The following is a 71,036-nucleotide window of genomic DNA, read 5'->3' on the forward strand; positions in this document are numbered from 1 at the left end:
TATATATTTTGAAAATATACTGTTTTTATATTGTATTTGTGTTGTAATATATATATATTTTAAATACATACATTAGATATTTTCCCCTCCGGAGCAGATAGAACCCAGGGCCTCTACACCCGCTAGGAAAACACTTTACCACTGAGGTACAAACCCAGCCAGGAAAAGATTTAAATACATGTTGCTAGCTAGGCGTGGTGGCGCACGCCTTTAATCCCAGCACTTGGGAGGCAGGGGCAGGCGGATCGCTGTGAGTTTGAGGCCAGCCTGGTCTACAAAGAGAGTCTAGGACAGCCAGGGCTACACAGAGAAACCTACACAAAGAAAGCAAAACGTGTTGCTTTTTGTTGTTGTTGTTGAGACAGAGTTTCTCTATGTAGCCCTGACTATCCTGGAACTCACTCTGGAGACCAGGCTGGCCTCAAACTCAAAGATCCACCTGCCTTTGCCCCTGAGTGCTGGGACTAAAGGTGTGTGCCACCACTGCCCGGCCAAATTCATGTTTTTAAAGCAAGAAAAGCTACCAGGTGGTAGTGGTGGTACACACCTTTAATCCTAGGCACTCGGGAGGCAGAGGCCAGCCTGGTCTACACAGTGAGTTCCAAGGACAGCTAGGGCTACATAGAGAAACACTGTCTCATAGAAAAAACAAAAACGAAAAAGAAAAAGCCACAGTCAGCAAGGAAACCTGGATTCCGAAGCAGATTAGTATTTGTCTCCCAGGAGGGCCAGAAAGGCCAGAAAAGCGCAATTTCTCTCAAAATCTTACAAGCTGTGTTTTGAAGTCATAGGCACAAAACCCAAGGGCCTCACCTAGCACAGGCTTAAACCTGGTGGAACCAAAACCTGACACAAAGGGACAGGGACACAAGGTATTAACTACACGCAGAGGTGGCACAGAATTATCCACAAGTTCCACCTGGGCAGAGCCACTGTTTTCCCCCTATCCAGCCAGTCAGCTTCCTAACTCCTCTTGCCTCGGGCCACTTAATGCCTTTCTTGCAGAGGAGAGGTCACTCTAGCTTGCCTCCCAGCTCCTTGACAGTTGATGAGCAAACAAGCTCTTTTTTGGAAAAACTAAGAGTCTGGATTTCAGCTTTCATGTGTCTTGCGTAGCAGGCTCAGGAACAGCTGTCCACTTCCGGGGCCGGGGCAGGTGGTTCAGTCTGTAAAGCGCTTCCTGAGGACACCTGAGGCAGTGAGGCAGCCGGCCCTCTCAGGCGCCCATCCTCCATCCCATTTGGGTATCAACTTTTAAGTGTGTTGTGTGTGACATTGGAGATTGAGCCCCAGGTCTTGTATGCCGAGGGCAAGTGTTCTGCCAGCAACATACCTCCCAAGCCCTTGGGATGTTTTGTTTTGTTGTTGTTGTTTTTTCGAGACAGGGTTTCTCTGCCTATGTAGCCTTGGCTGTCCTGGACTCACTTAGTAGACCAGGCTGGCTTTGAACTCACAGCAATCCTCCTGCCTCTGCCTCCTGAGTGCTGGGATTAAAGGCGTGCGCTAGCAAGCCTGGCTGACCTTGGGATGTTTTGAGTTAGGGTCTTACTATATATCCTAAATTGGCCTGGAACCCCTGATCCTCCCGCCTCCTCTGCCTCTCAAGTGCTGGGATTAAAGTGTGCATCACTGTGTCCTGACAAATGTTCAGTTGTGGATTGAAATGGATTCCCAGCATGCCCTCAGCTGAACCTCATACCTTTCCTCCTCTCCTTCTAGCTCCTGTGTTCCAGGCACGCCAATTTCCAGGTGAGCCTGTCTCCCTACATCATGGCCTTGCCCAGACTTCATGCACCCTTAGCTCCGTCTGTCCCTCTCCCATGCCGACATCTCCCCAGCACCCACTCGTGACTCCTCTGTCCCACCTTCCCTGAGGCAGAAGAAATCTGGTCGTTCTTTGTTTCCACCTATTACAGGACAGATACAGAATTTAAGGACGTTTGTCTCAAAAAAAAAAAAATAATGATAAATACAAAACTCCTGTACTAAAATCCATCCAGATCTGCCCTCTCACACCTATGTGGTATGAAATACCTTTTCCAAATAAAATTGGTTAGTTGGCGTGAGATGGGTCTCTCTCTTGCCTAGCCTGGCAACAGAAACTCCTAGACTCCTAGACTTCAGTGAGCCTCTGCCCCAGCCTCCATAGTAGCTAGGACCACAGCTGTACTTAACCAAATGCAGTTTCTGACACAGGGTCTCACTATGTTGCCCCGGTTGGGCTTGAACTCCTGTTCTACTGGTCACCTTTACCGTCACTGTGACAAAGCACATTAAGACAGTTTCCGCCCATACCTTTTGCTCCAGTTGCCTCTGGCCTGCGATGGGGCAGTGTAACGCAGGAGGAGTGTGGAAGAGAGCTGTTTACCTCAAGGCTGACGTCAGCGCTTGAACTCTTACAGCAGCTACAGCTGTGTCCCATGCAGGCACGCCCACACAGCTACAAACTGCAGCACCTGGGCTCAGGCAAGCCACTGACCTCAGCTTCCCAAGCAGCTGGGACCACAGGTGTGTGGCACCATTCCTGTCCCAACAGCCTGGTTTTAAAGCCTCCTTTCCTTTTCATTAACTTTGGCTTATTTTTTTTTAAAGATTTGTGGTATTATTAATTATGTGTCTGTGTGCAGATACGTATGCAGGAGTGTAAGTCCTCTCCGAAACCAGAGACTTTGGATTCCCCCATAGCTACAGTTACAGGCAGATATAAGCTGCCTGACTTAGGTGCTGGGGACTGAACTCTGGTCCCCTGGAAAAGTAGCAAGCATTCTTTTTTTTTTCAAGACAGGGTTTCTCTGTGTAGCCTTGGCTGTCCTGAACTCACTTTGTAGACCAGGCTGGCCTCGAACTCACAGTGATCTACCTGCCTCTGCCTCCTGAGTGCTGGGATTACAGGTGTGTGCCATCACACCCAGCATGGCTCCACTGATTCTTAAGCCAGAAGAGATGGTTCCTTTATGGCAACAACCATCTAGGGAAGCCCAGTGGTAATCCTTAAAGGGCTTACAGCTCCTTTGTGAAGTTGGTAGGACAGAAATTAGATTGCATTTTTAACAGGTACGTATGTGTCGGCCAGGTGCGATGGGGCATACACAGCCGAGATCCCAGCACTTGGGAAGCAGAGGCACAAGGGTTCACCCCAAGTTTGAAGCCAGCCTGGTTTATACAGCAAGTTCATGGCAAACCAGAGCTATGAAATGAGACCTTGTCTCAAAATAGTCTATATGCAGCACTGGGGAGGCAGAGGCAGGAGGATCGCTGTGAGTTCAAGGCCAGCCTGGTCTACAAAGTGAGTTCAGGACAGCCAAGGCTACACAGAGAAACCCTGTCTCAAAAAACCAAACAAACAAAAAGTCTATATGCATACTCCTATATATAACACGATACAGAAATAAATCTATGAGAAACAAAGGGAGAGAGGGAAAGATAAAAAGAAAGAGGGATTAAACTAAAAGATAGGAGGGAGGAAAACTGGGAGGAATGGAAAGAAAGCGATTGTTAGACCAGGGGGAAAGGAAAGGACCACTGTGCATCCAGCCACACATGACAGCTGAAGCCACTTCCAGTTCCCCAGCGTTGACACTGTCTCTAGCCCAGTGGAGAACGGTGGTGCTTTTCTGAGACATGGGCTCCTGTGACATCAGTCATTATGGTGGCCACTAAGTTGTCCCACAGTGTCTGAATTCTGGTAGACAACCCCAGCCTTCAATCCCAGCACTTAGGAGACAGAGGCAAGAGGATTTCTGTGAGTTTGAAGGCAGCCTAGTCTACAGAGCTAGGATAGCCAACACTACACAGAAAAACCCTGTCTCCAAAAATCAAACCAAACCAAACCATCACCACCAAAAATTGAAAAAAAAAAAACTGGATAGAATTGAAAATGTTATTCCTGGCTTTACCTGCTATTACAACGCTCAGTAGCCACAGTGGCCAGCAGGTCCATGCTGGATGGACAGCTAGGGTCATCCCTGTCCATGCAGCATGTTCTCCCGGGCATGCTGCCCCAGAGCCTTCTCACAGGACTTTTTGAGATGAGATGAGGCTGAGAGACGGTGCAGCAGTTAAAGATACTTTGCTGCTCCTGCAGAGGACCTGAGTTCAGTTCCCAAAAACCCACACTGTGGCTTAGGACTTCTGTAATTCCAGTTTCTGGAGCCTCTTCTGACTTCCTGGGGCACCAGGCACATATGTGGTGTGGATACATACAAGCATGCAAAACACACACATAAAATAAAAAATTATAATCTAAAAAGAAAAACTTTTAAGAGGGGGCAGGGGTACAGCAAGATGGCTCAGTGGGTGAAAGTGTTTGCCATTAAGTCTGATGACCTGACTCCACTCCCAGGACCAACAAGGTTGAGGGAGAAAATTAACTCAGGCAGCTACCTTCTGACCTTCACAGGTGTGACACACACACACAATAAACACGCGAATGTTATGGTGGGGGCAGGGTTGGTGACATTTGTCTTGTAATGCTAGTATTTGGGAGGCTGAGGTGGGCCGGGCTCAAGTTTGAGGCCAGCTTGGGTTTCCCAGAGAGACCCCATCCAAAACAAAAACAAAGGCTGGAGGTGTTGGCTCAGTGGAATAGCATTAATTTAGCATATGTGAGACCTGGGTTGGTCCCCAGCACCAAGGAAACACAGTACAATGACAGCTAAAATGTCTAAGTATAACCTGTTATCCTGGGCCAGATATTAATCCAGGAGGTGACAAAGCATTGACAAATTTTTAATATGGTCTGAGATTATGAATAGTTGGTAAACACTGCTACTTTCCTGATTTTTAAAAAATGATTTTATGTGTAAGAGTGTTTGCCTAAGCACACACACCTGCACATGGATGTGTGTGCGTGCGTGCGTATGCGCGTGCGTGCACACACACACACACACACACACACACACACACACTATACAGGCAGTGATATTGGAGGCCAGAAGAGGGTGTCAGATGACCCGGAGTTAGAGTTACAGACAGTAGTGAACTGCCATGTGCGTGCTGGGAACTGATCCCAGGGTCCTCTGCAAAAACAAGTACTCTCAACCACTGAGCCATTTCTCCAATTTTTAACTTCCTGGTTTCTAACATCCACACTGTAGTTATGTAAGAGTTAATGTTTAGAGACGCTGCATGCAAAGCACTCGAACATTCTCCATATTATTTTGTGACTTTTATACGTCTGAAAGGTTTTCAAGATACAAAAGATTGAAAACCCTTTAAAAAAACACACACACATATAATCCAGTTACTCGAGCCAAGGGAGGAACAGGACAGTGCGTGACTCCTGGGCTGTCAACATCTACAAGTGGACCTACGGGAAATCAGCGGCTGCAGAACCAGCATGGCGGCTTCTGTCTGTGGCGTCAGAGAGGAATGAGTTGTCTGTACCCACTGAGCACCTGTGTGCCCGTGAACCGAGTCCTTGGTCAGAAGCAGCGCCATCCCCGCGGACGAGGCAGTCTGTGGTCCATGACCTGGATCGTCCAGTGCGAATGAACGAAGCTCTCCGGACCAGCTGGGCTTGGAGAACTGCTGGTTTGACACCACCTGGCTTGTGGTATAACCTGGGCAAGCTTCTCCTCCTTCCTGGACCTCAGTGTCCCCCTTGCACCTGGCTGGGGGGTGAGGGTGGGGGCGGGGTGCTTCATGATGTTCTAGGATAATGGAAGTGAAAGTGAAAAGAGAGGCCAGGGGAGGCAGCTCAGCCGGCACAACACTTGCCATGCACCATGAGGTCCTGAGTGGGACCCTCAGAATCCACATAAAAACCAGGGCATAGCCGGGCAGTGGGGGTGCACGCCTTTAATCCCAGCACTCGGGAGGCAGAGGCAGGTAGATCTCTGAGAGTTCAAGGCCAGCCTGGTCCAAAAGTAAGCCCAGGACAGGAAGGCTACACACAGAGAAACCCTGTCTTGAAAAGCCACAAAATAAAAATAAAAATAATAAATAAATAAAAGTCTAAAAAACAGGGCATGATACCATATGGTTGTAAGCCCAGGACTGGGCTCACTGGCTAGCCAGTCTAGTTAGGCCAATTAGAGGCCCTGTCTCAAAAACACACAGTTTCCAGGACTTTTAGGAATAGAGAGAGAGAGAGAGAGAGAGAGAGAGAGAGAGAGAGAGAGAGAGAGAGAGACAGGTTCAAAACAAAACAAAACATGAGCTGGTCAGTGTCTGAGGAGGAATACTCTGCCAAAAGTCCTCTGGCCTCCACATGCCTGCGGTGCACTGCACACATATGCACCCTCACAAACACAACAAAGTAAGCTGAGAGTTGCAAAGGGTTACACTTCGGGCACAGGATGACCCAGAAAACCTAGACTAGTCCCATGGTCCATCCCCTGAAAAGTACTAGTGTTTCATTCTGGGCTCTATGGTTCAGTAGGTGCAGCTGGGTGTGCGTGCAGGGACTGCTCTGAAGGGCTCACGGACATCCTCTTGTGTGCAGGCGGTCCCGAGATGTTCCCACTGCTCACATGGCTATACACCTCCTGGGGGCCGAGGGCTCGCCATTTGCCATCTTTCTGGTGCTTTCTGTAGAACACAAGACTCCTGTTACCCAGAGCTGCATAGCCCTTCCTCGCAGGGTTGGTTTGTGTCCTAATCTCCTGTGAGTCTTTGTGCTAAGACAGACACCAGTTGCCGGTTGTGGTGGTGCACACCTTTAATCTCAGCACTTTTAAGGCAGAAGCAAGCAGATTTCTGTGAGTTCGAGGCCAGCCTGGTCTACAAAGCAAGTCCAGGACAGCCAGGGCTACAAAGAGAAACCTTGTCTCGAAAATAAATAAGTAAGAAAGTGGGGAGGAAGAAGGAGAAGACAGACACCTCTTCTGGTCCCAGGTGCTGCGGGAGCTGAGGGTTACCGTGCAGACACGGCCAAGTCCAAGAACCACATGACACACAACCAGTCCCACAAATGGCACAGAAATGGCATCAAAAAACCCCGGTCACAAAGATGCGAATCTCTTCCGGGGGTTGACCCCAAGTTCCTGAGGAATATGCGCTTTGCCAAGAAGCACAACAAGAAAGGCCTGAAGAAGATGCAGGCAAACAACGCCACGGCAGAGAGTGCACGTGCAGAGGCCATTAAAGCCCTTGTGAAGCTTAAGGCCATTAGGCCCAAGATGCCAAAGAGCCCCAGCTGCCAACTCAGCTGGCTTGCTTTCATCCCTCACCTCAAGCTTGGGAATCAGATTCAAAGCTACCAAGGCAGAGGCCACAGCTCCAGCTCAGGCTCCCAAAGGAGCCCAGGCCCCTGTGAAGTCCCATAGAAAAGGCTTCTGCTTTAATCCCAACACTTCGGAAGCAGAGGCAGGTGGATCTCTGTGAGTTCAAGGACAGCCTGGTCTATAAAGTGAGTCCAGGACAACCAGAGTCACAACAGAAACCCTGTCTCGAAAAACCAAAAAGAAAAAAATTTAAGTTTGTAAAAATTACTTGCATTATTTTGGCCTCAGGTACTTACATAAGTAATAAAATTAGATGTTGACAGTTTTGGTTTTTATTGTTGTTTGGGAGGCCTTTTGCTTTTTTGAGATAGGGCCTTATTATGTAGTCTTGACTGGATTGGAACTTGTTGTACAAACCAACCCGGCCTCAAACTCACAGAGATTCACTTGCCTCTGCCTCTCAGTGCTGGGATTAAAAGTGTGTGTTACCACATTGGCTCCCCAAATATTTTTGTTGTTGTTGTTGTTTCTATTTCTGTTTCTAGTTTTTCCCATTAATTTTCCCCAAATATCCTTAATTTTTTTTAGATATTTATTTTATTTTATATGTATATGAGTATCTTGCTTGTGTGTTTGTATATATATTAGAAGGTGCCAGATCACAGGGAATGATGACTGAGTGCTGAAAACAGAACTCAGGTCTTCTGCCTGCTTTTTTAAAAATTTTTTATTTTAAAGACATGGTTTCTCTGTGTGGACCTGGCTGTCCTGGACTCGCTTTTGTTGGCTTCACAGAGATCGACCTGCTTCTGCTTCCCCGAGTGCTGGGTTTACAGGCCTGCACCACCACACCTGGCCAGCAAGTGGTCTTAACCACCAAGCGATCTCTCCAACTCTCTCTCTCTCTCTCTCTCTCTCTCTCTCTCTCTCTCTCACACACACACACACACACACACACACACACACACACACACACACTTACACACAGATCTTGCCTCTCGTTTATTTGTAAAAACAGCATAGGATACTGGTCATCTGTAAATAGTGTGTAGGTAGATGTGTCACACCAGTCCATCTGTCTTCACATTGGCTAAAGCCCTTTTTTTTGTTTTTGTTTTTTTGTTTTGTTTTGTTTGAGACAGGGTTTCTCTGTGTAGCCTTGGCTGTCCTGGACTTGCTTTTTAGACCAGGCTGGCCTCGAACTCACAGCGATCCACCTGCCTCTGCCTCCTAAGTACTGGCTAGGATTAAAGGTGTGTACCACCATGCCCAGCCCCACTTAATTTTTTTCTAAGCATTAAACGTGGATTATTTATTTTGAGACAGGGTCTCACTACATAGCCGTGGCTGGCCTAAAACTTGCCATGTTAGACCAGGCTAGTCTCAAACTGGTGATGAGTCTCCTGCCTCTGCCTCTGTGCTGGAGTTAAAACCAGGATGTTTTGTTGTTGTTATTTAAATAGCATTTTGAGAAATGAGGCTAAAGATGTGCTCAGTTGGTAGAGTGTTTGCCCAGCATACACCAAGTCCTGAAATCTCCCTCCATCAACATACAAAATGGAGTATGTTGTCTGTCTTTCACCTCTAATCCCAGCACTTGTGAGGCAGGAGGCTCACAAGTTAAAAGTCATCCTGAGCTACAAATTGAGTGTGAGGCTAGCCTGGGCTACATGAGACCATGTCAAAAAAAAGTTCTTAGGGGTGGGGGAAGCCAGTCCTTAATCCCCTCTCCCAGAAATGACTGCACTTTCTCATTTGGCCTGGAGGAGTTAGTTGTAGGACGGCCACCATGCAAGAACTATTTTCCCTGTCACCTCCTAGCTAAGGTAGCCCACCCCAAAGCTGCCCCATGCTGCCCATGCTGATGGACACTTCCACCGCTTTCTCATCAGCCACTTTGCCTTTAATGAGGGATTAATTCCACAACCTTTGATCCTGCTAGTCTGAAAGCCCCAAGTCACTATGGGAACCCCAAATTCGGCTTTTGGGAGAGGTTGTGTTTAAGTGCCTCACACTAACTTCAGAAAGCTCAACTCAATGTGTAAGCCTTTGTGAAAAAGAAGTCCCCAAGGCTGTCTCAGCCTAACTCCAAACTAGAAGGCAGAGACAGTAGGGAAGGTAAGGATTACAGCGTCACTGGTGACTTTGGTGGCTGTGAAGGGCACAGGGTTCACTGACACTATTACTCAAAGACACTGATGGGCTGGAGGCCTTAGTTTGGCCAGGGCCAGCCACATGGGGCTCTGGTCTGACTGAGCTCCCCCTTGGAGGGCCTACGCCTGACGTCCAGGCCTCACTTACCAGCCAGGTCTCTCCTGCCAATGGCTACAAGGCCCTCGAACAGAGCTTTGCTTGGGTTCTTCCCAGCTGTGGCCACACCATGCAGCCAGATGAGCAGCATCCGGTGACCGTGCTCCTGGTAGCTCCTGGTTCCTGCAGATGAGGAGAGGAGAGGCCACCTTGTCTTCCCAGACCACGTGTATGCTGCCCTCTACTGCACCATAAATGCACCCAGCCCCTCTCTAGGCTGCAGATGGCCTGAGCTGGAGGTTAGGGTTAGGGTACCAGCTTCTCAGATAGGGTGGCCTGGCGACTGGTGTCTCAGGCCACAGAACTTCCACAGCCTCCGGTTTTCTCTGAGGCATCTGCCTACCTATGTTACTCTTAAAATATGGTGTATGAGCTGGGCAGTGGTGGCGCTCGTCTTTAATCCCAGCACTCGGGAGACAGAAGCAAGTGGATCACTGTGAGTTCGAGGCCAGCCTGGCCTACAAAGTGAGTCTAGGACAGCCAAAGCTACACAGAAAAACCCTGTCTCGGAAAAAAAATGGCATATGTCTTCAAGGTACTAAGATACCCAGTTGTATGCTTCATCTCTAAGTGGTCACAGTCCAGGCTGTAGGCACATGTTAGGTCTAATATACAAATGAAAAACAGCCTAGTGAGAAGCAGTTGAATATGGTTTTGCCCTAGCCTTAATTCTCATTAATTCTCAGCCTTAATTACTCATTAGAAATCTCTAAAAGTTCTGTCTACTTCTGGCCTATCTATTGACAAGACATAGCATTTGTATATTTTATCCTGTATTTAGCCATTTCATTCAGTTATCAATTTTCTGTGTTTTTTCATGTGTCTTCTGGACTTCCTTATGTATTTTAAATGAAGGATTGCTTTTTTCCCCTTCCAATATTTATGTTCTGCCCCACCCCACCCATCTGTCTCTGTCTCTGTGTCTCTGTCTGTCTCTCCCTGTTTATGGTATATGAATGGGTGATGTATATGTGTATGTGTGTGTGTGTGTGTGTGTGTGTGTGTGTGTGTGTGTGCATATGGTGTGTGCACCTGTGCCCTTGCACGGTGAATCCAAAGGGAGTCATCGAGTGCCCTGCTCTGTCACTCTCACCTTTCCTTCCTTGACACAGGGTCTTACCGCAGCTGAAGCTTGCTGTTTGGGGCTAGACTGGCTGCCTGACAAACCCTAGTGATGCTTCTCTCTCTGACCATCCCCCACTCCCAGCGCTGAGGTTACAGGTGCACAGAGCCAGGCCCAGCTTTCACATGAGTGCTACTGATCTGAACCCAGGGCCTCACATGTGCACATGGAGTGCTCTTACCCTCATCACCCCAGCACAATGTGATTTATTTCTGTTTCTTTTTCATGCCTTTGTACCAGGGCCAGCATGTCTAAGCTGGTATTAAGTAAGAGCGGCAGCAGTTGCCTCTCTTTTCCCCACATGGGGAATGGTGTTAGCCGAGTGTATGAACAGTTGCAATAGGTTCCAATTGATTCTGCAAAATCCAAAGTCACAAGAATAGGGTTGCATAGCTTGTGCCAGAAGCCAGGAGTGCTTGCAAGTAGAGTGGGGCTGGGCTGTGGGTTGCACAGGCTTCTTTCCCCAGCCCACAGAACACAGACCCACTGGCTGCCCTGGAGTAGGGCAGGGGAAGGCAGCACCTGTCCACTGTTGCTCAATGGCACAGACATGAGCCTCCGTGAACTCCCAGGAATAGGCCAGTTTCTTCCACTCGTCGGGCCTCAGATACTGGGAGGCCAGTCGCCAAAGCACGGAGCGGAGCTGCTGTGTTTCCAGCCGATGGTCTTGCTTAAAGGTCAAGTTCTTCCTAGACGGGTTGCTGGCGTTCCTGCACAAAAGGTGGTCCTGTGGGGCAGATCCCAAAAGTGCAGGAGCCATCTGGGGCCTCCTTGTAAGCTCTGCTTCATGATCTTAGATACAGGCGATGCAGAGCCTAGGAACCCGAGTCAGCATGGGCCTGTAGCTTCCTGTGCGCCACCCTGCCTGATTGTGTCTTGCCTTGACCACTGGATCCCAACTCACACCAGCAGGCGGATCGCTGTGAGTTCGAGGCCAGCCTGGTCTACAAAGTGAGTCTAGACCAGCCAAGGATACACAGAGAAACCTTGCCTTAAAAAACAAAAACAAAAACCAAAAACAAAGAGTACTACTGTGCCACCTCCTCCAGGAAGCCTCTGGCCAGAGACCTCTCTGTTCTCACACCATTTCTTAACCACCCATGAAGTTTATTTACTCAAACCAATTCATTCCTTGGCCAGGATCCACCAACACAGACCCAAGTCTGCCTTGCCTCAGGATGGCTGGGTGCTTGCTTGCCCATCCAGGTTCTCATAATCTTGGTGGTACCCAAGGCAAAGATGACCACCCACCTAGAGATGGGGGCCCCAGCATTGGTTGAAGCTAGGACTCAAAGCTAGCTCCACGCCCAGCCAAGGCTTTCTAGCAGGAGAGATCAACGGAGGTGGTACCTTCTCCCATCTGTAGAAACGATCCGCTTTTATGATCATGTCCACCAGGCCGACGTGGTTGCTACGGGCGGCCACTGCCAGGGGTGTTTTTCCTTGCTGTAAAGAAGAGGCAGAGGGAAGCTGCCGTTTCTACAGGGCGGTGCAGGGCTGCCTCTAGATTTACGACAAAACCCCTGCCCAAAGGAAGTGCTTCTAGTGGTCTATGCCGGAAAACAGAAAGGTTTTCTGAGCTGCATGGTACAGATGTGGGGTGATGATGGTGGTGGTGGTGGTTTGTATTATTATACTTGCTTATATAATAATTATTATTATATTTATTATTATGTACTAACAATATATTATGTTATATAATATTAATATATTGATATTACTGGCATTGGTAGCAGTGTATGACATAGAGGAAGCCATGAAAGCTTGAAAGACAGGCTGCTTAGAGCAGGCACGCACCTTGTCTCTCAGGTTTAAGTCGGCTCCAGCAACAAGGAGCATCTCTGCTACACCCTGCCAGGCATGCTCAGCAGCAAGATGGAGGGGAGTCTGCTGCCTCTGGAGAGAAGAGGAGAGGGAAGGTAAAGCATGCAGAAAGCCAGGTGTGGTGGCGCATGCCTTCAACCCCAGCAGTCGGGAGGCAGAGGCAGGCGGATCTCTGTGAGTTCGAGGCCAGCCTGGTCTACATAGTAGGTTCCAGGACAGCCAGGACCTACACAGAGACCTTGTCTCAAAAAATAAAATAAAATAGGAACTGGAGAGATGGCTCTGTGGTTTAGAGTAAGCACTGTTCTTGCAGAAAATCCTACTTGAATTTCCAGCACCCACATCAGATGATGCACATCTGCCTGTAACTCCAGCTCCAGGGGATCTGATGCTCTTCTGGCTCCCCAAGGCACCTGCACACAGGTAGCATATACTCACGCAGACACTCACAATCAACACACACACACACACACACACACACACACACACACACACACACACTAAACAACCTTGGAAAGCTTAAAAAAAAAAAAGAAAAAATTTAATTTCTCGACTTAGGCCAGACTGGGAGACCCCTGGCTCTGAATGGATTCTGCAGTTACTCACAATGTCTGTGGCATCCAGATCACTGTGGGCATCTATGAGGAGCTGGACCAGGCCAGGGAAGTTGTACTTCACAGCAAGGTGTATAGGAGTGGTGCCCTGCTACGGGAGAGATGCACAGATCAATCACTTGCCCCCCAACCCCAGACTGCAGATTGGAGGGATGGGGTTAATTTGGCCATTGTAGTCTCTCAAATAATATAGGTGACCTGAGTCTGGCCCAGCCACAGTGGCTGGAACTGGAGGCTAAACACTGACCAGTAAGGAGGGTCCCTGATATGCCAGCCTTGGGTATGTGTATATGGTATGACCTTGGACACGCCATTTTTTCCCCCCTGCTCTGGTCCGCCTTCCTTGTTCCTCCTCATCTGACAAGTGACGATTGCTAAAGACCCTTTTAGAAACATCACCTTTAGATTCTCTGTCTCACTAACTCCACACAGGTCTAAACACCACACAGGAAGGTTTGTGTCCTTGCGAGTGTCTGCATCTTACAAGCGGCAGCACAGTGTTCACAACACAAGCTGGCGGGTACCTGGGGAGGTGTCTGACAGCAGTGATGTATGGGATGAAGGAAGAAAGAAAGGAGGGAGAGAGAGAGAGAGAGAGAGAGAGAGAGAGAGAGAGAGAAGAAGGGAGGAAGGAAGGAAGGAAGGAAGGAAGGAAGGAAGGAAGGAAGGAAGAGAGCCTGTCGTGCACATAAAAGAGAACTTAGCCAAGTCTAACACTCATTTAAGTCCTTGTTCAGGGGCGGGGAGCACCGGTCCCAACAGCCGCCTGTGGCCTCCTGACTGATAACAAAGTGAACACATGCCCCAGCCCCCGCCTCTCTAGGTGATACATTCTATGGAGTAGTACCTAGCCAGTAAAATGGAGGCTATAGATCTATACTTACTATAGAAATATATACTTATATATTGGACATATAAAGGTTATAGAACATAACACCCAGGACAACCCACAAATGTCTTTGTTTTGTTTTGCTTTTGTTTTTCTGTTTTTCAAGACAGTGTTTCTCTGTGTAGGTCTTGGCTGTCCTGGACTCTTTGTAGACCAGGCTGGCCTCTAACTCACAAAGATCCACATGCCTCTGCCTTCCGAGTGCTGGATTTAAAGGTGTGAGCCACCACTATCAGGCAATAAATATATGAGTTTTTAAAAGAAAAGTGTAGCTGGTCACCAGGCAACAGCTGTCACTAATCAAGGGTAATAGGATGAGCTGTGTACAACACCTGACCTCTAGGCTGGGCGGAGGTTCTAGGCTGGAGTCAGAATTCTGGTGTCTTGATGGGCAAAAGCTGCAAGTATCCCCTTTCTCAAGAAACTGCCTTAGCTTAGAATCTTCTAGTAGGAGGCACAGTGGTACCTCCTAACTATAGGGAAAATCTGGGAGGGAACAAAGAAACGTACTGTTTCAGGTGTGGTGGTGAACCCGGTTGACTTGGGAGGGAGGCAGGAGGATTTCTGTGAGTACGAGGCCAGCCTGGTCTACATAGTGAGACCCTGTCCTTTAGTCCCAGCACTCATGGACGCAGAGGAAGGCGGATCTTCCAGTTTAAGACCAACCTGGTCTACAGAGAAAGTTCCAGGACAGCCAAGGCCACACGAAGAAACCCTGTCTTTAAAAACAAAAACAAACAAACAAACAAAAATTGTACGTTTTCCAGCTACATAATGAATACCAGGCCAGCCAGGGCCACATAGCAAGACTGTTTCAAAAGAAAGGAAGGAAGGAAGGAAGGAAGAAAGGAAGGAAGGAAGGAAGGAAGGAAGGAAGGAAAGAGAAAGGACCTTTTTATTTTCAAATTTCTATCTATTTTAAATACATTAAATACATCTAAACTATATTTTAAAATACATAGCTCTTGGGCCAGCGGAATGGCTCAGGAGGTAAGGGTGCTTGCTGCCAAGCTTGAAGACCCATGTTTGATCCCTGGAACCACATGGTGGAAGGAGAGAACTGAGTCCCACATGTTGTCCTCTGACCTCCACATGTGAACACAGACACACACAGAGAAAAACAGAGAGAGGTATAGAGTTTTAAATATGTGTCTCCTTATTTACATAATGATAACAATTCATATATATATGTGTATATACATATATAAAGAAAGCAGGCTTAGTGGTAGGTGTGTCAGGGCTGAAGGCCAGGCTCGCACTCTCTCCCATTTCTCTCTGACTGTACCCATCCCTCTGCCCCACAGCAAACATAGATTTACTAAGCAAAACTGGGAAGACTCCCAAGGTAAGAAAGAGTACCTGGGTTTTCTGCTAACAAATTCTGTCTCGATCACAGGACTACACTGTCTCTAATGAATTCTCAAAGGAAAAGAGTTGACAGCTGGGATGGGGAGATGGCTCCGTTAGTAAAGTCTTTGCTGTGCAAGTGTGAGGTCCTGAGTTCAGATCCCGAGCGCCCCTGGTGTGCGGCAGTGCCCGCCTATAAATCCCAGTGCTGGGGAAGCAAAGCCAGAAGGACCCTGCAGGCTCAAGTGTAAGGAAGAGAGTGACACACACACACACACACACACACACACACACGCATACACACACACACATTCATGTGCACACACACGCACATACACACACACACACACACACACACACACACACACACACACGCATACACACACGAGGGGGCGCTGGGTCAGTAAAATTTCAACCCTGCTCCTGACAAAACATCAGAACATGAAGTGTTGCCACGGTCCTCTAGCCCCTGCCCCACCCCAACCCTAAGGGACTGGAAATGCCTCATTCTTCCTCCTGTGCTTAGTCAATGCAGTTATGGGAGAGTGCATGGTGGATCCCTTCAATCCAGGCCCAACACTTACCTTGTCAGCCACGTTGGTGCACCCTCCTGCCTTGATAAGTGCCCGAGACACATCCTCAGAGCCGCCGAGGGCTGCGTAGTGAAGGCAGCTCAGCTTTTTCTGGAAAGAAACAGGACTCGGGGCAACATTCCAAGGATTGCTCAAGATGGGTGGTGACAGGGCACCTTGAGGTGCATATTCCACTCAGGTCTCATGGCAGGAGGAATTAGTGACTTGTCCAGGCCTGGTAACTTTGCAAAGAGCTCACTTTCCTACAATGACTTGCCCTAGGCCACATAGCTAAGCCATGGAGAAGCTGAGACCAAACCCAAGACCACTGCCTTAAAGCCACTAGTCACAGAATATTTAGGAAGCAGCTGTTCCTGACTTGACGTGCCTAGGGAAGCCATCAGGCTAGGAGCGCTGGCTACCTGGGTGAGGGCATTCACGTAGCTCCCGGCACTGATGAGAAGCCTCACACAGTCGGCGTGGAACCCTTCTGCAGCTGCGTGCAAAGCAGTCAGACCCTCCTGAAACACACGGGGAAAGGCGCGGGGACTGGAAGGCAAAGCCAAGTCTGTGCCCTGACCCCGTGAGCTCTCCACTACCTACTAGCGAGGACAAGCATCTCTGTTACCTGTGGCTCTCGGGCCAGCACTGACGGTCGCACATCATGGTGACCCTCAATCAACACCTCTGTCCATGTTCTTCTTGCCCTTTAAGCCACCACCTCACCCTCCTATGTCAGAAAGCCAGCCCTGACAATCTCGACGGCAGCCACGTCTCATGTTTTGACAGTCCAGCCTGGCTGGCTCCCTGCTCAGCCAGGTCCCTGGGCTTCTGCTCACCTCCTCTTGGTAGGTGTCAGTGTGAGGACATGCCCTCAGCTTCCTGCTCCAGGCCTCTACCAAGGCAAAGTTGCACGTCACCACACACAGGCTGGGGGCTCCTCAGAGAGCCAGCGAGCATCTCATCTGTGTGTGTGTGTGTGTGTGTGTGTGTCCCCAGCTGGTGACTCACCGTGTTCTGCTCCTCCACGTCTAGCCCAATGTCCACAAGTCTCTGTAGCACCAGCACGTGGCCCTGGCTGGCGGCCAGGTGCAGGGCTGTGTTCCCCTCCTGAAGGAAGAAGACTGCTTGAAGGGCTCGCAGACACAGGGTCCCCACATTTCAGTATGTCACACAACCCCCCCCCCCTTATTTTACAGGCACAGAAGTTAAAACCCAGAGTGACATGTCCACGGTTACAGAGCAAGTCTGACAATCGTCACTTCTGTGCACTGCCGAAAGCCACAACCAGGGGCATTCTCAACCCAAGTCCTCCACGCACTCTTGCTTTTTTTTTTATTTTAATAATTTGCTTAACTTAAAGGTTTTGTTCAAGTGCCAGATTTTTTAAAAATTTATTATTTATTTATTATCATGTATATAGTACTCTGTCTGCATATACACTCGCAGGCCAGCAGAGGGCACCAGATCACATTATAGATGGCTGTGAGTCACCATGCGGTTGTTGGGAATTGAACTCAGGACCTCTGGAAGAGCAGACAGTGCTCTTAACCTCTGAGCCATCTCTCCAGCCCACTCTCTTGCTTCTAACGATTCAAGGTAGGTGTGTTACTTTAAATATAGAAGAAGGTCTGGGCACGTAGCTCAGTTGGTATAGTGATTGCCTAGCATGCACGAAGCTCTTGGTTCAATCCCAAGACCTTATAAACCAGGCATGACAGTGCTACCTATAAACCCAGTGCTTGGGAGATGGGGGCAGGAGGATGCGTTCCAGGTCACTTTCAGATACGTACTGAGCTTGAAGCCAGCCTGGACTATATTAGACTGCCTCAAAAAGTAAGAGAAGTGGGGAGAGAAAGAGAAAAAGAAAGCCGGGCGTGGTGGCGCACGCCTTTAATCCCAGCACTCGGGAGGCAGAGGCAGGTGGATCGCTGTGAGTTCGAGGCCAGCCTGGTCTACAAAGTGAGTCCAGGACAGCCAACGCTACACAGAGAAACTCTGTCTCAAAAAACAAAAACAAAAAACAAACAAACAAACAAAAAGAGTATTTGTTGCTTTCCAGAGTACCTGGGTTCAATTCCCAGCATCTCCATGGTGCCTCACAACCATCTGGCACTCTCTTCTGACCTCTGATGACACCAGGCATGCACACAGCATACATAAGGAAAAAACATTCATACACATTTAAAAAATCTGAAAAAGAAAAATAAGTAGGTGGCAGGACCAAGAAGGCGCAGGGATGCTGCAGCCTGGGCAGGGGTTTTAGTGCCTCTCAGTACCTTGTCTTTGACACTGTGGTCACAGCCAGAGCCCACGAGGAAGTCCAAAGCATCCAGCTGTCCGTGCTCAGCTGCTCTGTGAAATGCTGTTCTTCCCAGCTGGATGGAAGGTGAGGGACAGTGAGCCTCCTCACACTGCCAGCACGCGCGCACACGCACACACACACACACACACACACACACACACAAACATACACCCTGCCTCCTCCGTGCACCCTTCATGTCCCCTCCAGCGACACTCAAGGTAGAATTCAGTTTTTATAGCTGATCAAAGAATGCACTCCAGGTGTGAAGCACCCCAAGCTGAGCCTGAGCCAATAAGATACATCCAGTAGTTTTCCAATTAATAGGCCACGCCCATCGAAGTCCCAGCCAATGGGAGAGTCCAATAGCTTTGTATGGATCTTACCTTGTCTGCGCGGTCCAAGGCCACATCCTCTAGGTCTTCCATGACAAACGCCAGCACAGGCACGTGGCCTTTCTGAGCCGCACAGTGCAGTAAGGTCAGGCCCTCCTGGAAACAAGCCCAAGGTGGGGGGGGCTGGAGTCTGTGAAGGGAGGACCTTCTCATACGTTACCTGTCCCCATGGCAACAATGCTATCAATGGTGAACACAGCCCAGACATGACCCAGTGAGGCAGCCAGCAATCAGGATGCCAGAAGCCACAAGTCTGGGTGCACACTCATCAACTCTGGTTCTGGGCCAGCGCAAGTCAGGACACAAGGAAAGTATTTGTGTGTCTCTAGCTGGCCTGGAATTCGCTCTGTAGACCAAGCTGGCCTCCAACTCATAGACACCCCCCTGCCTCTGCCTCTGCCTTCCTAGTGCTGGATTAAAGGCATGCGCCATCACGCCCAGCTTGACTATTGACTGTGGGATTAAAGGCATGTGCCACTGGCAGGAGAGGTGGCTCAGAGGTTAAGAGCACTGTCTGTTCTTCCAAAGGTCCTGAGTTCAATTCCCAGCAACCACATGGTGGCTCACAACCTTCTCTATAATGAGATCTGGTGCCCTCTTCTGGTGTGCAGGCACACATGCAGGCAGAACACTGTATACATAATAAATAAATAAATCTTTTTTTTTTTAAGGTGTACACCACAACTCCCATTTAGAAATTTTTGTTTGTTTGCTTGTTTTGCTTTTGGAGACAGGGTTTCCTTGTGTAGCCTTGGCTGTCCTGGACTCACTTTGTAGACCAGGCTGGCCTTAAACTCACAGCAATCTGTCTGCCACTGCCTCCCGAGTGCTGGGATTAAATGCGTGTGCCATCACGCTCGGCTTGGTTATTCTTCATACAGCTATAGATGAGGAAACCTGAAACAGGGCTATAAAGGTGGCTCAGCAGTTCAGAGCAGGCTGCTCTTCTGGAGGACCTGGGTTCAATTCCTAGCATCCACATCAAATGGCTTATACCTACTTGTAACTCCAGTTCCAAGGGATCTGATGTCCTCTGGCCTTTTAGGGTACCTAAACACACGTGGTGCACATGAGCTCATGCAGGCACATGTACACCCGTGCGCACATACACATGCACACCCCAAAATGAACAAAAAAATGAAGCCAGTGACTGAGTGCTCAGTGTAAGGTCACTAAGACTGGCTTCCTAACCCCCCAGGGAGAACAAAGGCCAGATGTGCTATGCAGGATGTGGAGGCAAGAGGCCTTTGAGAAGGAGGGGGAGGCAGAAAGGGAGAGGCCTCTTGAGTGATATCTAAAGAGGGAGGCTTGCAGCCAGACCTGGTGGTGCACACCTTTAATCCCAGCACTCCGGAGGCAGACAGAGGTGGGTAGATCACTGTGAGTTCGAGGCCAGCCTGGTCTACAAAGTGAGTACAGGACAGCCAAGGCTACACGGAGACACCCTGTCTCAGGTTGGGGAGGGGAGAGTGGGAGCCTTGCAGAGGACTAATGACCCAGAACTTCCAGCCCTGCCTGCACTAAGATTGGAGTCCCTGGAGCACTGTTTATCTTTTTTTAAAAAAAAATTTTTTTTTTAGAGCTGGAGAGATGGCTCAGCAGTTAAGAGCACTCTTTGCTCTTGCAGAGGACCCAGGTTCCCAGCACCCACATGGTGGTTCCCAGCCACGCGTCCCCAGTTCCAGGGGATCCAACAGGCATACACATGATACACACATGCTCATGCAGGCAAAACATCCATACCTATAAAACAAAGATTTTTTTAATGTGTCTGAGAGTGTGTACCCTCCTCCTCCCTTTCTCCCTCCCTCCTTCCCTCAAAGGCCAGAAGAGGCGTCAGCTCCCCCGGGACCTGAAGCTCCAGGTAGTTATGCTGACCTTGGGTCCTCAGCAAGAGGGGTGCTCTTAACCACCGAGCCCTCTCAAGAGGGGTGCTCTTAACCACCGAGCCCTCTCCTCAGCCCCTCGGAACACTGCTTTTCAGTTCCCACCGTCCATTGGCGCACCCCAAGAACCGGCAGAATTCTGGTCTACATCTTCACAGCTGCCAGATCTCAGGGAGTCTAAATTTTAGGTCTGCGGCTTTCACTATTTGTAAGCTCTCGTTAATGCTGAGCTGAAGTGCTGGAGGGAAATGGTTGCTTGAAATTTAGCTGGAAATGTATACAAAATACAAAACACCCTAAAAAGCTCACCAGCGAGAAATTAACCCACGCTTTAGAAAAAAGCCAGGTCCGGCACATGCCTGTAGTCCTCCTAGCTTCTCAAGAGGCTGAGTGGGGAGGACCACAAAGCCCAGGAGCTAAGGGCTAACCTGGGCAATACAGCAAGACATCTCTTGCAATAAACAGCCTAGGATAGCCTCGGATTTGCTGCACAGCCAAAAATGACCTTGAACTTGTTATCCTTCTGTGTCTACCACGAAAGTGACCACTGTGCTCAACTTACTTAGTCCTGGGGATCAAGCCCAGGGTCTTGTGTACACTAAGAAAGTACTTTACCAACTTAGCTACAACCCCAACACTTTCTTACTATTTTGTTGCCCAAGGAAGCCACATAGGAAGTCCAGGCCTCTCACAAGCCACTGGAGAAACTGGAGACATTATCCCAGATACCCAACCCTCCCTAGGGAGGCTCCAGACACCCTATAGTCCAGCTAGCCCAAGCCCACCTCATGGGTTAGCCTGGGCAAAACCAGAGGGAGGGATGGTCCAATCAGCCATGGAGCTGTGAACAATATCAGTAAAGCACTGAGGAGGCCAAGACGGGCGGATAACAAGTTCAAGAACATGCAGCGAGACCCTGCCTCAAACTGAAGGAAGAAAAGAACCCCAGGTACAGTGACTGACACCAATAATCCACGTAAGAGGCTGAAGCAGGGGGACTGCCTCGATGCCACCCTGGGTACATAGTGAGCCAGGTACAGGTGAGCCTGAGCTACAGAACAGAGTAAGTCCCTATCTAAACAACCGAAAGACATCAGGGGAGGGCAGGAAAGGGTGGAGGGAGGAAAGAGAGAAAAAGAATAAGTCCTATTTATTTTAACTAAAGTTCAATTAAACTAGCCGTTAAAGTTTATACTGTTATGTTGCCAAGACCAGGGTAGTAAAGCAAGATGGCCTAAAATGAGGTCTACTATTCAGTACTCTCCATATGACCACATACAACACACACACACACACACACACACACACACACACACACACACACCATTGAGGTCCATTCACAGCAGTCTCTTTATGGCAAATCTATCAAGACAGCTACCAAATTCCCCAGGACTATTGAGCCCTAGGCAGGAAGAGCCCAAGTTTGCATCTGGATGTCTTTTCCAGGTGCCCTCCGAGGGTCCTGCACTCAGGCTCAGATGCTGCGCGCCCTCCGCCCTTAGCACAGCAGCATCTCTGCTGAGAGCTGTCTTACTCCTGCCATTGCTAAATTCCTGTCCTAGTTGGGTTGTTTTGTTTTGTTCTTGGCCAAGTTGACACAAACCTTAACATATCTGGGAAGAAGGAGCCTCTGTTGAGATAATGCCTCCATCCAAATTGCCTGTAAGTAAATCTGTCGGGAATTTTCTTGACTAATATGTGTGTGTGGTGGTGGTGGTGGTGGTGGTGGTGGTGGTGGTGGTGGTGGTGGTGGGGTGTTTCCAGCCCATGGGAGCAGTGCCATCTCTGGGCTAGTGGTGCTGGGTTCTATAAGAAAGCAGGCTGAGCAAGCCACTGGCAGCAAGGCAGTAAGCAGCATCCTTCCATGGCCTCTGCATCAGCTCCTCCTCTGACCTGTGTGAGTTCCCACCCTGACTTCTCTCCGTGACGGAGTGTGATCTGAAAGTTGTAAGCTGAAACAAACCCTTTCCCTTCCCAAGTTGCTCTTTGTCATGGGCTCTAGCACAGCAATGGGAACTGTGACTAAGAGAGCTCCTAACGGGCTGGAGAGATGGCTCAGTGGTTAAGAGCACTGCCTGCTCTTCCAAAGGACCCGGGTTCAATTCCCAGCGCCCACATGGCAGCTTACAACTGTTGGTAACACCAAGATCTGACACCCTCACACCAATGCACATAAGTTAAAATTAAATAAAATATTTTTAAAAGAAAAAAAAAAAAGACAGCTCCTAACGGTGGCATAAGCAAGCCCTCTTAGGTAAGGTCTGTACCACTGAGCTGTGTCCTCAATGCCCCAAGCCCCCTACCGTGTCTGCCATAGCCCGCCCCCTTTGTGGAGTGGGTACTGAACCTAGGGTCTCACGTGTACTAGGCACGTGCTCTACCACTGAGCCAGGTTCCCAGCCTCTGTAGTCCCTTTCTAGCATTTGGTAAAGCCTATGAACCCCATCCCAGAATAACATTTACTTAAAGATAATACAATAAACTACATATGAAATGTTTAAATCAAATATGCGGGCTTTTGACTGTACAAACAACATCTACCTGTCAGGTCCAAAGGACACTTGAAACAAACAGCAACTGCGCTGCCTATTAGCATACCAAAGCGCACTCCAGCCTCCCGGTTCCCTCAGCACCGCCAAGCAGCTGCTACAGAGTCCATCCTGGCATCCTGGCTCCTCTCAGCTCCTCTCACCCACCCGCTCCCCTAAATTTCTCCAGCTCATAGGTTTCCCTTCCCCCAGCCCCTGAGTTCTGTGTAAAAAACCCTGTCATTTCAGTGTGTGCTTTTGGTCCCTTGGCTCTTTCTTGGTCCTCTTGGCCTGTCTCAACTATACCTTGGAGTGGTCGTGTCCTCAACTTTGTACATCTGGTGCCAAAACTCCCATCTTATGCGCTACCTTCTTTGCTTAATTTGACTTGTTTTTTAAGATAGGGCCTCAATATGTAGCCCAAACTGGCTTAGAACATCTACTTCCTGTGTCTCTATCTCCAGAGTCTTGGGAGTACAGGTATGTGTTACCATGTCCAGACAAATGTATTCTCATGCACATCTGGGCCTGGAAAGACAGCTCAGCGGGTATGGTCACGCGCAGCCAAGCCTGAGGGGCTGAGTTTGATCCCGGGTACCACCCAGTAGGAGAACAGAACCAACTTCTAAAAGCTGTACACACACACACACACACACACTACAATTTTCAAATTAAAGGATGCCTAAAATGGATGCGCAAGGGCACATTTCTTCTAGCGGCTTGGAGAGGAGGTGAGGTTACAGCTATTGAAGTTACAAACGGTTGTGAACAGCCATGCGGGTGCTGGGAACTGAACTTCTAGACTCAGCTTCCTTCATCATCTCTGCCTCTCTCTCTTCCCCTGTATGAACCCCTGTGGTCACAAGGGTCCCATGTGGATAACTTAAAAACCAACAAATAAACAAAGCTGGGCTGTGGTGGCGCACACCTTTAATCCCAGCACTCGGGAGGCAGAGGCAGGTGGATTGCTGTGAGTTTGAGACCAGCCTGGTCTACAAAAGGAGTCCAGGACAGATAAGGCTACACAGAGAAATCCTGTCTCGAAAAAACAAAACAAAACAAAACAAAACAAAACAAAAAAATGAACAAACAAACAAAACCCAACAAACAAAACAAAACAAAAAGCACTTCCAACTTTAAGGTCTATAACCTCATTTGCAAAATCCCTTTTGTCACATTAGATTCTGGGAGTTCACAGGTCTGAGATAAGATGCAGACATCTTTGTGGGACCCTGCTCCCTTAAGTCACCCACATACCAAGTACTGAGTGAGACCAGGTTCCTAAGGCTCCAGCACCCACTCCGCCTGGAACGTTACAACCATTACTCCTCTTGCTTCTCCCATCACTTTGATGTGGGTAATTACATCTCCATTTCCAAATAGGAGATGAGCTTTGGTGATAAAGTAATCCACCCAAGGTCCTGCCATCCGGCCACCCTGAGGATGAGGAGGGCAGAGGCTGGCAGGTGGCCTTTGCTCATCTTCCTAACTGCACCGCAGGATGTTGGGCAGATCCCCATCTGTAAGTACGGAAACCAGCAGGCCAGACAGCTGAAGAATTTCTAGCCCAGAGCAGGGAGGGGTAGAAGAGCCAGATGAGAAAGGACACAACTCCTGTCCTTTCTCCAGCCTAGGAAGGGCTCAGCTGGGGTGGGGGGGGGGGTGGGGGGGTGGGGGGGGGCCAGGGGTGGGGGAGGGGGTGGGGGTGGGGGAGGGGTCTCTGCCAGGTTCCAGAGGGCCAGGCAAGCTGCCACAGGCAGAAGCAGGCAGTAAAGGGAGGGGAAAAGTGGGAAAACAGAGGGGCTGCGGCTGCAGCTGTGGCGCGGCTGCCTTTTGAGGCCTTACCTTGCTCTCACACTGCACCTTGGCCCCAGCATTGACCAGGATCTGCACAATCTGCAAGTGGCCGAACCAGGCAGACAGGAGAAGGGCGTTCATCCCAAACTGGGGGAGAGGACACAGGGGAAGGGAGGAGAAAGGGAGGAGGCACAGGTCTGGCTGCGGTCACGTGGCCAGGCTGTTCATCTCAGTGCAGGTCAGTTCAGAGAGCCCCAAGCTTTAGGCACTTAAAAACCAGAAAGCTTTGCTTTTTTTTTTTTTTAAGATGTATTTCTTTTGTTTTATATGTATGATGGTTTGCCCGTATATGTGTAAGCACACTGCACGTGTGCCTGTTGCCCTAGGAGGCCAAACGAAGGCATCAGGTCCCCTGGAACTGAAGTTATGGATGATTCTGACCACCTTGTGGGTTCTAGGAATCGGACCTGGGTCCTCTGTGAAACCAAAAAGTGCTCTACACCACTGGGCCATTCCTGCAGGCCCGGTTTTGCTGTCATTAAAATAGAAGCTGATACAGTATTGGAAACTCACTTTTGCTGGATGAAAACTAAAGCAGGTGCCATCTGCTCTCATTACCAAGCAGGGCCATTCAAAATAAGATGTTTGGAGGGGACACCCTTGGGTGTGTTTGGAACTTTTTGTTTTGTTTGTTTTGCTTTTGAGGTAGGTTCGCTTTGTAGCTCAGGTTAGCCTCAAGCTACGAGGCTAAGGATGGCTTTGAGCTCCTGACCCTCCTGTCTGCACCTCTCAAATGCTGGAATCAAAGGTGTGCGAGACCACGCCCAGCTTATACTTACTACACACGCAGGCAGTGGAGCACAAGTATGCAAGGGAGCGAGAGCTCTGCACTGCGCCCTTCCCTCCCAAGGATCACATGGTTGCACTGAGGTTACCAGGCTTGCATAGTACAAACCTTTACCCACTAAGTCATCTCACTCGCCTTCTGTTTGTTTGCTTATTTTGAGACAGGGCCCCACTATACAGCCCTGGATGGTCTGGAGCTCACTATGTAGACCAGGCTAGCTTCAAACTCAGCAGTGATTGTCTGCCTCTGTCTCCTAAATGTAGGGGCTAAAGGCATGCACGCCACGATGCCCAGTGGTGGTTTTTTTACTAGTTACTTGGTTTACATTGAGTTTGGGGGCCTAGGTGTAGCTTAGTTGGTAAAGTGCTTACCCTATGTGCGTGAGGTCCTGGTTGCAATCCCTAGCACCTCATAAACAGGGCATGGCATAAACTGGGCATAGCGCTGCACACCTGTCTTCCCCGAATTCTAGAGCATTCAGGGAGGTGGGGGGGGGCAGAAGGAACAGAAGTTCAAGGTCATCCACAAGTTTGAAGCCAATTCAGGCCCCCTGAAACATTCTCTCTCTCTCTTTTTTCTTTTTTCTCTCTTTCTCCCCTCCCCCCAGTGCTGGGTATGAAACCCAGGAGCTCATGCATGCTAGACAGTCTCTCCTCAGCTGAGCCACTTGTCCAGACCCGAGTTTCCATTCTTAAGTATATGTCTATGAAATGTCACTGCCAAAGCCAGGCGTGGTAGTGCACGCCTTTAATCCCAGCACTCAGGAGGCAGAGGCAGGCGGATCTCTCAGCCTGGTCTACAGAGGAGTCCAGGACAGCCAAGGCTACACAGAGAAACCCTGAAACCCTGTATCAAAAAACAAAAAAACAAACAAACAAAAAGAAAGAAAAGAAAAGAAAAAAGAAATGTCACTGCCAGATTCAGCCCTTCTAAACCCGAAGAGGCAATCCTGCAGACTCTGTCTTCACCTACCCATCTGCCCCATCTGCTCCAGGACACAGTTTCTTAGCAAGCTGCCTATTCGGGTGCCAACCAGGGCAGAGCCCCATGGCCTCTCACAGGAGACCCTCTGCTTGGACGCTTTACTAAACAGGTCACTATTGATCCACATGAGTTTTTATTTGTTCTATGGCTTTACTAATCTCCTTTGTCACATAGTATTGTGAAGGACTGAAAAAGTTCCCAGAGCTGAAAGGCCATTGATAGTAAAAAAAAAAAACAGTGACACTTGGGCCCAGCCTGTACCTAAGCATCTGCACGTTACTGGCAGTCTCACCAAGGACAACTGCTCACAGACAGGTCAGACAATCTAGGATGTCCTTGCCTGAGACAGGAAGGTAGACAGACAGACAGACAGACACACACACACACACACACACACACACACACACACACACACACCTCCCTACCGAGTCCACGTCGTCCACAGCAGCCCCGTGTTCCAGGAGCAGCCGCACAGCCTGATCGTGCCCAGCACCTGCAGCCCAGTGCAGCGCCACTCTGCCCACCTGCCAGGAGGAGAGGGAACTTGTCACTACGCCCAGATGTCTGGCCTGCCCCCAGCACCCTCCCTACCAAGACAGCTGGCCTGCAGGAAGGAAGGGCTGTTGGTGGCTCTGGTGACCAGCTGGGTGGCTCTGTCCCTGCCTGAGACTCTGTACAGCTTCCCACTGCTCTTGGGGCAAAAACCTGAGCCAGGGCCTGGGCCTGGGCCTACAAGAGCCTGTGTGGCCTGGCACTTCCCAGCCCATCCCTGCTTCTCAGAGGGGCCAGATGGTTCCCAGCTCCAAACCTTTCTTCCTACTGGGAAGCCACATGTGACCTAAGACTGCTCTCAAAGTCCCCAAGGGGAAAAGTGTCTGATTCTTCCCTCGCAATGAGCTGAAAGGGCCTGGCTGTCTGGCTCACTCTCCACCACCCTGGAGGGTCATCCTGGCTTCTGGCCCTCAGTGCATCTGAGCAGGCTGGGCCACCAGCCTCACTCTGTGGAGAGTCCGCTTCTCTACCACCTCAGCTTACAAGAGGCAGCAAGTGGAAACACTGCTTTTCTGTGTAACCTCTGGAGGCCAGCTCTTCCTCCCTCAGGGCTTCTGGTACGCTCTTCCCGCTACCTGAACCACTGCCCTTCACTTCACTCCATGGGAGTTTTCTGGGATACCTCCAGGTCGGACAAAGCCCTTGGACTCTTCCCTGTGCTTATAGGACAGCTTATCACAGTCGGAGCGAGATGGTTGGCTTGTTGTCTTTGCTACCCCACCAGACTCCATACATGCAGAAACCACAGCTGTCATGGGTTCTGCTCCATTCCTGGCACCTAGCATAAGGTATGCCCTTAATAAATTCTTAGTGAGTGAATGAATAAGCCAATGTGGATGAGTGAATACACTTAATAATGAATGAATGAAGACACCAATGTGTGTAAGTATATCTAGTGAATAGATGGATAACTGGATGGATGGATGGATGGATGGATGGATGGACAGATCGATGATGGATGATGGATGGGCAAACAGACAAAGCACTGTCATCCTACAAGGCCATGCTTTCCTGAGGTACTTACTTGCCCAGGAGCTAAGACTAAAGCTTCAGTCACCAGCCACATGCTGCCCGACCTAACTGACCTGCCTCTGCCTCACTGCGCCTGCCTTGAACTACAAACAGGGCCAGGACTTCCTACTTGCCACATCTCTCCAGGGCTGAATGGCAGCCGCCAAGAAGCTGGTGGACAAACACTCTGACACTAGAACGTAGCAGACACACTCAGAATTCTTGTTACTATCCCTGCACCTCCCAAGCCAGCCATGAAGACTGAAGTCATATGCACCCTTGTCATGTGACCCCAGACAGCACATCCTCCGCTGCCATCAACGACCTTGCATCCAGCGCCTGCTAATCAAGCCCTAATTTATCATCCAGAAGTTCTCTGTCAGAGAGGGACTGCCCTGCATGGATCTGGGCCCGTCTTCAGTGTACACTTAGAAGTCATGTTTCTTCCTCTGTCCTCTTCCCCAGCAAAGCCACAGACCCTAATGTGTCCCCGCCTGACTGTTAGTCTACCAGAATTGGCCTGCCCCTCTTTTCACACACAGTGGGGACAGCGAGTGTTAAGAGAGCTGACCTGCACTGCTGCCTCACACACATTCCCCAGAGTCTGGAGTCTGGTGCCTTATGGTCCCCAGAATCCTGCCCTCTGCAGCGCTCCACCTTTGTCTCGTAGGTGTGTCCTCCAGATCGGCCACACAGATTCAAAGTCTGAGCCCTGGAATTGCCAAAGCCTGGCTTGGAATCCTGACCCTTAGGCTAGTTCAGGTAACAGAGGCAGAGCATGGACTGCGTCCCCCATCCCCACAGCCCCACCCACCCCCACCCCCACCAAGTCAGTGCACACAACCGCCATCTCCTCTGGCAGAGTGACTCATCCCACAGGGTGGCAGCACCGCGCAGAACTCACATGGTTTCGAGCCCTGATGTCAACCCTCTTCTCAAACAGTTTCTTCATCCTTCCCACTTGATTCGTGCGAGAGGCCTCATGGAGCTCTCTCTCCAGGGGAAGCACTGGGGAGAAAGGGGATTTGGGGTGAGATGAAGGGACCCCACACTCTTCGGGACGCACTTGGCGATGGTTGGAATTCATTCCCACTGGTGACCATCCTTGCTAAATCTCAACCCAGTGTAGACGGCAGAGAAGGTTTAGTGTGCTGCCCCGAGGAGGGCCAGAGGTGGCTCTCCCTTTTTTTTTAGATCTTCCTATTCCTTCTTTTTCCACCTCTTCTTTCCTTGCCCCTTAATTCTAACCCTTTCGCCCTCACATCTGCAGCCCATTCTGCGTTGCCTAGCTGGAAAGCTCCCTTCTCTGTAATCTTTCTCGCTCCTCAAAGCACCTTAAGGACGCAGGGAGATGGCTTAGGTTAAGAGCTTGCATTGCAAGTGTGAGCACCTGAGCAATTGGGTTCAGATCCCTAGAACCCAATTTAAAAAAAAAAAAAAAAGACTGGCAAGATGGGTCAGAGGGTAAGAAACTTGCTGCCAAGCCTGACAACTTGAGTTTGGTACCTTAGACCTACATGGTAGAAGGAGGAAATTTTCTTCTGCAAGTTGCCCTCTGACATCCATATGGGCACCCTGGTACAAGCATACTACACAGACACAAAATAAATAAGTAAAAATGTACTTTGAAAGATGGGCCAACAGTTAAGAGCACTTACAGCTTCTTCAGAGGACCTGAGTTCAGTTCCCATATGAGACAGCTCACGTCTGCCCATCACTGCAGCTTCAGAGGATCCACACTCCCTTCTGGCCTCTGCAGGGACCCACCCATGCACATATTCACACACAGACACACAGACAGACAGACAGACAGACAGACAGACAGACACACACACACACACACACACACACACACACACACACACACACCTACAGATAAAAGAGGCAGGGAGGGAAGGGATAGGGAGATGGCTCAGTTGGCAAGGACATTTGCCAGCAAAGCTCACAGCCTGAACTCAAGCCCCAAGACCCACATAGTGGGAGGAAAGTTGTTCTCTGACTACCACATGCATACCGTGAGTGCCTGCGTGCATGCGCATGTACACATACTAAATAAGTGAAAGTGCTTGCCATGCAAGCCTGACGATGTGAGTTTGATTCCCAGAGTCCACGTGAAGAGCCAGATGCAGCCGAGTGCATCCGGTAACTCTGGCAGTTAGTAGGAGGCAGAAACAGGAGACTTGCCCAGGACCTTGCCAGCCAGCTCATTTGGAGTATGCACCGCAGCTTGCCGGAAACAGCAAGAGAGACGCTGCCTCCAAGATGAGGTGGAAGGAGAGAATCAACTCCTGAAAGCTGACCTCTGACCTCTGCACATGAGCATCCAGGGGCCAGCATTTTGGCAGGGAAAGCATGCACCGGAGTGACAAAGTTACAATGAAAACCTTATCTGTTCCGTGCTCTTCGCCCACACATTTTCAGCCTCTGCGATGTACACCAGGCTCTCTGGCATCTGAGCTTTATCAGTGTTGGTTTCTCTCTCCAGAATCTCACATTCTCAGCATTTAACTGCTCTCCTTTGGCTGGGAGAATCCTTAAGGATCCTTTGGCCCTAGCAGAACCCTGTGATCCCTCTGAAATAATGAGCATCTTGCTGGGTGTAGTGGCACACACGGATAATTCCAGCACTTAGATGAAGGAGGATTAGGAGTTCGAGGACAGCATCAGCTACTTAGCAAGTTGAACTCCAGTGTGGGCCACATGAGACTCTGTCTTGTAAAGAGGTGGGGGTGGGGGAATGACCTGGAGCGATGGCTCAGTGCTTAACTGTAGTTGCTGCTCTCACAGAGGGACTGAGTTTGGTTCCCAGCACCCACATCTGGTGGCTGGTAACTGCCTATAAGTTGTAAGTCTAGGCGATCCGATGCCCTCTTCCGGCTGCTTCACACACACACACACACACACACACACACACACACACACACACACACCACATACACCCACACCACACACACACCACACACACCCACACCACACATACACCCACACCACACACACACACACACACACACACACACACACACACACACACACACCCCACATACACCCACACCACACACACACAACACACACGCACAACACAACACACACATACACACACAAATAACAAAGCAAGATACATGCCTTTAATCCCAGCACTCAGAGGCAGAGGTAGGCAAATCTACATCCTGGTCTAAATAATAAGTTCAAAAAAAATTTTTTAATAAAATAAAAAATGTAAAGGCAATACTTAAGCTTTAAGGGAGCCCAGTGCAGACTTCTCATTCATGCAGGCAGATGGTAACAGCTGGTTTCAGTATTTTCAAATCCAGGGGGCAGGACAATAGGGATTTGAGAAAGCACTTCCGGGTTCAGTGGTCAAGGCTCAGTCTGGGCAGCAGGACTAAGAATTCTCGAAGGAGATGATGGTTCCATCCTCCTTCCTCTGCCAGGGAGGGTACGGAAGTTCTCTCAGGAGTGCTGATGGCCACATGCATGCTTGCCACATTTCTAGGGGTCCTGGCTCTGGGTACATTCCAAAAGAGGCTCTGAAGTTCCTTATCTCATCCAGGGCTGGGGTTGACCACAGCACCCCTTTTCTAGATCTTGGTTCCTTTTTCGATATAGTATCTAGACCCCGATTTGTTCTGGGAGAACTGGGGTCTTCAGGTTTTTGGTTTTGGTGGGAGGGAGTAGAGGTGGTGGTGGGGGGTAGGGGGGATGGGGGGGTGGGGGTGGGTAGGGTAGGGGTGGGGGGTGTGGTAGTGCTGGTGGTGGGGGTGTGGTGGGGGTGGGGTAGGGGTGGCAGCGGCAGCGGCTGATAGAGTTGCAAATAGGCCAGGCAGGCCGGGCAGCCTTGGACTCCCTGTGCAGCCCAGGATGAAAGATGGTATTGAATTCCTGCTCCTTCTTCCTTCATTTCCCCGGTGCTAGGATTACAGAGTATGCCACCATGGCTGGTTTTACATGATGCTTGGGATAGAATCCAAGGCCTTGTGCATATTAAACAATCAGCCCGGCGTGGTGGTGGCACACTCCTTTAATCCTAGCACTCGGGAGGCAGAGGAAGGCGGATCGCTGTGAGTTCGAGGCCAGCCTGGTCTACACAGAGTCCAGGACAGCCAAGGCTAGACAGAGAAGCCCTATCTCAAAAACAAACAAGCAAACAAAAACAAAAACAACAACAACAAAAAACAATCTACCAGCTGAACTGCGTGCACCTCTATTCCTGGTTTCCCCATTTCTACCACAATACAGCCACGTGATCTCATCCTATCCCTCAGGTTTCTCATCTGAAAAATGGAGTTGACAGGCCCTACCCACATGGTCGCGAGGGTAGAAGACTGGCCTGCCCTGCCTCTAGGCCTGGCACACAAAGCAAGCTATTATCAAAATCGCTATCACTCCGGATTTGCCGCGTCTGGGACACCCTGAGTCCCAGACATGCAGCCAATGCGCCCTACACCTGTGCGATGCTCCTCCGGGAGCCAAAGAGAAGCCGGAGACCGATGTCGCCAGGCAAATGGGCCAGCCTCTCCCTGGGCGGCTCTCTGTGAACGCAGGGGTCCCCCCCACCCGGCCTCGGTCCCCACTCAACCCCTGCCGCCTGCGTCCACCCGCCGTACAGGCGACTCACAGCCGTGGGTCTCCCAAGCCAGCTCCTCCTCCTCCATCCCGCTGCTCCGTGCTCACCCGAGGGGAGCGCGGAGCCGGGAGCGCGCAGAGCGGAGAAGTGGGCGGCAGAGGCTCTCTGCTGCTCATCTCTCCGCCTTTGCCCGCTGTTAGCTCAGCTAAAAGTCTGATCCTAGATCCCACCTGCAGCTCCCATTGATGCTGCCTTTAAGCTGCCCCAGGTCACCAGCGTGCAACTCCCCTGAGACCCTCCCAACTTTGCCTCACAGGCCCTCCCGCTCTGGGCTCTAGATCCCACACCACCACCAAGCCTACAGACATAGGGCAAGAGCAGTCAGATGTATTCACCGTCAGAAAAACCAGGTTACAACGACAATGAGATATCAATTACACCACTTAGATTGGCCAAAACCAAAGGCAAACAAGCAAGCAAAAAGGACAACCACGAGGAAGCCGGATGATGCCAGATGTCAACGCAGAAGGTGCAGCTGTCCCAGCCAGTGAGCTCTGACGGTGGCGGCAGCCTGAGGCTGGCAGCATTCTGGAATCCAGTCTGGTAGAAGGGAGGGAAAGACTTTTTAACCCGAAGGAAGAAACATAAACCAAAACTAAACAAACTCAACAAAATTAATGTAAAAATTCCTCCAGCAAATCCAACGATCCTTTATGCTCCCTAAGGGTCTAAGACACAAACCGCTGTTCCTTTCCGCGTGGAACAGCCCGTCCAATCTTTCCCCTCAGCTAGTTCCTGGCCATTCTTTTTGGATACTAGCTGAAGTGTCGCATTCCCGTTTTTAATTGTGTCACCTACAGTCTCTACCTCACAGTAGCCTTTAATTGTTTTATAATTCTGTAACACTCATTCACACTAGGCTTTGAGCCCAATTTTCCCCTGTAATTTGATACTCAAAAGAAACAAAAATGTGTGGGTTTTTTCCCTCCTTTGTTTATGGTTGTTGTTGTTTGGTTTGTGTGTTTTGTTTTCTTCTGAGATAAAACCTAGCTATGTTGTTCAGGTTGACTCAGCTCCCCTCCAGAGTCAAGTGTGTGTAGTCGCTCTAACCACACTGCAGGATGCTGACATGCCCTGGAATCGGACTCAAGTCCTCTTCAGGAACAGTACTCAGGGCTAGAGCGATGGCTCTGAGGTTAAGAGCACTGGCTGCTCTTCGAAAGGACCTGGGTTCAATTCCCAGCACCCACATGGCAGCTCACATTTCCTCTAATGCAACACTCTCACACAGACATACATGAAATAAAAATAAGTAAATTAGTCTGGTGGTGGTGGTGGCGCAATCCCTTAATCCTAGCACTCAGGAGCCTGAGGCAGGCGAATCTTTGTGAGTTCAAGGCCAGCCTGGTCTACACAGCTAGTTCTAGGACAGCCAGGACTACACAGAGAGACCCTGCCTCAAACAAACAAACACAGGACTCATCCTTAGCCACTGAGCCATCTCTCCAGCTCCCAGAAAATTCATTTTTATTTTGTTTCATTTTATATTTGTCTTTAAAGCAGGGTCTCAGTACACCTCAGGCTGGTCTGGAACACACTCTGTCATCCAGGCTGGCCTCAAACTTGGGATTCTCCTGTTTCAGCCTCTCGAGTTCTGGGATTTCAGATGTGTACCACCATGCCCAGCAAATTATTACACATTTTATATAAACACTGCGATCTATTTCTATAGATAAAATGTATTTTTAAAAAACAACCACAGAGCCAGGCATGGTGGCACACGCCTTTTATCCCAGCACTCGGGAGGCAGAGGCAGGGGGATCTGTGAGTTTGAGGCCAGACTAGTCTACAGAGTGGGTTCCATGGTAGCCAGGACTACATACTGAGAAACCTGGTCTTGAAAAAAAAACAAACAAAACAATTAAAGGTAAAGCAAAACCAACCAAAAAACCAAAGAAACAACCACGGGAGCTGGCGAGGTGGCTTAATGGCTCAGAGCACCTGCTGCTCTTCTAGAGGAGCTGGATTTGAGTCCCAGCTCCCACACGGCAGGTCCAGTTCCAGGGGACCTGACGTCCTCTTCTGATCCCCTCCGGCATCAGGCACACCTGTGGTGCACAGACACACATGCAGACTGCACATCCATACATGTAAGTACGATAAAAACCAGCTAGTTCCCAGTCCTCGGTCTGTTCCTTCCTTCTTCCTTGAGACAGGGTTTCTCTGTGTAGATACTCCTTAAATCAGAAAAGGTCCAGTCTATATTCGTTTCTTCCATCACTTTCCCTCTTCTCTCTCTCTGATTTATTTATTATGTACACAGTGTTCTACACCTTCAGACCAGAAGAGGGCACCAGATCTCATTCTAGATGGTTGTGAGCCACCATGTGGTTGCTGGGAATTGAACTCAGGACCTCTGGAAGAGCAGACAGTGCTCTTAACCACTGAGCCATCTCTCCAGCCCTCCTCCAGTTCTCTTATATGTGCGTGGTGTGTGTGTTTGTGTATGTGTTTGTGTGTGTGTGTGTGTGTGAGTGCTACCGTTTAACTTATAGCATGAAATTGGTTAGTCTTTTTTTTTTCTTAATTGGAATTTTTCTTAATTTTGCTGTTTTGTGTTTGTTTTTTTTAATTAAAAAAATAAATATTATTTTTATTTTGAACTGTGTGGGAGTGGGGGTGGGGGTTGTGTGTGCAGGTATCCACAAAAGCCAGTAAGGGTGTCAGATTCCCTTGGGCTGGACTTACAGGCAGTTGTGGGCTGCCGGACATGGGTGCTGGGAACTGAACTCAGGTCCTCTGTAAGAGCAGTACACACCCATAACCACTGAGCCATCTCTCCAGCCCCTGACAAGTCTCATGGTGTAGCCCAGGCTGCCTCAGGAACTGTAGTCAAGGTTGACCTTGATTCACGGCAACCCTCCTGCTTTAATGTCCCTGGAGGCCCATCTACAGGTCTGAATTGCCATCCTTGGTTCTTTGGTTTCTTGTGTGTCTAAGAACACAGACACTTGTGTGTGGTTCTGGGGTGTGTGTCTGAGAGCACAGACACTTGTGTGTGGTTCTGGGGTGTGTATCTGAGAGCACAGACACTTGTGTGTGGTTCTGGGTGTGTGTCTGAGAGCACAGGTACTTGTGTGTGGTTCTGGGGACTAACACTGGGGTCTCCCACATGCTAGCCAGGCAAGCACCTCTGCCTCTGTGATTTTTGAAATGTTTTATTTTCTTCTTTTCTTTTAAAGATTTTTTTTTAATTTGCTGGGTGATGGTGGTATATACCTTCAATCCCAGCACACAGAGGCAGATGGATTTCTGTGAGTTTGAGGCCAGCCTAGTCTACAGAGCAAGTTCTGAGACAGCCAAGTCTACATAAAGAAACCCTGTTTCAAAAAAAATCAAATATTAAAAACATTTTTTAAGTGTATATGTCTCTGTGTGTATACATACATGCATGTGGCCTTTGGAGGCCAAATGAGGGTACGGGAACTGAACTCAGATCCTATACAGGGGCAGTATATGCTCTTAACTGCTAGTCCATTCTCTTTCACCCGCCACCTTTAAAATTTTATATATATATATATATTTGAGACAAGGTCTCACTATGCAGCCCTGGCTGCCCTGGAACTGGCTGTGGTAGACCAAACTGTCCTTGAACTCATAGAGATCCATCTGCCTCTGCCTCCCTAGTGCTGGAATTAAAAGTGTAAGACACCAAACTGCCTAAAATATATTTAGTTAAGACATTGTAGGTGTATGCATTTGCTAGGCACAGTACAACACTTCGAAAGACGTATACATCGTGTACCATGATCAGATCAAGGCCCCCGGCAAATCCCTTACCTCAGACCCTAATCATTTCTCTGTCAAAAAATGTTCAAAATCCCTGTGAGTTGACATCTTCAGTATATTTATAGCAATCAGAGTTGTCCTATTGTGCCATAGAACATTATAATTCTGCCTCCCATCTGATACATGTGGATTACACATGTAATCCTAGCACTCAGGACACAGGGGCAAGGCCGGGCACCATAACAAATTCTGCATCTGGCTACATAATAAGACTCTACCTCTAATAAATCTACAAAAAAATGGATGACTAAATAAATTCCCCTATCAAACTGCACCCCTATACTTGTTGGCCGTCTTCTCTCATACTTGCCTCTCATGGCCTCTCTAGACTGTAGGAACCACTATTTTTGTCTACTTTAAAATCAACTTTGGCAAGCTTGGCCTACAAAGGGAGTCCAGGACAGCCAGGGCTACACAGAGAAACTCTATCTCGAAAAACCAAAATAAAATAAACTTTGTATCCTCTACATAGAAGTAAAACATGTATTTGCCTTCCTTTGCCTGTTTTATTTCAATGCCCTTAAGCTTGGCTCCTCAACACACGGGGGAGCCAGAGTCAGCAAAGCGCTGCAGCTCGCTGGTACCGTAATACACTTAAGCCTGCGCACAGAGACCTGTCCTCAACACCAATAGGCAGAGTGGGGAGAAGCTATGGGGTACCTGCCGCAATCTAACCTGATCCATGTGAGCTGCCCAGCTGGTGAAGGAGGAGGACAGAGGACAGAGGATAACTTGCAGGAACTTGATCTTTCCTTCTACTACGTGCGCCTTGGGGACTGAGCACAGCTAGCTCTTCAGGCTTGGCAGCAAGCATCTTTATTTACCTCTTGGCCCTATTTTTTGGTTTTACTAGAACCTCATGCAGTCCAGACTGATATCTATCTTAATTTGTAACCAAGTATGGCCTCCATGGCCCTCCTACCTCTACCTTTGAGTGTAACAAGGCCTGGGATTGCAGATGCGGGTTTTGTGAGTGCTGGTGACTGAACCCAGGACTGCATCTGACACCTGACCTTCATCTCCAGTCCTGATGGGGTTTTTTTGGGGTTTTTTTTTTCTTTCTTTTTGGTTTTTCGAGACATGGTTTCTCTGTGTAGCCTTGGCTGTCCTGGACTCACTTTGTAGACCAGACTGGCCTCGAACTCACAGCGATCCACCTGCCTCTGCCTCCCAAGTGTTTTTCTTTCCTTTTTAGATAGAGTTTCACATGGAACATGCTGGACTCCATCTGGCAATGTAGCTAAGAATGACCTTGAACATCTGGGCTTCCGGCCTCTACCTCCTTGAGTGCTATGATTGCACCATCCCTGGCTTAGCCCACCCCACATATGTATAATTTATATTATATTATTAATCATATTATTATGTTATATTATATACATTATATTTAATTTTATATATTAAAATTATGTTATAAATATATAATATATTATATTTTGTATAAATATGTAAAATATATTTTGAGAAAGGGTCTCATTATCTCACTAAATTACTAAGGCTGACTTTGAACTCACTCTGTAGCCCAGACAGGCTTGGGTCTCATGGTCCTCTTGGGTGGCTAGGATTACAGGCCTGCACCACCATGCCTGGCCTCAACTAAGCCTCTAAAAGAGGGAAAGAGATGCTTGCCTAGAAAATGAATGGGCTGACACAGACACATGTCCATAATTTAAAATAAAAAAATAAATGGCATGCAGGCAAAAACTCGTAGATATAATTTTAAAGTTTTTAAACTAAAAAACAAATAAATCTTAAAATAATAATAATAATAATAATAATAATAATAATAATAATAAATAAATACATACATACATACATACATACATACATTGAGTAGTTTTTAATGCCTACTTGACACAAGCTAGAGTTCTCAAAGAGGCAGAAGCCCCAAAAGAGAAAATGCCTCCTATGATTGGGTTGTAGGCAAACCTGTAGGGCACTTTCTTAGGACTGAAGGGAAGGGCCCAGCCCAGTGTGGGTGATATCGCTCCTGGGCTGGTAGTTCTGGGTTCTATAAAAAAGCAAGCTGAACAAGAAGTCATGAGGAGCAAGGCAGAACCCTTCTGTGCCCTCGGCATCAGCTCCTGCTTCCAGGTTCCTGCCCTGCTTTAGTTCCTGTTCTGGCTTCCGTCAATGAAAGACTGTGCCGTGGACGTGTAAGCCAAATAAACCCTTTCCTTCCCCAGTTGTTTTTTGGCCACGGTGTTTCGCTGCAGCAATAGACACTCTAAGGCACCGTCTAAAGCTGTCGTGAGGCGTCAATGACCCAGTGTTCTGCAGCCACTGCAAAGCCTGGGCAGAACTTTTCCTCCTCCGAGGCCTCTCTGATTGCTCCAGGCCCAGGACACAGCTCTTCTCTGGAGCCTCCTGGTCTGTGGTGTCTGCTGGGTATGACCCTTTGCAGCCCTCACTGTCCTCCCACGCCAGCAGCAGGCTCCCCACCCAACTGCAGGAATGTGACCCTCTCAGTAGTGAGGCCATGACTGATTCATCCCTGTGTTCTTTTCCAAGTTGCCTTTTTGTCACGGTGTTACACAGCCTGGTGAGATTCCGCCAAATGATACTGAAACGTATCAAAGAGAAATGTCAGTAAACCTGGACCACAATGTCAGGAAAACAAACATGGGAGGTGGGGGCTGCGGTGGGGGGGTGGGGGGGGAAGATGATGGTGCCAGGTACTGAAACAACTGGAGACAAGCTGACTTTTTGTGTGTGTGTGTGTGTGTGTGGTAATGTACAAATGAAAATACCAATGTTTCTATCCCTGGGAAAAAAAAAAGTGCATATGCTTTATGACACTGCTCTCTAAAATCTGTCTCTACAGGTGTGTGTGTGTGTGTGTGTGTGTGTGTGTGTGTGTGTGTGTGTAAAGGGTGTTTTGTTTTCTTTGATTGTTTTGTTTGTTTGTTTGTTTTTTGTTTTGTTTTTCAACCATAGCAAAGAACTGGAAACAATCCAAAGATTCATCAATAGAACAAATCCAAATAAAAAGAGGTGCGGCCACACAAGCGATGCTGAGCAGTTGTTAGAGAAAGGAGTGGATCTGGGCTTGCTGGGGTGGAAGGTTTTAGAGCCAGGGGGACTCAGCACAGGAAATGTTAAGGAGTCTTTCTTTCATTATTCTTCTTTTCCTTGCTTTTGTTTTTGATAGGGTCAGTCTTTATAGCTGTCCTGGAACTCACTATATAGACCAGGTTGGCCTCAAACTCAGAGATGCACCTGCCTCTGCCTCCTCAGTGCTGGGATTGAAGGCATGTGCCACAATATCTGGGTGGTTTTTTTGTTTATTTTTCAGACAGAACCAGATATATAGCACAGGTTGACCTTGAACTTGAGGCAATCCTCTTGGTAAGAGTTTCTCTCTTTGGTTTTGTTTTGTTTTGTTGTTTTCTGGAGCTGAGGACCACTAAGCTAAATCCCCAATGCCTTTTTGATAATTAAAAAAAAAAAAAGTATTTATAGCCAGGCAGTGGTGGCGCATGTCTTTAATCCCAGCACTTGGAAGGCAGAGGCAGGTGGATCTCTGTGAGTTCAAGGACAGCCTGGTCTACAAAGTGAGTTCAGGACAGCCAGGACTACACAAAGAGACTCTGTTTCAAAACACCAAAAACAAAACAAAACAACAACAACAAAACCCCCTATTTATTGGCCAGGCATAGTGGCACATGCCTTTAATCCCAGTACTCAGGAGGTAGTAGCTGTGAGTTTGAGTTCAAGGCCAGCCAGAGCTACATAGTGAGACTCTGTCTTGAAAAAAAAAACCCACAAAAATTTATTTATTTATTTGTGGAGGGGCACACACATGCCATCGTGTACACACAGAGAGGTCAGAGAACAATTTATAGAAGCCCACTTTCTCCTCCCACCAGTTGGTCCCCAACAATCAGATAATGAAGCAGTCCCCAGCACTACATAGACTGGGCATAGCTGTGTGCACTTGTGAGCTAGTGCTTAGGAGGTGGAGGCAGGAGGATGGACGTTCAAGGTCCTCCTCCTCTCACCTGGCGTTTGATGACCTATAGACTAACAAGATCCTGTCTCTAGCACAGGCAGACCTTGCATCAAAAAGGAACAAGGAAGGGCGGAGAGGTGACAGCTCCCTGGGTAAGAGCACTTGTCGCTCATGCTGATGACTGTGATACCCGAACGGCCACCCACAAGCATCCATAACTCCAGTTCCAGTGGGACGGACACAATATTCTGACTTCTTTGGGCACCAGGAACACAGGTGTACACAGACATACATGCAGAAAAAACACTCATACACGACAGGTGTGGTAACGCACACTTTTAATCCCAGCACTTGGGAGGTAGAGGCAGGCAGATCGCTGTGAGTTCAAGGCCAGCCTGGTCTACAAAGCGAGTCCAGGACAGCCAAGGCTACACAGAGAGACCCTGTCTCAAAAAAACCAACCAAACAACCAAACAAAAACACAGCAACAACAAAACACACTCACAAACATAAAACAGGGAGGATGGTGGAGGTGCTGGGGTACCCCAGGAGAGACAGCGGGAGCTTAGAGGGCAGTGCAAAACAATGAGAAGGATTTGGTGTGGAGAGTAGGGAACAGGGGACAAGGGTGGCTTTGAGGCTCTGGCCAGCCAGGAGGCCTGCTAGGCTTCATCCACCCGGCCCAGTAGTCATATCCTCTTTCTCTGGGGGCTGTGCATGCACATGACCAGCACTGAAGGCTGCGTACGCCAGACTTATCTTCCTGGCAGGTCTGGAAATGAATCAGCCTTTGCCGGGAAAACGTCCTGTCATGAGCCACAGTCAGTCCCCTCTACTTGTGGCCCCTCTGGGTCTCCTTTAGGATGGGGCATGGACTCAGCTTGTTGGATACTAAGAAAAGAACCCATTCCTGACCCCTCCCCCCCAGAGGCTGCCTCAGTGCACTACTTCCGGACTCCCCAAACTCTTGCCCTCTAGCCAATGGGTCAGCTGAATGTGACCAGCTTCCTGGTCTACTTGCTCTAGAGCCTTATATGAAGAACCTGCTCAGAGGTGGCCCGGTGCCCCTTCCTCAAGGCCCCGTGCAGCTCTTGCCTCTCCTTTTGGATGTGGCCTTTTAGAATGCCACTTTGGAGGCACCCCACCCCCACCCCCCACATCCTGCAGACAGCACCCTAGCTGGACTCCCACTGCCTGAGACCCAACATACGGGTCAGCAGTGCCTTCCGGTTGGCAGGGCCTCAATTGATAACAGCTCTACTGCCCTACATTCGGTGCTACCCAGCCCATCCCCCACAAGCCAGCACAGAAGGTTCTGGAGTCCAGTGGAATGGCACACACCTGTGATATCATCATTCATGAGGCCTGGGGTCAAGGAATCTTGAGGAGAAGACCAGCCTAAGGTACTTAATAAGGCTCAAGGTCAGGCAGGTGGATCGCTGTGAGTTCGAGGCCAGCCTGGTCTACAAAAGTGAGTCCAAAAGTGAGGGCTTGCCTAGCATCCACAGAACCCTGGGTTAGAGCTGTGGCTGGGTGTGGGGATACATGCCCGTAATCTCAGCACTTGGGAAGCAGAGGCAAAAAGGGTCAGAAGTTCAAAGTCACCCTCAGGTACATAGCAAGTTGGGGCCAGCCTGAGCTACAAGGAGATCCTGTCTTAAAAACAGAGCAACAACAAAACCTCGGTAAGGAAATAAATGAGTGGGGGCCTCTGGGTATAACGAGCTCGGCCACTCATCCGTATGTGACGTGACTTTTCCACATCTTCATCTGTCTGGCAGTGTCGTCTTCGTCTGTCCCCGGCCCCCCACCCCACCCCCCCCCCCACACACACTAGCAGCCTTTATAGGTTCCTTTCTGTATCTTAACAGGAAGCCTTGCCTGGGGCACATACACTACTTACCTCATTTCCACCTGCAGAAGAAGACTGACACTCGCTCCCAGGGAGCTGTGTATCTTGTCAGGGCCACAGGCTGGGAAGTGATAAGGCCCTGAGTCCTGACTCACCACCCTCCGTCCTCTGCATCTGCCTTGTCACTTTGGCCCCAGAAGGAAGGCTAGCACACGTGTTGTCAGCCCAGGAGGGAGAGAACGCAGAAGCCAAAGCTCAGAGGAGACACAACTGGAAAGGCCTGGCTCTCATCTTTCCTACGTAGGTGAAGCTTGCAGGAAGGCCTCTGGGTTCACGGTTGGCCACTGAATCAGCAAGGTCACAAGAAGAGCCATCAAGATGGCTTATCAGGTAAAGGCACTGACACCGAGGCCTAAATGAGAGTGCCAGGAAGGGGAAAGCGGTCCCCACAAGTTTTAGTCCCTGTCTCTCACACCCTGCCCCACACACTAAATAAACGCATAAATAATGATTGATTTAAAGGCATAAGAAACAGCTTTGGTGGCACATGCATGTAATTCCAGCACTCTGGAGGCAGAGTCAAGGTGGGTCTTGAGTTTTAGGCCAGTCTGAGCTGCATAGCAGGACTTTGTCTCACGGGGGTTGGAGAGCAGGGACAATAGCTAAGTAACAGAACCAATTTAAGTGTCCAAGAACATAGGAGTGGATAAGGAAAATGTACAAAATGTGACAAATGCACAGAATAGAAAGATAAAGTTATATTGTTTCTAGGAAAATGGACACAAATGGAATCATACTAAGTAATTAAGCCAGTTTCAGAAAAACAAATATAGGTTTTCTTTCCTTTTTGTTTGTTTTTTTTTTAACTTAAAAAAAAATATGAGATCTGTGTGTTTGAGGCCAGCCTGGTCTACAAAGTGAGTCCAGGACAGCCAAGGCTACACAGAGAAACCCTGTCTCGAAAAACAAAACAAAATGTGTGTATGTGTGTGTGTATACACCTAAATGCACACATCACATGTACACAAGTGCCTAAGGATGCCTAAGAGGGCACCAGATCCCCTGGACCTGGAGTTACAGATAGTGATGAACCACCCAGTGTGGATGCTTAGAACCCCCATCCTCTGCAAGAGCAGCGTGAGTGCACTTGACTCCTGAGCCAACTCTCCAGCCTGGCTTCTCTCCTTCATGATTTTCTAAATTATATATAGTCATATACACTCGTGTGTGTGTGTGTGTGTGTGTGTGTGTGTGTGTGTGTGTGTGTGCATTCAGTGAAAATAGAAGTAAAATTCTCTAGGAGCACAAAGAGGATTAAAGGGGAAAGGGGAGGGCAGAAGAAAGGAAGTCGGGGGAGGCTGGGCAAGGGAGAGGAGATCTCAGGAATATGCAGAGGAACGTGAATTTTTGTGACCCAGGGTCATTTAGGTGCCACAAAAGTGGACCTAGAGCTCTGGCCAGCAGGCAAGGCCTCCCAGCTCCCAGCCCTCCCAGCCCTCCTAGCCACCTCGGGTTACCTCACGTTCTGAACCTGCCGCACACTGCCACACCTCCTTTACCAGCCCCAGTTCCTCCCTCCTCAAGAGCATTAAATCCTGCACATTGTTTAGAGGCTGGCTCAGATGTCACCTTCTCCAGGAAGCTGCCTCCTGTCCCAGCAGCAAGCAAAGCTCTTCTCTGTTGGTGCCTCAGCCTGAGTCTCACACACAGCATGAAGAGCCCGGTGGTAGAGATGGTAACAGGGCCTTGTCTGAAATATGGAAGAAGCTATTTCCTCCTTAAGACGTGAGTGAGACTCATCAAAGCGGCCAAGTAACCTTCTCTTTTTCCCATCCCCAAAATGGCCAGCAGTTCCGGCCACCTGAGCCTGCACAGCGGAGCATGCGTGCCAGCATGCATCAGTCGGCCAGGATGAACAGACTTAGAGTCCAAGGACGATTTCGTCCTCCTGGCAAAAACATGCTGTCCCTCCCCTCTCCTCTAGGAGCTGCTGAGGAAGGCAGAGGCCAGGCTCATCTCTAGGGACAGCCTGGCTTCCTCACAAAGCCTTGTGCCAGCCTGTGCCGCGCATGCGTGACTCAGGTTGGCTCCCTGTCCTTGTTCCCCTCATGAGGAGGCCGTGTCATCATGGCAGTCATTCTATATAAGCTGAGTGACTGGGCCTGGGGAGGTGGCTCCATCAGTCAAGTGCTTGCTGCTTAAAGCAGGAGGGCCTGTCTGCTCGGTGGCAGTGGTGGCGCACGCCTGTAATCCCAGCACTCAGGAGGCAGAGGCAGGTGGATCCCTGTGAGTTCGAGGCCAGCCTGGTCTACAAAGTGAGTCCAGGACAGCCAAGGCTACACAGAGAATCCCTGTCTTGAAAGACAAAAAAACAAAAAACAAACAAAAGCATGGGGACCTGAGTTTGGTGCCCGGCACCCACATAAAAGCCCGGCGCTGTGGTATGTGACAGGAAACTCCCTGGAGCTTGCAGGCCAGCCAGTTTAACCGAATTGGTGAGCTCCAGATTTAGTGAGAGGCCTTGTCTCAAAATAAGGTAGAGAGGGCCAGTAAGATGCCCTGGTGGGTAAAGGTGCTGGTCACTGACAGCCGAGTTTGATTCCCAGGGCCGACATGGCGGACAGAGAGACCTGACTCCTCCTGCTGGCTGCCTAGCTGTCCTATTAGCTCCACGTGTGCATCGGTTCGTGTCCCCACTTCACACAAATGGAATTCCCTTTAAATTTTCTTTTTATTTTGTGTTCCTTGGTGTTTTGCCTGCATGCATGCCCATGTGAGGGTGTCGGAAGCCCTGGAGCTTGGGTTAGAGACAGGTGTGAGCGGCCATGTAGGTGCTGGGGATTGAACCCGGGTCCTCTAGAAGAGCAGCCACCTCTCCAGCCCCAGCCCAAATAAATGTAAATTTAAAAACAACAACTCAGAGCAATTGAAGAAGGTATCTGACATTGTCCTCTGGCCTCACGTATGTGTACACACACGCAGTCACAGACACAGACAGATACACAGACGCAGACAGACACACAGACACAGAGGTTATCTCATGGATACAGGAAAGGAAGGAAGCCATCCCCACTGAGGGAAAAGGAGAGCTGTGGGCCTTGGATTTGTGCACCAACATCTGTCTCCTCTTCAGAAACCACTAAGGCTACAGCCAAAGGCACCAAAAAGGAGAACAGAGGAAGACTGGAGCTAGCCTGGGCTACATGAAACTCTGGCTCAAAAATACAAAAACAAGCAAACAGAAAGGATAGACAGAGCTCCTGGTTGTGTGCCAGGCACCGTTGTAGGCACTGAAATAAAACAGAGGAAAAAAAGCCAGGTCTACTTCCTGCCTATGTGGAGGGGACAGTGTATGTCTTGGTGCATAGCCCAGGTTATCCTCAAACCCTTCATCTTCCTATTTCCACTTCCCGACCCTCAAGGATGCTGACAAGTATCTATGGAGTTTACTAGAATAATGACCTACATTTACAGATGTGGCTACTTGTGGAGGTCAGAGGTCAAGTGAGGGCATCTTCCTGAGACATAAGTTTTTTGTTTGTTTGTTTTTTACTGAATCCACAGCTCACTGATTTAGCTAGACTAGCCAGCAAGCTCCTTTTTTTTGTTTGTTTGTTTGTTTGTTTGTTTGTTTTTGTTTTCCGAGACAGGGTTTCTCTGTGTAACAGCTCTAGCTGTCCTGGAACTCTGTCTGTAGACCAGTCTGGCCTCGAACTCACAGAGATCTGACTGCCTCCACCTCCCAAGTACTGAGATTAAAGGCGGGCGCCACCACCACCACCTGGCTCTTCCATTCATTCTTAAAACAGTTTCCAATGTCATCTCATCCTGACAGCTTTACTCACAGCCACCAAGACTTCCAGGAACCTGTTCCTCGTGTGTTGCCTGTGGGAGGTCCTGTCATATTTTATAGGCTCACAGAGCATCACTGTTTAGATCAGCTGCTTTGCCATAAAAATGAGTGTTCCTCACTCCAGGTTCTTTCTTTCTTTCTTTCTTTCTTTCTTTTTTTCCCAATCAAGGTTTCTCTGTGTAGCCTTGGCTGTCCTAGACTTGCTCTGTAGACCAGGCTGGCCTCGAACTCACAGAGATCTGACTGCCTCTGCCTCCCAAGTGCTAAGATTAGAGGTGTGTGCCACCACTGCTCAGCTTCTGAGGCCAGGCTCTAATCCAGACTTTACCATTTACATGCTGAGCCAGAGCAGGCAAGCCAGCATTTCTCTGGCCTCTATTACCAGATGGATCAAATGATGTGTCTGGCACTGAGTGGTCACGAGTGTGCCACCCTGAGTGGTCCTCACTGGGTGCTTCTCTTGTCAGTCGGTCCTGTTGGAGCATCAGGAACTCCTCCAGTTTCTAAGACCAATGGACATCAGCCATGGGGCCTGGCCTGGTGTGTGGGGACCTTTGCTAAACTGTGACAAACCTAGGAGAGGCGTGCCTACCGTCCTGGTTTCACTTCCTCTCCTGGAGTCCGCTCTCTGTATCGTGAAATGTGATGTGGGTCAGAGGGCACAGAGTGTGAACCTCAGCTGGGCATCTGGAACCAGTGGGAGCTACAGATGCACTTCCATCTATGGTATGCTTGCACACTAAAGAGAATAGGTGGCTCTGTGTGTGTCCTTGCAGGTGTGCTCAAAGGAGTGTGTGTGTGTGTGTGTGTGTGTGTGTGTGTGTGTGTGTGTGTGTGTGTCTGCTGTGGCTGTCAACTCAAAATGAAGAACTCACACTTCCTGCAGTTTTCCCAGCAGCTCTGCTCTCCCTGCGCCATGCAGGGGTAGTAGCGGGTAGGATAGTTTCCCCTGAGCAGGGTCAGGACTCCAAGTTCCTGCCCCTCAGGACTTCCAAGCCACTGCATGACCTAGCCTGGCCATAGTTCTCTAGGCCTCAGTTTCTACTTCTGTGAAAGGAGGAGGGGCGAATGGGCCCCTCCCCCTGCTCCATGGTGGGTGGGTTCTGGGGTTTCTGGGGATGGAGACATCAGGTGTGTTGGCCTCCCCAACCATCCTTGGAAACACCTATCTGATGGTCTGAGGAAGAGACAAAGGGAGTTTTCATCCAGGGAGAGCTTCCTGGCAGTCAGTCTCCTTCCCTCAGCGGAGGCAACTTCCTCTCTACCCCATCCATATCGAGGTTCTCACCCTCAACCGGAAGAGAAACAGAAACTAGTCGTGTGGTAGGAAAAAGCTCGAGCCCTACCCTGACTCCCCCCCCCCCCATCCCTGCAGGGAAGGAGAGGAAGTGGCAGATGTCCCATTTCAATAAATGGGCCCCTTTGCTTTACATATGAGAAAATCATGTCCAGAGAGGGCCAGTGACTTGCTCAAGGGCACCCAGGGTCAGAACTGGATCCAACCAACCTTTCTGAGAAAATGCCTTTACTTAATCCCAGGACCTGTGAGGACAAAACACAAGGACAGGAGCTGATATTGCAGCAAGCAAGGGGACTTAGGGAGGATGCCAGAAAGTGCCTTCCTTTGGGACCCATAATCCTGGGCACAGGAGCAAAGGAATGCTCGCCTCCTGCCAGGTACACGTGTAGACCAGGACCTCAGAGAGAGGCAGTAGCTGCCTGTGGTTAGGAAGAGGACTGAGGCTGGTCACCAGTCATACCTGTAGGGACAGTGGCAGGAGCCTGAGGCAGGAGGAAGGCCTCCATGGCCAAGCTGGGTGTGCTCAGAATCACTGTGCCCTGACACAGATGGGAGAGAGAGAAGATCACTTTGTGTAGAGGAAAGTGAAGTGCAGAGTCCAAGTAACAGTCCCAAAATCACATATTCTCTCCTCTAGCCAGGTGTGGTGGCACATGCCTTTAATCTCAGCACTTGGGAGGCAGAGGCAGGTGGATGGTTGTGAGTTCGAGGCCACTCTGGTCTACAAAGCGAGTCTAGAACAGCCAAGGCTACACAGTGAAACCCTGTCTTGAAAAATAAAAACAAAAAGACAAAAAACATATTCTCTCCACTTATTTCCTGAAACATGACCACAAGATGAATTTTAAAACATGGCCCATAGCCAGGCAGTGGTGGTGGCACACGCCTTTAATCCCAGCACTTGGGAGGAAGAGGTAGGTGAATCTCTGTGAGTTCGAGGCCAGCCTGGTCTACAGAGTGAGTTCCAGGACATCTAGGTCTGTTACACAGAGAAACCCTGACTCAAGAAAAAAAGAAAAGAAAAAACATGGCCCATAGCTGGGCATGGTGGAGCATGCCTTTAATCTCAGCACTCAGGAGGCAGAGGCAGGAGGATCGTGATCACTGTGAGTTTGAGGCCAGCCTGGTCTACAAAGAGAGTTCCAGGGCAGCCAGGGCTACAAGAGAAACCATGTCTCAATTTTTTTTTGGGGGGGGGTTCTGTTTTGTTTTGTTTTGTTTTGAGACAGGGTTTCTCTGTGTAGCCTTGGCTGTCCTGGACTAATTTTGTAGACTCACAGCGATCCACTTGCCTCTGCCTCTGACTTGACACAAGAGGAGCCTCCGGGGAAGTGTCTTGCCTGTCAGGAAGAGACATCAGGAAGAAGGCTTTCCCTTCTTTTTGTGATGACATACATCTTTAATGCCCACACATGAGAGGCAGCCACAAAAGCCTCTCTGTGAGTTTGAGATAGCCTGATCTACCAAGAAGAGACTTGATACCCTATGAGCATATACAGGGGGAGGAAATCCCCCTCAGTCACAGTCATAGGGGAGGGAAATAAGGGGAAAATGGGAGGGAGGGAGGAATGGGAGGATACAAGGGATGGGATAACCATTGAGATGTAATAAGAATAAATTCATAAAATAAAAATTAAAAAAAGAGATAGCCTGATCTACATATTGTGTTGCAGGTTATCTAGGGCTACATAATGGGACTCTGTCTAAAGAAGAAAAAAAGAGACAGGGTTTCTCTGTGTAGCCTTGGCTGTCCTGGACTAATTTTGTAGACTCACAGAGATTCACTTCCCTCTGCCTCCGGAGTGCTGGGATTAAAGGCATGCGCCACCACCGCCTGGCTTCAAAAAAAATTTTTTTAAAAACAAAAAACAAAAACACATGAGCCACAGGTACACATAATCCTTACAACCCTGCAGCCCAAGCAGATCTCTGTGACGTCTAAGTCAGTCAGCCTGGTCTACATAGTTTCAGGCCAACCAGACCTACATAGTTTGACCTTGTCTCAAGCCAAGCCAACCAACTAAACAAACAAACAAACAAACAAACAAACAGGTGTGGACCTTGAACCAAGTGTGATGGCGCATACCTGTAATCCTAGCAGGCCGGGTGCTGTGTAATCCCAGAATTTGGGAGGCAGAGGCAGATGGGTCTTTTTGAGTTCGAGGCCAGCCTGGTCTACAAAGTGAGTCCAGGAAAGCCAAGGCTACACAGAGAAACCCTGTCTTGGAAAGAGAGAGAGAGAGAGAGAGAGAGAGAGAGAGAGAGAGAGAGAGAGAAGCAGGAGGATCAGAAACTCAAGGTCATCCTCAACTACATCATGAGTTCAAGGCTAGCCTTGACTACATAAGACTCTTCCAAACAAACAAAAAACCATGATCCACAAAGCAAGTTTGTGGGTGAACCATACATTGAGCCAAATGTCAATGAGGAACCAAAAAATTAGCTCAGTAACCAATGATTTCACAGGCAGATGCCAAAGCTTATGCCATACAGACAGATGGGGTCGTAGGCTAAGACTTTTTATAGACTCAGTATGTGTGCACTTGAGAGTGTGTGTGCTGGCAGTTATGTGTGTAAGTCAGAGGACACCTTGTGGGAGTTGGTTGTGTCCTTCAATCCTGTGGGTTTTGAGATCAAACTCCGCTTGGCAGTTTTGGCAGCAAAGATCCTGCCTGCCCAAATTTTGTTTTGGAACACAGGATCTTATGCAGCTAAGGCTGACCTTGAACTCCTGATTCTCCTGACTCTACTTCTCAGAATGCTGAGATATTTTATGTGTTCCACATGCTACCCTGGATGGCATGTCCTTTATTACTACTATCATCATCACTACCACCATCATCATCATCATCACCACCATCATCATCATCACCACCATCATCACCATCACCACCATCATCACCATCACCACCATCACCACCATCACCACCACCACCACCACCATCATCATCATCACCACCACCATCATCATCATCACCACCATCATCATCACCACCATCATCATCACCACCACCATCATCATCACCACCACCATCATCATCACCATCACCATCATCATCATCATCACCACCACCATCATCATCACCACCACCATCATCATCACCACCACCACCATCATCACCACCACCATCACCATCACCACCACCATCATCATCACCACCACCAACATCATCACCACCATCATCATCACTACCACCACCACCACCATCACCACCACCACCATCATCATCATCACCACCACCACCAACATCATCACCACCATCATCATCACCACCACTACCACCACCATCATCATCACCATCATCATCATCATCATCATCATCATCATCATCATCATCATCATCATCATCTTACAGAGTTTCACTGTGTAGCCCAAGCTGATTTTGAACCTCCCACAATCCTCTTGGTGCAGCCTCCTGAGGGCTGAGGTGTTAAGGCTGTAGGACCACAGGTATGTGCACTGTGTCCCACTTAGGCTGTTTAAATGGCTTGCTGTAAAGAAAAATATTAAATGGATAATAATTTAGGGAGCGAAACATCCAGAAAGCAATGAACAAATGGCTGAAGCGTCACGATAGCGCTTAGAGTCCATTGGTCAGAGGCATCTCGTTCAGTCCTGCCTGGGCCCTATGGTTGCCACGCAATGCAGCTTTTAAACATGGTTCACCCTGTATGTGGGGTGCAGGCCGTCGTTGGTAATGCTAACCCAGGGAGTTACAGTAGGAGCCAGACCTAGCTGGCCTGAGGCAGGCAGAGGGAGAAAGGGTAAGGCTGTGGGGTTTTGGCTCTGGAGAGGGGTGGGTGCTTCTTCCTCTCTCAGTTTGAGCTCCTCATTCTGGGCCCCAGTTCCTAGCCTCTTGACAGGCTTTAGTTTCAACTTTGCTCACTGTCTGTGATACCAAGGACAAGAGACGGACCCTGGGCCTCCCACACCAGCCTCGAGACCTGGTCGGAAATCCAGTTGCCTGGAGCTGAACATTAAAACTGGCAGCCAGACAACGCAAGGCCCCAGGGACTGAGGAAAGACTCAGCAATCAACCAGAGCCTCACCCTCTAACCCTGCAGTCTTGGGTCACCCCTGGAGGGACAGGCCACTGGGGATACCAGGCACACTCATTCCAAGACTTGACACAAGAGGAGCCTCCGGGGAAGTGTCTTGCCTGTCAGGAAGAGACATCAGGAAGAAGGCTTTCCCTTCTTTTTGTGATGACATACATCTTTAATGCCCACACATGAGAGGCAGCCACAAAAGCCTCTCTGTGAGTTTGAGATAGCCTGATCTACCAAGAAGAGACTTGATACCCTATGAGCATATACAGGGGGAGGAAATCCCCCTCAGTCACAGTCATAGGGGAGGGAAGTAAGGGGAAAATGGGAGGGAAGGAGGAATGGGAGGATACAAGGGATGGGATAACCATTGAGATGTAATAAGAATAAATTCATAAAATAAAAATTAAAAAAAGAGATAGCCTGATCTACACATTGTGTTGCAGGTTATCTAGGGCTACATAATGGGACTCTGTCTAAAGAAGAAAAAAAGAATTTTCCTGGAAACTTCTGGCTCTGAGGCTCTTCACATAGATTTCTACTTTATCTTCAAAATAACAGCGTGTGACCCCATTAAACAGACTGTAAACTGTGTCTTAAAAGGAGCGATCATCTAGATTTTTCCCTTTCTTTATTGCTTCCCTCCTTCCTTCTTTCTTTTGGAGACAAAGTCTCATATAACCTAGGCTAGCCTCAAATTTTTACGGCCAAGGATGAACTTTCTGATCCTCCTGCCTCAGCCTCCTGAGTACCAGGATTATAGGCCTGGACCTCCACACTGAGTTTCAATCTAAACTTGCTTGTCAGTTTAAAAACAAGCACAGAAGCCCCGTAGGAGAAGCCAGTCACATGAAGCCCTTGGCTGCAGGCACTCAGAGTCAGTGAGCTCATAACCACTGCCGCCTCCGGTCATAAATGTTTCCCCTGTGCCCACATCACTTAGCCCATGCCAACAGGAAGATACACCACTGTTCCCTGTTCCCAGCTGAGGAGACTGAGACTGAAAAAGGTGCCTCCACCAGAAACTACAACCAGCCACTTTGTCCTCACTCCACCATCCCCTCTCTCCAGTTCCTTTTTTTTTTTTTTTTCTGAGACAGGGTTTCTCTGTGTAGCCTTGGTTGTCCTGGACTCACTTTGTAGACCAGGCTGACCTCAAACTCACAGAGATCCTCCTGCCTCTGTCTCCCAAGTGCTGGGATTAAAGGCGTGCGCCACCATACCTGGCTTTCCCTCCCCTTTTCAATAGCAGGATGAGCAGTTGCGTGAGAACCCAGGACCCAGACAGGCACAGGTAGCTATAGGATAAAGCAGGCTGCCTGGAAATCCCCCCAGGTGTCCATTTCCAACCTTATATCCTTTCCCCAAACATGCCTTTAATCCTAGCTCTCCAAGACTCAGGCTGGAATAGCAGGATTGCCACGAGTTCAAGGCCAGCCTGAGCTACATGGTGAGTTCTAAGCAAGCTATAGTACAAGGACTAGGGTGGAGTCTGTCTTCTGCCCTCCCTCCAACAGTGTTTCAACATCAATCTCTTTTCTGGCCAACATTCCCCGTTTCCTTTAACTCTTCCTCTTAGGACATTGTTTCACGGTGACTGTGCCTGTGTATGGAAAAAAACATGTGAGGGCTCCAGGCTGTTTTGAGGTGAAGTGAAACAATGTCAGAGCTTACGGGAAGGGGAGATTTGTAATGTGCTGTTGGCAGCGGGTAGTGGGAGAGCTGTGGATTGCTCACTGGCCAGTGACGGGCGTCTCAGGGCTGAACTGTACCCCACTAACATAAAAAACCAGAGCAGGTATCAGCACCGATGACTAGGAAATATCAGGACCTGAGCTGAGCCCGCTTAGTGCTTACTGATCTTGAGGAGGACAGTTCAGCTCCCAGGATCCATGCCATGCGCCTGTTAACTCCAGTTCCAAGGATATTTTCAGCCTCCACGGTAGTGAATTCACACGCCCAAACCACAGGCAAACACATACACACACACACATAATAATTTTTTTATTGGGAAGGGGGTGGCAGGCCTGTGGTGCACCCCTTTAATCCCAGCGGAGGCAAGAAGATCTCTGTGAGTTCGAGGACAGCCTGGTCTATGAATCTAATCCAGGACAGCCAGGACTATAAGAGAAACCCCATCTTAGAAAAAAAAAATGGGAAGTGGGGTGGGGGGAGGTGGGAGACAGGGTGCTGGAGAGGTGGCTCGGTGGCTAAGAGACTAGCTGTCCTGCTAGAGAACCCAGGTTAGAGTCCCAGGATTCACATGGCGGCTCACTAACTCTAGCTCCAAAAATCCAACACATCCTTCCGGCTTCTGTGGACACCAGGCATGCATAGTACACATAGACATACTTGGAGGCAAAACACCTGTATACATAGAATAAAAATAGTTTTAAAAAACAAGCAGGCTGAGCGTGGTGATACACATCTTTAATGCCAGCACTAAGGAGGCAGAGACAAGTGGACCTCTGTGAATTCAAAGCCAGCCAGAATTACACAGTGAGACCCTCTTTTAAGGGAGTTCTAGGGTTCAAATCTAGGACCTTATACATAGTAAGTTCTCTGCCACTGAGCTACATAACCCAAACAAAAAAAAACTTTTTTTTTTTTTGAGACAGAGTTTCTTTGTGTAGCCCTGGCTGTTCTGGAACTCACTCTGTAGACTAGGCAGACCTCAAACTCAGAGATCTGCCTGCCTCTGCCTCCTGAGTGCTGGGATTAAAGGTGTGCGCCACCACCACTGGGCTTGAGGAGGGTTCTTATATGTTCCAGGCTAGCCTCAAATTCACTATGACGCTGAGGATTATTTTGAATTCCTGACTCTTTCACTTCCCAAGTGCTGAGGTTACACACTTGAGCCACCATGGCTGGCTTCTACTGTTTTTTGTTGTTTGTTTATTTTATTTTTAAATTTTTATTTATTTATTATGGATATGGTATTCTTTCAGGGTATATGGTTACATGCCAGAAGACGGCACCAGATCTCATTATAGACGAGGCACCATATGGTTGCTGGGAATTGAACTCAGGACCTCTGGAAGAACAGCCAGTGCTCTTAACCTCTGAGCCATCTCTCCAGCCCCTTTGTTTTTGTTTTTGTTTTTATGGTAGAAGTGGGGGAGTGTCCAATGGTATGTCTGTGGAGGTCAGGGGTCAACCTGAGGTATTCCATTCTCTCCTTCCACCATGTGGGGAGCAAACCTAGGGAGCAAGCCTAATGGCAAGTGCCTTTACCTGCTGAGCCATCTTGCCAGCCCTATGCCTTCTTTTATATATGAGTATATCACATAGACTGTCTGGTTGATTTTCCACACAAATAAACGCCTAGTAGATAGGAAGTGTCAGGAAACGGGGCCCATGTGCCCCGGCTTTTGCTGCGTTACAATTTTTGGCTCCAAGCCAGGTCTTTCCTGTTTCTAATGGCCTCTCACACTGAAGCCGCCTGTCAGGGGAGCTACCACTCGGCCCATGAGCCTAGACATGGTTTCAGGGCCCAGCACTACGGAGGCCTAGCCTTCAACACAATTCAAGGCCTCCTTCCCCCAAGCCCTCAGCTGCCTGTATCCTAGGAAACCTCTCCCACCACTTCTCGACTCATCTCAGGTCACATGAGGGACGCATTTGTGAGTCCGTGACTCAGCCAGTGCTAACAGGCTGATGAGCCTCCCTGAGAGCCTAGCTGGTGTCAGGAAACAGAGACAGTATCTTCAGAGCTCAGAGGACAGCTGGAGCCTGGAGGAAAGGCTCCTGCCCATCTGGCCTCTCCAAATGGACGGAGCTACCTTTGCCTCCTGCCAGACCCTCCAGGCCCTGGGGACCCATGTTCTCCTTTGGCCGAGCTGCAGAGCCTGTCCCTCCCAACCCGTGCCTATTACGTCCTCCCGGGCTCTAGGGCCCATGACATGAACAGAGAGCAGAAAGACCTACATTTAAGTTCTGGCTCCGATTAGCTAGGCCAGTCCTCTGCCTCCCTCACTGACCTCATTTGTCCCATAGACATGTTAAAATTGCTACTCTACCTTTCACTGCTGTGAAGAGGACCAAAAATCATTTAACCATGAGGAATCATGCACACCAGATAGAATATGGCTATGGCCAAACTAAATACATAACCAATGAGACCTCAGAAAGGGGAACTCTCACACCCTGCTGGTGCAAATGGAAATTAGTGCAGTCTCTATGGAAAACAGTATGGAAGTTCCTCAAGTCTAAAAATAGACTCATCATCTGATCCAGCTGTCTCACTACTGGCTGCATGCATAGAGGAGACAGCTGTACTTCCTTGATTGCTACGTTATTCACAAGAGCCAGGTGTCCGTGGATGAACGGATACAATAAAATAGAACACACACACACACACAATTTGACCATTAAAAAAATAGATCAGTGAGCCTGGTGTGGTGGCGCACACCTTTAATCCCAGAACTCAGGAAGCAAGGCAGGCAGATCTCTATACGTTCGAAGCTAGCCTGGTCTACAAATCGAATCCAGGACAACCAGGGCTCTTGTTACACAAAGGAACCCTGTCTCAAAAAACAAAACAAACAAACAAAAATCAATGAAATTCTATCATTTGTGGCTTCATTGGTAGAATTGGAGGATATCAGGCGGGGATGGGGGCTTGAATGGTTCTGCGGGCAAAGTGCTTGCCTTGCAGGCTTGAGGCCCCGTGTTTGATCCCCAGTGCCCAATGGGGAGGGAAAAAGTCAGTTGTGGTGGCATGGCCTATGATATCCCAGTGTAGGGAGGTGAAGATAAGAGACTCTCCAGAGATCAGTGCCCATCTCGCCTAATCAACGAGCTTCAGGGTCACTTTAAGGCCATGACTCAGGGCTGGAGAGATGGCTCAGAGGTTAAGAGCACTGCCTGCTCTTCCAGAGGTCCTGAGTTCAATTCCCAGCAACCACATGGTGGCTCACAACCATCTGTAATTAGATCTGGTGCCCTCTTCTGGCCTGCAGGTGTACATGCAGATAGAGCATTGTATCATAATAAATAAGTCTATATATATATATATATATATATATATATATATATATATATATATATATATGAAAGACTTATCTTGTAAAAGGAACTGTCTAGAGATGGCTCAGAGGTTAAGAGCACTGGCTATTCTTCCAAAGGTCCTGGGTTTAATTCTCAGCAACCACATGGTGGCTCATAACCATCTATAATGAGATCTGGTGTCCTCTTCTGGCAGCAAGCTTGCAGAATACTGTATACATAAATAAATATTTTTTTAAAAAAACTTTTAAAGTTGATTTCAAAGCTGTGCTGTGGTGGTGCATGCCTTTAATCCCAGCATTCAGGAGGCAGAGGCAGGCAGACCTCTGAATACCAAGTCAGCCTGATCTACACAGTGAGTTCCAGGACAGACAGGGGTACACAGAGAAACCCTGTTTTAGAAAAAATAAACAAACAAAACCAACCAAAATAGTTGACTTCATAGGGGCTGGAGAGATGGCCCAGGGCTCAGGAGCACAGATGCTCTTCTGGTGGCCCTGAGTTTGATTCCCAGCACTCATATTGGACAGCTAACACACAGCTGCCTTAAGCTCTAGTTTCAGGGGCTCCCACACCCTCTTCTGGCCTCAGTGGGAATCCATCCACATAGATATAAACATATACCCATACATAAAAGTAAATAGCCGGGGTCCGTGGTGGCACATGCCTTTAATCCCAGCATTCAGGAGGCAGAGGCAGGCAGATCGCTGTGAATTCAAGGCCAGCCTGGTCTACAAAGTGAGTGCAGGACAGCCAGGCTACACAGGGAAACTCTGTCTCGAAAAACAAAACAAACAAACAAAAATAAATAAATAAATAAATAAATATATATAACCCAGTTGTGAGGCAGGTGGATTGCTGTGAGTTCGAGGCCAGCTTGGTTTACAAAGTGAGTTCAGGATAGCCAAGGCTGCACAGAGAAACCTTGTCTCAAAAATCCAAAAAACAAAAAACAAAACAAAAAACAACCCAGTTGATTAGATGACCAGAGCTGGGATGTGGGAAGAGAGAGAGGATGGTTAGTATACAATGGTGCTTCGAAGTTCTGTGGTTCTGTAGCTTAGTGGGGTGACTCCAATGGATACAGGCAACATGAAATAAATTATTAAAAAGGTGATTAGTGATTTGACTGTTGCACATTATACACATGTGTCGGAACATCAAATATTATGTATTAATTAGAAATTAGGAAAGTTTTAGGGCTGGCCTGTAGCCTAGTGACAGACAACTAGTGAACTCAGATGCCTGTTTCTGACCCCCAACATTGCAGAAAGACAAATCAGTTTTGTTTTGTTTTGTTTTTATGGTTTTTCAAGACAGGGTTTCTCCATGCAGTCCTGGCTGTCCTGGACTCACTTTGTAGATCACTCACAGAGATCCACCAGCCTCTGCCTCCTAAGTGCTGGGATTAAAGGCATGAGCCACCACGTCCGGCTGTATGAAAAAGTTTTATTTATTTATTGGAGACAGGCTCTCATTATTTCGTCCTGGAACTCTCTATGTAGAGCAGCCTGGCTTTGAACTCACTAGTGATCCACCTGTCTCTTGTCTCCCCAGTGTTAGGATTAAATACTTTCACCATAACACCTGGAAAAACTTTTAAAAAGCAAAACAAAACAAAAACAAACAAACAAAAAACCCCGAGTCTAGTCACTTTTTTAAAAAAGATCTATTATGTATGTATACAGTGTTCTGCCTGCATGTACACATGTATGCCAGAAGAGGGCACCAATCTCATTATAGATAGTTGTGAGCCACCTTGTGGTTGCTGGAAATTGAACTCAGATCCTTTGGAAGAGCTCCTAATCTCTGAGCCATCTCTCCTGTCTAGTCACTCGTAGCCTAAGCTGCTCTTATTCCATAGAAAGGGTGAGTGAACTACCTGACCCTTCTGCTTCTAACTTCCAAATGCTGGGATTATAGGCACGAGCCACCACGCCCAGCTGTAAACACACTTTAAAAACATGTTAAGGTGGGGAACGCAGTTCAGCTGGTAAATGCTTGTCTGTCATGCAGGAAGCCCTGGGACCGACCTACAGCCCAGTACAGACAGGTGCACTGGGGAGGCAGAGGCAGGAAGAACAGCCCTGCGAGGTCATTCTTGGCTATATAGTAAATCTGAGGCTAGCCTGAAGAATGTGAGACGATCTCAAAATGAAAACAGCCCTCTCCCAATTAGGTGTGAGAGCATTTCATAAACTGTGAGGCAGGCTACACAAACGGATGTCTCAATTCTGAGGAATCCAATGGGGAAATGATACAAAGGAGTGACTTCGGTGGTGTGATGTCAGGCAGATGGGGAGAGCCACAGAACCAGCCAGAAGGCTCTGCCACATATTCAGCCTCACCCCTTCCCTAAATCACACACCAAGAAGTGCCCTTGGAAGACCAGTGTCTGTCCTCTTGATCTGGGTAAAAGCTGAAAGTGACTCCACAGAACTCCAAACAGGAAGTTGACAGGGGAAGCAAATATCAGGCCTGTTTCTGCTTTGGGTGTGATTTGCACACTTCGCCTTGGCAACCACAGTGGAGTTCAGAAGGCAGTGCGAGATGAAAGCTCTGTCTCCGGAGAGATGGATACAGCCCTGCCCTGCAGGGGAGAGCCCGTGGCTTTCCAGATGCCTGGAGTCCTAACTCTGCTCTGCCACATGCTGTTTGTCTGTAGGGAGATAGCTCGGTCATCTCTGGGCCTGTGTTTCCTTGGGTGGCTGGCAGCAATCCAAACTCAGCAGGGTCTTTTTTGCACGTGACACAGATGCCTGCAGCTGACACAACTGGGGTGGGGTGTGGCCCCTGTGCTGACAGCCAGCACTGGTCCATCTCTTTCTGCAATCGCTAGTTTAGAACTTATCATGGGGCAGGGCCAGAGGCCCAGAAAGATCCCCTTCTCCTTGGGAGGCTGACAGCATGTCTGCATTTCCAGTGCCTCCAGAAAGCTTATTATTGCTCCCTTCCAAGTAGACACAGAAATCGCCAGGCCTGCCATCAGTTGTCCCAGTGTGTTTCAGGAGTACCCAAAAGCCCCAGCGGCTCTTTGTTGTTTTTGCTTTTATCTTTCAAGACAAGGACTCACGCTGCCCTCCAACTTGCTACACAGCCCACAATGACATTGAACTCTGTGAGTGCTGGCATTACAGGCCTGAGTCACCACTCTTGGTTTCATGCTGTGCTGGTTATCACAGCCGGGGATGGGGGGGGGGGGAGGCTCTCGGTTAGAGGCAGGCACCCTAACAGCTGAGCCACACCCCGTAGATTGTGTTTTTAAATGAATGCCAAATGTCCTGCCAAATCCTGAAGCTGCTGCCACAGCTATATTTCAGGAAGCCAAGGCCTGCGTGTGGATGTCAGGAAGGACAATTCCTGTCACTTGTTTCCTGATTCCAGGCCTGGACGGAGGGAAACAGCAGGTTGATGTCTGGAGTTCTTACTACCACACGTTGCACATGGCAGGACTGGGCTACTGTCCCTATGAGAGGAGAGGGGAGCACAGCTGGTGCATTCCAGCTTCTCCTGTGTGACTAACTGTAGCCAAAGGCTCTGCCCTGGTCTCTCCATTTGTGAAATGTGTAACTTGGTTGCTTTTTCTCATTTATTTTCTTTCTTTCTTTCCTTCATCTCCTTCCCCTCGACCCCTCCATCCCTACCCCTAGCGCTGGGACTACCGACCCACTTCTGGGTCCTCACACTTGTTAAGCAAGTGTTTACCATTGTGTCCTATCTCTGTGCCTCATCCACACCCCTACATTGCAGGCCTCTGGGGTCCTGCCTTACACTCTGTCCTGTCTGTTTCTCCACTTCCCTAGCACTTGTGGGGGGGTGTCAGGGCTTGCAGTCCCACTGCGCCTGGTTTTATATGGTGCTAGCAATGGAGCCCAAGGATTTGTGAGCACCCTCTGCAGCCTGTAGAGTTTCTTAGAGTGACTGACAGACTCGCAGGAGGGCAGACTGGGGCAGGCTCTCCTGAGACATGCTCTGATGATATGCAGTGGCATGCCTGGGCAGTGGTGGCACATTCCTTAATTCTAGCACTCAGGGGGCAGAGGCAGGTAGATCTCTGTGAGTTCAAGGTCAGCCTAGTTTACCAAAAGAGTTCCAAGACAGCCAGGGTTACACAGAGAAACCCCATCTCAGACAAAACAAAAAGGCAACACAGTGGCAAACGTGTGGCAAAGAGGCACGGCGGCAAAAGACCCACTGCTTCCTGAAGGACCAGTGCCAGCACTCTCCAGGTGTGGGGCAAGCATGGTTTAGTTTCATGCTCATTCCAAAGATGGATGCTATTCTTTCAGTCTCCAGAAAGGAAGACAGGACTAAAGAGGTTCTGTAACTTGTCAAAGATCACAGAGCTGCAAGGTCCACGCTCCAAATCCAACTTGCTACTTAGTCCTGTGGAAGAACTCAGATGTTTTTCAGAGGTGGAAGAACTCTAGGATCCCCCTTGGGACTCCGAAAAAGTCCTGAGCTCATGGACAGCCTGCCTCTCAGAGCCACTGTGGGGCTGACTCTGGCTCAGGCCTGCTGGGCCATTCTAAACTGAGTTCCTCTCAGGAAGATCCGAGGGCTATTTGACCTGAGGTGTCCTTTGCTCTCCCACGCTGAGCCCCTAGACAGCACGGGTCTTCTCAGCATTCCAGGAGCCATGACACACTCCTGAGCCCACGGAGCAGGACACTTCAATGTCATATGGAGCCCTAGGGAGTCTGGGGACTTGGATCTCAGGCAGGCCAGGCCAGCTTCCTTTCAGACCCAAGGCCACAGGCAAAGAAGGAAATGGAAGTGGGTGGGTCCCAGAATGCTGACTCAGCGAGAAGACTGCATAGAGGAAGTGCAGGAAGGGTTGGCCCTGCTTGGGGCAAAGCCTGCCCAGCTATCCTGACCTCTACCAAGTCAGGGCCACACAGATCACCTAGATGCTTGGGTCAGCCTGTGGACAGGAGGGGGGACATGGGTCTAAGAAGGTTGACCAGAGCCTGGCTCTCTCTCCTGTTCCCGGCAGCTACGGGATAGCTGGTGGGCAAAGAAATAGCCGTGCCTTTTAAAGTCTTCTCTTTAGGAATTGTCTCAAGATAAAATCAAAATTAAAAATTACATTTAAAAGCCTTTTCAATGTGTATGCGCGTGTTCATGAGGCCAGAGGAAGAAAGCAAACAAAGCCTCTTTGCCTTTGTGTGAGAACGGGAGCCAGTCAAGCTGGAACAAATCTGACAGAACCACAGATTAATGGTCTTAGTGGCTGCCGAATGACCCTGACATCCTAGCCCGAGGGACAGTCTTGCCTGTGCTTCGCAGTGACAAGACAAGCCATTCACTCTACAACCTGCCCAGCTATGGTAACGGGACTATGCATTGCCCGTGTAGGTCACAGTTCTCAACCTCAGCATTGCTGACATTTTAGGCCGGAGGTTGTGGGCTGTCCCATACGTTACAGCTAGGCTGGTTGGCCAGCAGGCCCCAGGGCTCTTCCTGCCTCTACTTTCCGAATATAGGTAGGCTACCATGTTCTGCCCCTCCCCCCTTTTTTAAAACTATTTAAAACTTTTGTATTATGTTTAATAATGTGTCTGTGGGTGGGTGGGTGGGGGGCATATGCATGTACTACGGACCCCAAGGAGGCCAGAGGTACCAGGTTCCCTGGAGCTGGAGTTACAGGTAGTTATGAGCTACCTGACGTGGATGCTGGGAGCTGAACTCAGGTCTTCTGATAGAGCAGTATTTACTCTTTTTAAAAATTATTTATTGCCAGGTGTGGTGGCACAAACCTGTAATCCCAGCACTTGGGAGGCAGAGACCAGCTTGGTCTGCAAAGCTAGTACAAGACAGCCAACACAGAGAAACCCTGTCTTGAAAAAACAAACAAACCAACAAACAAACAAGAGTTATTTATTTTTATTTTATGTGCACTGGTGTTTTGCCTGCGTGCATGTCTGTGTGAAGGTGTCAAATCTCTTGAAGCTGGATTACAATTGCGACCTGCTGCATGGGTGCTGGGGATTGAACCCTGGTCCTCTGGAAGAACAGTCAGTGCTCTTATGGCTGAGCTGTCTCTCCAACCCCCACATTATTTATTTACTTAGCAAGAGTGTGAAGATCAGAGAACAATCTTTCTTTCCACTAGGTGGGTTCCCTGTATCAGACCCCGGCCGTCAGGATGCTTTTGCCCTGTGAGTCACCTGACTGGTATAAGAACCCTGAATTAAAAAAACAAAAACAAAAACAAAAACAAAAACCTGAATTTACGTAAGAGAGGCTTGAGCTTGGCTTAGCTCCCTAAGAGCCCAGGGCCACCCTTGGAAGAACTTGGCTGACATCATGTCTTCTTGCCAGTCACACTGTAGCCCTAGGTAACATACAGAACTCGGTGCGCTGTTCCCTACCGTCCACATGTCTGGGTCTGTTGGCTCTGCCTAGACCAACGCTGGTCCCACCAGGCCCTCCATGTCATCATCTTTTCTCTATATTACTCTCCCCGCAGGGTCCACATCACATCCCAGAAACAAAGCACGTCCGCTCCCTCAGAACCGGATGAGACACCTGACTTTAATCCTTTCTACATTCATGAAGCATTCAAGTCTTCCGCCCCGCCCCCGCCCCCACTCCCCGGCCCCTGCAAGCCCAATTCTGCCTTAAGAGAACCTAGCCACTCCACACCACTCCCAAGGTGGCATGGCACTCAGGCCCACCATTCTTTAATGGCTCCACTGTGACACCTCCTAATAGGTTTCCTTCCGTCCAGGTTCTACCCCTCAGCCTTTACCTGTTCTCCCTGACACCTTCAAGGACAATATCCTGGGTGAGTATCTTAACCTTCAACGCCTCCTCCTCCCTCATCTCCTGGTCCCTCTCCATCCCTTAGCTTTCCCCCTACAGGAAACCTCATAATGAATTCGCTGTAGGTCTAATGGAGCTTATTCTCTGTTCATCTGCCTCTTGTTTGGTAACCTGTTAGTCATCCTACACACCGCAGATAAATAAAGGTCACCTCCTCCCTGAGAACACATCCCACTCCCTCACCCAGAGAAATCAGAGAGCTGCCCTTTGCTATATAGGCCTTGGCCATGGAATGAAGAGCTTGCCCTACTGCGTTTGCTATCTCCCCTGAATGGCAGGGAGACTCCCTGTTCTTGCACGTGGCATCTACACAGAGTAGATACATTACCCATTACTAAATCTTTACTATATGGCAGGCCCTGGGCTAGATGTTTGATTGAAAAGATCCTCAAATTTTCCTTTCTGAGAAGGAGAAGGAGGGCTGCTCAGAAGCAGCCAGCCCAGACCGTGAAACTTCTGAGTACTACTGTTTAGTGACCAACTCTCTGTCACATATGGTTCTCCCTTGAGACGTGGCCTTATGCCAATGTTGAGTTGCCCCACCCCCACGCCAGATGTGGTTTCCAAAGAAACACCAATCCCGGACCAAACTAGAGCTAAGCCTGGAAAACTCTTTTGCTTCCATGCAGCTATCAAGTTGGGATTTCTTCTTTATTTTCTGTTTCCTGTGCTAGGGATCAAACCCAGGGCCTTTCACGTGGTAAGGGAGCCTTCCGCCACCGACTCACACTCCTAACCTAGTTGGAGATGACTTTTCTTGTTTTGGTTTTTGAGACTGGTTTTCATGTTGCCCTAGCCAGCCTCAAGATAGTTGAGGAAGAGCTGGCCGTGGTGGCGCACGCCTTTAATCCCAGCACTCAGGAAGCAGAGGCAGATGGATCGCTGTGAGTTCGAGGCCAGCCTGGTCTACAAAGCGAATCTAGTACAGCCAAGGCTACAAAGAGAAACCCTGTCTCAAAAAAACAAAAAACAAAAAACAAAAAACAAAAAGATAGTTGAGGATGACATTAAACCCTTGGCTCTCTTGCCTCTACCTCCCAAGTGCTGGGATACAGGAATGCTCTGCCACACCCTCTTCTGGTTTGGGATTTCTTTAAAAGGAACTTTTAATAAGAAACCAAAGAAAAGCCAAATATATACACATACCATGCACATTTTTAGCAAAACAGATAAGCAGGTTTCAGTCCTCCCTTTGAGCTGTTACTTCCTCTTCTAAAACTGGTAGTTGAGACTAGATGGTCTCGAAGATGCTTATCAATCGCCACATCCTGCGATTCCATGATTGCTTTCTCAGCTGGACAGTAGGCTGTCGAATTCTGGGGACATGAATTGAACTTCAGGAGCTCTACAGGGTGACACTGCCAACTGACTGGTCCCCACCCCTTCCCTGCCTAGGAGCCTCCCTGAGCCCTTCTCTGGGCCATTAGAGGGCTTAGTCAGCATACACATCAATGGGCCACAGCCACGTAGGCCTAAAACCTGGGGTCCAGACCCCTACTTTTCTGCTCCCAGAGGGATTCTGTTAGCTCTCTTCTCCCAGCCAATCCTCCCACTCACTCCTAGCCTTCCAGGCCTTGCCTGGACCCTCCTCTCCTGTCCAGTCCTACCAGTGGGACTTTCTGGAAAGCCCCACTCTGAGCAGCTGACAGCGTATGGGGACGAAAGAGAGGCTTGTGGGTGGGTTCCTGCAGAGGCTCAGGGCTCTCAGCTGTAGCCCTAGGAGCCTCAGTCATTTCCCTTCCCCCGCCCACCCAGCTGGGAGACTGTGAGGTTTCATCACAGCGAAGTTGTTATCCTTATAAGGGAAGGCCCTCGCTGCAGCGGCACACACTCTGGCCCGCTGGTGAAGAGCCAGGCAGGGGACCTTAGGGGCATCCTCCAGATGTGGAAAATGGAGATGGCCCAAGCCCAAGTGTCTGGGCTGAGCATCCACCTGAAGCACAGACCCCGTCAGAGAGCTAGAAGGAAGGCCTCAGTTGTGGGCCCAGGCTAGGCTCTGCCAGAGGGTCAAATCCCCTGTGCCGAATAATAACTTTGGTCTTGTAGGCAGATCGTTCAATCTTTAATGTCATACGGTGTGAAGTGGGGGGTGAACATTATGTCTTTCTCACGAGGTTTCTGTGGTAAGAACAACTTAGTTAGGCTGTGTTCTGTGAGGCTCGAGTGCTGGGGCTCATTAAGCACTCTGTAGACAGGGCACCCCACAGAAGCAGTCCCCAGCACAAACTGAGAAATAACTGAGGCACAGTTCATCCTGACCCTGTCTCCACCTTGTGAGCACTGGGACAGAGTATGCCATGTGGCTGGCTTTTGTCTGGTGCCGGGATGGAACTTCCCAAGTTAAATTCACTTTCCTCGCTCCTTAGACCCTGCTTCCTCCAGAATCTTGGTTGGTGGGCTAGGTTTTTTGTTTTTGTTTTTGTGTTTTTGGAACGGGGGTTTCTCTGTGTAGCCCTGGCCATCCTAGAAATAGCTCTGTAGACCAGGCTGGCCTCAAACTCAGAGATCCACCTACCTCTGCCTCCTGGGTGCTGGGATTAAAGGCGTGCGATACCACTACCTTTGGCTAGAGTTTGCTTTTTTGACAGCCCAATTGACAATGCCTGAGAGGGAGGCGGGGGGGGGGGGGGGGGGGGAGGGGGATGGGACTTGGAGGCAAAATACAGAGTGGGCTCAGACACACAGGGAGCTTCCAGGGCCCAAGCACAAGTGGAAGTGGAGAGGAGGCAAGTGGGACGCCCCTGCTCACCAGGGACCGCCTCTTGTTGCTGCGTTCTGTGTAAAAGCAGCCAAGTCATAGTTTGCAGAACTACCCACAGGACGTCAGCCGCCCGAGGTGACAGCGGCTTGCGTTGAGAAGGAAGGGCTCACTCACCTTTTCTGCAAGGGCCTCCAGTCCCCAAGACCAGAGGGAAAGAAAGTTCTTACCACATCCTTCCTTAGCCCGTTGCTGGCCACCAGCACATCCCAGTACGCTAGTTCCTGGGTCAGGGTTAAACAGAGACTTCTACCAGTAAGGAGACGCCTCTCAGATGAAGAGGCCTACAAATGTAAAATGTCATCCGAGGCCTCCCAGCTTCTGCAGACCCCTGACCCCACATGGCTGTCACATGCCAGGCTGGAGGCAGGGGGATTCACAAGTGTCATGGCCACAGGTCATACATCTCAGGTCAGGTGTTTCCTGTTATGTTGGCCACAGGGCCTCTCCAATAGGCTCACAGGGGAAGACGGCCGCCAATCTTTGGCAAGCACAGTGGTGCTTTCCCACACAAGGGGGACATCATTGCAACCTGCTTTGATGGGTGAGGAAAATGAGACTTAAGGCTTGAGGCTCACATATAAGTTCCTGGGTGGGACTCACACCCTGACAGCCTGACCTGAGCTCTGGTCAGGGCTTTCCTGAGCACTCCTGTCAATAGGACTATGATGGCAGGTGGTCAGTTTCATCCCTAGCCAGGCCCAATCTCTGTGGGTTAAACAGCTGAAACCCCCATTTTAGACCCACTGAGGTAAACACCTGTTCAGTGAGCATCATCAGTAGACACTGGGGGACCCTGAAGTGAGGTACAACATATGTGCTTGCTTTTCCATACCTCCTGGAGTACTTTAGTTGCAAAAGGAAAACAAAACAAAACAAAACTAAGAAAAACATTAATTACGCAGTCAAAAAGGAAAAAAAAAAAAGTCAGACTTGTTGCCCAGGTGATCACAATAAACCCTAAAGCTGGGGGTGGGGTTCCACAGTGCTAAGATTACTTATAGCATGTGCAAGGTCATGCCTTCACTCCCCAAAAAGAGCAGCATCGCTGAGGCACAAGATGTCACAGCTCAGCCGGGTGTGGTGGCACACACCTTTAATCCCAGCACTCAGGAGGCAGAGGCAGGCAGATCTCTTGTGAGTTCGAGGCCAGCCTGATCTATCAAGCAAGTCCAGGACAGGCAAGGTCTACACAGAGAGACCCTGTCTCAAGAAAACAACAAACACACAAACAACGATGTCACGGCTCTCCAGAGTGGATGCCCTGAGAAAGACTGTACCACCCATGTGACCTTCCAGCTGGGACTCTGTAACCTCCACTTAATCATGACAAAACTCCAAACTCAAAAAAAGGGTCTGTTACTAGTTGGGGAGGGCTGGCTGTCACATTTTTGCACTTCAGAGTGGACATGTAAGGAACAGGGGTTTAAATTCATTTTAAGCTAGATTTAAAGGTCAGACAGCTGCTTTTTTTAAGTCTGGGGGGTTAGGGCACAACAGGTGTAGGGTCACATATCTATACCCTTAGCACTGGAAAGGCTGAGGCAGCGGGATTGAGGCTTTAAGGCCAGTTCGAGCTTTATATCAAGATTCTGTCTGTCTCACATTAAAAACAGAGATGAAAAAAGCAGGTAGATTTCTGTGTTTGAAGCTAGGCTGGTCTACACAGGCAGTTCTAGGCCAGCCAGGGCTATATAGTCAAACTCTGTTTCAAACAAAACAAAACAACCACAACAAAGCTGGATGGTGGCGTCGCACACCTTTATTTAATTCCTGCACTCTGGAGGCTGAGGCAGGAGAACTGCTGTGAATTTGTGGCCAGCTAAGGCTACACAGTAAAACTTGTCTCAAAATAAGTCCTGGGTGTAATAGCGCATGCCTTTCATCCCACAACCGGGGAGACAGAGGTAGGCAGATATCATCTGTGAGCTATATAGTAAGTTCTAGGACAGCCAGGACTACATAGTGAGAACCACTTGAAAGAGAAAGGAAGAAAAAGAAAGAACCCAACAAATAAATATTATACGGATTTTAAGTCTGCTGTTATCTCTGTGTATTCCAACTCACTCTGTACACCAGGCTGGCCTGACACTCCTCAGTGCTACGATTAAAGGACTGCGCCACCACCGCCCGGCTTAGATTGACTTTAAAAAAAAAACAAAACACATATTTAAGTGTTTAAAGGACCATGATAACTACCCTTCCAGAATTGAGTTTGAAAGGCTGGCGATGCCACTGAGCAACTGCCACAAGCCCTTTACTCCCAGACTACCAGCCTCAGGCTAGCTCCCACAGCAACATACAGGCTCGGGGCAGAGACGTTCCATAAAATGAGATTTATTGCCAGTTTTCAAGAAAGACGGATCATAAGCAGGAGACACTGGGTGCCTCCTTCCACGGTGGCAGGGAGGCAGTCACCATCCCCAACCCAGCATGGGAACCAGTGGTATTTGGCCATTAAGGTAGTAGCCCCAGGCCTATGCATCTAGTCACTAGGGGTGAGGAGGGAGGGGCGTCGGCATGGGAGGGAAGGGGAGAGGGGGTGAGGGGTGGTAAGGGGGAGTGGGAGGTAAGGGGGTGTGGGGCTCTAATTCCTGGAAGCAGGTGACTTGGCAGAAGTCCAGCACCCTTGCTGCTGTAGAGGACAACTGTTCCCAAGGAAGGTGGCAGGGGATCAGAAACGGACACCTGAGGACATTCTTGCTCTTGTACAGGAGTTGGAGGGAAAGGCGACCCGGCATGGAAGCCCAAGGAGTATGCCTTGAGACTGACAGGTGGGGGGCTCAGGAGCCAAGACACTACTGCTAACTCTTGTCCCTGCCCACTCTCCGCAGCAAGAAAGTGACAATACGGTAAGTTCACGAAGGCATCGACCTGCACTGGCTGGCAGGCCTTGGTGGGCACAACTGGTGGCTGGGAGCAGGGTGAGCGGAAAGGTCATTGCGTTGCTGTGACCGCCCCCCCCCTCCAGTAAACGAAAGTGCACATGCAGAACCCTCAGGGCAGAGCCCATATGAGGGCCTCCCCCTCTACCCCTCCCCCCAGTGCCCAGCCCAGGCTCCAGCCTCAGTCCTGCTGGCTGCTGCAGTTGGGTCAGAGACTCTAGGGTAGCTCCCAGAGCCAGGGGCAGTGGGGAAGGGATGAGGGGAAGGGAGTGGAGAAAACACATCAGGAAGTTAAGGAGGAGGGGCAGCCCACCAGGGACCTGCTAGGTGGGTTGTAGTCACAGACTCCAGCATGTGAAGAAAAGGGGGTGGCTATCAGAGCTGTTGCAGCTGAGGAGCAACCACAGAGACCCAGATAAATCCCATCTGGGAGGCACAGAAGGCAGGGCTGGGGGCAGGGGGTGCTCTGAAGGTTTGATTAATGATAATGACATACAGGTTTTTCAGATAGCAGCCCGGGCCGCTTTAGGGTTTTCATCTTCAGGAATGTGCACGCCTGGCCAGAAGCTGGTCCAGGAGCAGAGACTGTACCAGGAGGCCTGCGTTTCTCTTCTCCCCGCTGGAAGCCTTGTGATCCGAGCATCTAACCACAGCTCTCCAAAAGGGAAGGGAATGCTGAGAAGCCCCGTGGTTTGCAGAAAGGGAAACAAGCCAGAGTGGCTCCTCACCCAGATGCTTACCCCCCCAGCTACAGGCCAGACTTCACTAGGCTGAACCCAAGCCCCCTCGGATACTCATAATAAGTGGGTGTGGCTGGTTGGAAGCTGTCTGAAGACCAGAAGATGGTTGCTTCAGGCAGCTCAGCTGTGCTCTACACAGAAGCCAGGAATGTAAACTGTTGGGGGTGGGAGGGTGAGAACAGAGACTGATGCCATCCCGGAAACTCCAAGCACAGTGCCAAAGCCCTGGGGCAGTTTGCAACAACCACATAGACCACAGGACTTCGAGCTCCATCCCAAGCCCGGAGCCTAAAGAGGCCAGAATAGGTGAGCCAAACAGGTCGCCCCAGGTGATACCTAGCACCACTGCCCAGCGTAGGGTAGAAAGGACATCAGGAGCCTCAAGTCCTGACCAAACCTGATGTGCCAGGTTATATGACTTCAGCCTTAGCTGTAGCTCGTTAAGGCTGAAGCTCATTTCTTAGCAAGGCTGGACAGTGAGTGACAGATGAGGGTACTCGGGGGGAGGTGAGTTTGGGCCTCGGGCTTGGGAGGCCTAAGGCGCGCTTCTCCTGTAGAGGGTCACCAGCTCCTTCCGTTTCTTCCCTAGCCCAGGGGTTTCTTGGTTCAGATCTCCCAAATCCCTCATTTCCTGCAGGACCTGGGTGGCTTGCCTTAGCTGCTCTACAGCCTGGCTGAGCAACGACTCCGCACACTCAGGCGGTGGTTCGCTGCCCAGCACCTGGTTCAACAGTTTCTCTGTCTGTTTCGAGGCCACCTTCACTTCCAGCTGGGCCCGATACAACTTTTCCTTGGGCAGCTGTGGGCGTTGAGGGCTTTCTCTGAGCAGGTCCCCAAGGGAGGAGGAACGTGGATGAAACTGGGATGGCAAGTCCCAGCAGGGTGGCGCTAGGGATGCTGCTGTATCCTCTGGGACAGTCCTAGGGGTGCTCACAGCCTGGGATGGTGTAGCAGACTCAGTGCTGTCATCCAAGCCATTCACAGACACTTGCGTTGGGCCTGCGGCAGCGGTCTCAGGGGCCTCGGGACTCTGGGATGGACCAGAAGCATCTACCCCACTAATACAGGCCTTCATCTTCTCCGACAGGATCTTGGGAGGGGGTACAGGGGGCTTTTTGCTCTCCTGGGCGGCGGCCTCTGGAGTCTTGGAAGAGGGCGGCATGGGCAACTGTGCGTCCTCAGCAGCAGGAGGCTCCTCTGGGCTCTGGTTCTCCCAGCTCACCTTCAGTTTCTCAGACAAGGTGCTGTTAGGGA

General features: G+C 49.3%; 2 protein-coding genes across 6 annotated transcripts in view; both read right to left on the reverse strand.

The window, feature by feature from the left end:
- Window positions 1-6,126: 6,126 nt before the first annotated feature.
- ANKDD1A (ankyrin repeat and death domain containing 1A) lies at window positions 6,127-32,838 on the reverse strand. 5 transcript variants are annotated; one of them, XM_084782120.1, is made up of 15 exons: window positions 32,763-32,838; window positions 29,052-29,155; window positions 27,010-27,108; window positions 24,802-24,900; window positions 18,534-18,638; window positions 18,125-18,223; window positions 16,857-16,955; window positions 16,268-16,366; window positions 15,858-15,956; window positions 13,030-13,125; window positions 12,397-12,495; window positions 11,950-12,045; window positions 11,122-11,326; window positions 9,468-9,599; window positions 6,127-6,531 (listed from the first exon to the last, which is right to left on the reverse strand). In XM_084782120.1, exons 1-15 carry the CDS (start codon window positions 32,797-32,799, stop codon window positions 6,470-6,472), a joined length of 1,530 nt encoding a protein of 509 aa, XP_084638246.1. In that variant the 5' UTR covers window positions 32,800-32,838; the 3' UTR covers window positions 6,127-6,469. The 5 variants fall into 5 exon arrangements, with proteins under 5 accessions (XP_084638246.1, XP_084638245.1, XP_084638247.1 ...); XM_084782119.1 differs by having other exon boundaries at window positions 13,030-13,128; XM_084782121.1 differs by lacking the exon at window positions 32,763-32,838 and adding an exon at window positions 31,377-31,489 and having other exon boundaries at window positions 13,030-13,128.
- A 35,640-nt stretch (window positions 32,839-68,478) lies between these two features.
- Window positions 68,479-71,036, reverse strand: part of PLEKHO2 (pleckstrin homology domain containing O2) — a 24,943-nt gene continuing 22,385 nt past the window's right edge. The window contains exon 6 of the mRNA XM_084782386.1: window positions 68,479-71,036. This exon is cut by the window's right edge and continues 313 nt beyond it. Within this exon, the coding sequence (XP_084638512.1) occupies window positions 70,318-71,036 (719 nt within the window). The 3' untranslated portion in view covers window positions 68,479-70,317.

This window comes from Acomys minous (genome assembly GCF_964271855.1).
Source record: "Acomys minous genome assembly, chromosome: 5".
Classification (NCBI taxonomy): Eukaryota; Metazoa; Chordata; class Mammalia; order Rodentia; family Muridae; genus Acomys; species Acomys minous.

What these genes read in the sequence shown, in the direction of transcription:
- ANKDD1A (XM_084782119.1), bottom strand. Translation starts at nt 32,799, where the DNA reads ATGGAGGAGGAGGAGCTGGCTTGGGAGACCCACGGCT. An exon ending in ACCACAGTGTCAAAGACAAG is followed by an intron (nt 16,956 to 18,124) that starts GTACTGAGAGGC and finishes TTCTTCCTTCAG; the next exon opens with GAGGGGAACACAGCCCTGCA. An exon ending in CATTGAGCAACAGTGGACAG is followed by an intron (nt 9,600 to 11,121) that starts GTGCTGCCTTCC and finishes CCTCATCTGCAG; the next exon opens with GAACCAGGAGCTACCAGGAG.